Below are 72,089 nucleotides of genomic sequence, written 5' to 3' on the forward strand. Positions count from 1 at the left end.
ACCTCGCCGGGGCAGTAAAAACAGTGAAGAAAGAGTTTTCCACTCTCGAGCTTAAGTCGAAGAAATCTTGACATATGACAGACGATGGGGTTTGACGAGTTGTCCATGACCTCCATCCTATAGGGATCCACGATAGAAGAACTGTATCATACGACAACTGCACCTAGAGGTTCATCATTCCATTCTGCTGGGTGGCCACTACATGCTGCTAGGTGTCACTGGTGGATGGTGAGACTCACAGAGACTGTCTCGATGGTCGATAATCCCTAATGAGTTGAATTGGAATCGTTCCAACCCATTGAAAGGAGTTTTCAATGATATTATGATAGAGATCACAGTATATCTCACTACCAGACAGAATAGAACCTATGGGGTCACACACATTAGAAGTATTGACTAATCCGATGGTTGAATTGTGATTAGAAATCACAAATAATTTATAATTATCAATTTGATTGCTAATTGGTGTAACCCACTAAGAGTTAGTGAGTTGAAGAAGAAATAATTGCGATTGGATTGCAATTTAATTTAATTGGATTTAATTAATTGGACTTGATCATATTAAATGCGAGTCCTACTTGAAGTAGGAATCCTAGAGTTCTAATTGGATTAGGACTAAAAATCAAACAAGTCCTAATTAGATTAGAATTTTTTTGAGTCCTAATTAATTTTAATCTAATTAACATGACTTCTAATTGGATTAGGATTAAAGAGTTTAATTGAGTCATGATTCAATTAAATCCTAATTAGATTGGAATTTTGAATGAAAGGTAGATTGGGTTCACCTAATTCTCTTTAGAAAAGGATTGGGTTCCCCATCCATGTGGCTACATCCCTCCACTTAATATGATTAAGTGGGGACATGAGATAAGAGAAAAAAAAGAGGGGAGGGGCGTACGCCCCTCCCTTGGCTCTCGACTGAAAAATAGAGGGGAGGGGTACGCCCCTCCCTTAACTCTCAGCGTGAGAAAAAAAGAGGGCCCCTCCCCTTTCCTAAAAGGAGTTCCACACGGGATTTTAAAAGGAGACCTAGGGGGTACGCCCTAGGTGATTTAATCCCCCTCTCCCAGCCGTAAAGGAGCATTAACTCCCTCTCTTGGAAGCCGCAAGCAACCTCTCTCCCTCCTTGTTTTTCATCCACAATGGAAAATAAAATAAAGGAGTGGTGTTGCCTTCTTTCAATTGTCCTTCTTCCACCAAAACAAAAGGCAGCAAGCGTGCTTCTTTTTGATCCTTCTTTCTCCTACTCTTCTTCCTCTGGAGAGAGCAATCAAGGTATTGTTTGCTGTAAGGAGAAAAAATTTCATCCATCAAAGTTATCTCTGCAAGAGAGCTAGCACCCCGAGGAGATTCGAGCGTTTGGATCGGTCCTCTGCTTCGTGTGGATACCCGTAGAGGCCGGACGCGTGTGCGGCTTCAAACAAGCCTTTTTCTAAAACCACGATCATCAGTTTGCGGTGATCATCTACCTGCATAAGGTGAAGATCTGATCTTCCTAATGTTATTAAAAGTTTTTAATCCTAATCTATCTACGAACGGTTTTTGAATAACGTTCATGAGATGAACGTCGATCACGCGCATGCCACTTTCGCTGCATCTGAATTTTTTTTAAAGTTTTTTGCGGCATGGGCGGGTTTCCAACAGTGGTATCAGAGCCTAGGCTTCGTAGATTAAGGTAAGGATTAATTATTAAAATGCATGTTAGATCTGAAATTTAAAAGGTTATGCATGCTGAAAATTTTCTGCATGCAGATTTTTCAGGGTTGCTGATTTTTGCATGCTAAATTTTTATGAGATAAGTTGATGATTCTATTGCATTGTTAATAGGGATTACAAAGTTTATAATCATGTCTAGCATGATCAGCAACCCATGTCATAACGTAATCAATTAGATTTCATATCTGAAAATTATAATTGTTGCATGTGGTGATGATCATAGGATTCAAATCCTTTTTGTATCAAATGTAAAGATCTGCGATGTGATCTGTAATGTCATGTAATTTTTCAGATGCTTGCATGCGTCTTATTTGATGTTTTGAGAGGCCAGTGTGCCTCCTAAAAGAGATGTAATTTATTATATATCTGGTTGTATTTCTGTGATGTAATGTACGTCAACGATCAGTCGAAGATAGTACATGAGATGAACGACGATCTGAGCGGTTGATGGCAATTGGATCAAGAGTTGATCCGGGATCGAATCAAGGAGGCTCGAGACCAATTCAAGAGTTGAAGACCAGCTGATCGATTGACGTGCATGTGCTTGTAATATGACCTAATTAGAATCCATGATCATCACCTATTTAATTCAGCTTTTATTTATTGCCGCAATTATAACTGCCTGCGATGTACCGTTTGCATGTGATGTGAATGTGAGCGGGGTAGATAGATTTACATATGATGCAATCTAGTAGACCAATCCCAATGAGACCTAAACTAAAACCTCCTCAATAAAGTTGAGAGTGAACCAATATGAACAAGTCATATTAGATTAATTGATCTAATTGGTGTCTAGGAAAGTATGAAAGGTGGTTACTTAATTAGGACCTTACTCTCTGAGTAAGGGGAGCCTCCCACCTGCTTACCTGGCCAATTGTTCGATTACCTCTTATGAAGAGCTCAAGTTGCAAACACTAAGACATGATTAACCAATATTAAGTCCATAGGTCTTCCACCATAGTAGAGCTGCTAAGATCTTTCTGGTGTTGACTTGTCTCGGCTGGACACAGTGGGCAAGTTGCATCGGGGGGCTGAACCTCTCTATAGACATGTGATGTTGTAGGGATAAAGATAGGGTTGGGCACCAATAACTATTAGGTAAGGACCCAATGACAATTTTATTTCTACGGTTCTACGGTGGGTCTGACTTAACTAAGGAATGGGACCAATAACTGTTAGGTGAGGTCTTCATGACTTAGAGATCAAGAAGCACTGCAACATGCTTGAGAAGTATTGTACAAAAGTTGTACACTCATCCATTTATGTGTCACCAATAACTGTTAGGTGAGGTGGCATGTGAATCGGTGGGACCGCAGTACCCACTAGAAATCCTAGTCGTGTAGGATTTCTGTTTTCCTACCAGGGGAGTGTGAGAAATTCGAGAAAATAGTGGGAGGTACATTTGTTCTAAAAGACCCTAGAACAAATTAGGATCAAGTACAAAAATCTAACTAGAATCTTTACTCTCTGCAGATCACAATGTCAACCTCAAACCCTTTGACCCATATTCTTGAGACCAACCGACGGACCGGTACCAATTACAGAGACTGGCTTAGAAATCTCAAAATTGTTCTCAGTTGCGAGAAAATAGACTATGTGCTCGACAATGATATCCCCACATTACCAGCACGTCCGACCACTGATCAGCGTGCGACGCATGAAAAGTGGACAGACGATGACATTAGGATCAAGTGCTACATCATGGCATCCATGTCCAATGAACTCCAATGCCAGCATGAGAATATGAAGACTGCTAGGAACATACTGGCACACCTGCAAGAGTTGTATGGTGAGTAGAGTCGCACAGCTCATTTTGAAGTGTCCAAAAGACTCTTCAAGGCAAAGATGCGCGAGAGGCAGTCTGTCCATGATCACGGTTTGACTATGATCAAGGACTTAGAGGAGCTTGAGAAGCTCGATATGAACATGCATAAGACATTGCAAGTAGATCTGATCCTGCAATCCCTTCCTGATTCATTTGGACAGTTTATAATAAACTACCACATGAATAAGATTGAATGCACTAAGACTGAACTGTTAAACATGTTGGTAACTGCTGAGGAAGCCTTGAAAGGTTCAAGAGGCAATGTCCTTGCTGCTGAGTTGACTTCTGGTTCCAAGAGAAAGTCTACTTGGAAGAAAAAAAAACCTGCTAAGAAGCAGAAGAAAGACAAGAAGTCAAAGAAGGAAGTTCAAAAGAAAAAGGCTAATGATAAAGAAAAATGTTTCCACTGTAATGTCGATGGCCACTGGAAGAGGAACTGTCATTCATACCTCGAGAGCCTGAAGAACAACAAGGCAGACACACCTTCAGAAGGTATGTTAGACTTGCTCGTGATTGAAACTAACCTTACGGTTTCCTCTACTTCGAGTTGGGTTATAGATTCTGGTTCTAGTGCTCACTTGTGCACTACTATGCAGGGTCTAAAGGAAAATAGAAGGCTGGCGGAAGGTGCGGTAACCCTTCGGGTTGGCAACAGGGTAAAAGTTGCTGCTGTGGCTGTGGGCACCTACCCTCTGTCTGGATTTACTTTTTTACTTAGAGACTGTTATTATGTACCTGCTGCTAGCAGAAATTTGATTTCTATTTCATGTCTAGCACAGGATGGTCATGTTTTTACATTTGACAAAGACTGTTATTCTATTTATTTCAGAAATAAAATAGTCGCACGCGGTTTTATGATTGACAGTCTCAATCATTTGCATATGGATGTATCTGTAAATATGTCCGAGCAAGAAGTGAGTGCCAAAGGATCCAAGAGATCTAGGGATGAGATGAACCAAAAGTATTTGTGGCACCTGAGGCTTGGGCATATTGGAGAGGACAGAATGAACAAAATGGATAAAGATGGGCTTCTCGGCTCATTGACTTCCGAGTCATATCCAGTTTGCGAGTCCTATCTTCAAGGAAAAATGGCTAGATTGCCCTTTGTAGGACATGGGGAGAGGATCACTGAAATACTTACCCTGGTACATACAGATGTGTGTGGCCCATTCGATGTGCTAGCCAGGGATCATTATTCGTACTTCATTACCTTTACCGATGATTATTTATGGTATGGGTATGTGTATCCTATGAGACATGAGGATGATAGTGTTATTTTGATGATTAACACAACCATTGAGGGAATATCAAATTAAATACTACAAGTTAATTTGATACATCAATACTGAGTTTGACACTCTCGGTACATTAATCAAAAGATGTATTTCAATGATTAATAATGAGATAAAATTTGCGATAGAAAAGAGATAGTGAATTCTAAATTCTAATTCGACAAAGTTTCAAGTGAAATGTACTCTTAAGGGGACAATAGTAATTTTCATTGTTAAGAGTATGTAGCAATACCATGGTATACATTCAAAATTGCTTGAAGTATATTTCATTGATTATACGGATGAATCTAATCTTAAGTTGCAGCAAAGTGTGGAATGAGTCGACCCCAAGATTGATGGAGTCGACCCCGGAATATCATGGAACCATCAGGCACACTTCTGCAAAAATGGCACGGATGAATAGTAGTTGAGTCGACCCCAAGCTTGCTTGAGTCGACCCCATCTTCAAGCCTAAAGAAAACAAGTCTCTGAAATTTACTGAGAGGGCCGACCCCAACCTTCCTTGAGTCGACCCCAGATTGAGTCGACCCCAGGAATGCTTGAGTCGACCCCAATGGAGTCGACCCCAACTGAGCATGAGTCGACCCCAAGGTTGTGTCGTTCAAAGATGTCTCTCTGGAATCCCTGAGATGGTCGACTCTAATGGAACTTGAGTCGACCCCACTGAACCTTGAGTCGACCCCAAAAAGAGTTGAGTCGACCCCAGTGAAAAATGGCTGAAATATAAGGTTCTGTGTTTCCTGAGAGGGCCGACCCCAATGTAGCATGAGTCGACCCCAGTGAAAGTTGGGTCGACCCCAGTGAAAGTTGGGTCGACCCCAAGTCTGATGAACAGTAGTTTGAATCGACCCCAGAAAAGGTTGGATCGATCCCAGCACGGGCAGAAGCATAACGGCTAGTTCTGCAGAAGTACTTTTTATCCTCCCAACAGTAAGTAACGGCTAATTTTTGAAATCTAACCAATGGAGGATGTCCAATGGATGAGGAAAACTATTTAAAGTGACACTATTCATCAGAGAAAGTATCCTTTTATGAAATATCAAAGCTTACACAAGAAAGACAAGTGCCCTAATTTTCTTCATCCAAGTGCTTCACTCAAAGAGTCAAAAGAAAGTGGTAGAGCAGATTCTAAGGAACATTAAGAGCTCCATCAACCCTTGAAGAGTGAAGCAATCTTGTCAAAGAAGAGAGAAGTCTCATCAAGCGATAACTATATTCTAAACTCTTCTTGTAGTTTATAATTGTTATATTTGCTCATCTAGGAGTTTCAACTTTCTTCTTCTTTTTAATTACCTTGTAAAGGTTTGTTGGTGAGCCCGTAAAACCAACGGTGTAGGTTTGTTGGTGAACCCGTAAAATCAATTGTGAAGGTTCGTTGGTGAGTCCGTAAAACCAACATAGGTTTTTGGTGATCCCGGAAAACCAAAGTGTAAAGGTTTTTGGATTGTGAGCCCGGAAAACAATCCAACTGTAATCCGCGGTATTATAGTGAATTCTCAAGAGGTCGCTTGGGAAGTGGACGTAGGTGCTTAGGAGAGCACCGAACCACTATACTTCTTGTGTGTTTGCATTGTGTATTATTTTAACTTCACTCACTCATCAATTGACTAAATTAAGATAGTAAAAATTTAGAGAAACCAATTCAACCCTCCCCCCCCTCTTGGCTTGTCACCTTGGGCAACAAGTGGTATCAGAGCAAGGTGCTCCCATAGTATTTGTTGATCTCATAATCAAGAGACAAAGATCATGACAACCCAAGTAGGATGTTCTATGAGCGAGGGGCAATCCACAAATAGACCTTCTCTATTTAATGGCACTAATTACACATACTGGAAAGCTAGGATGAGGATATTCATTCAAGCTCTAGACTATGAATTGTGGAATATCATAACTAGAGGACCACACATACCCACAATTAGTATAGAGGGCACAATCATTCCCAAACTAGAAATGGATTGGAATGAGAGTGATAGAAGACTAGCACAACTAAATGCTAAAGCAATTAATGTACTTTACTGTTCACTAGATGTAAGTGAATTCAATAAAATATCTACATGCACCTCCGCGAAAGAAATTTGAGATAAACTGGAGGTCACACATGAAGGAACTAATCAAGTCAAGGAGTCAAAGATAAATATATTAGTACATAAGTATGAGTTGTTTAAAATGGAATCCACTGAGTCCATATCAAAAATGTTTACTCGATTCACATAAATCATAAATGGGCTAAAGAGTTTAGGAAAGTCTTATACTAACTCTGAACTAGTGCGAAAAATTCTCAGGTCTCTACCAAGAGCTTAGGAGGCTAAGGTAACAGCAATTCAAGAAGCAAAGGACCTCAATATACTGCAATTGGAAGAACTTCTAGGATCACTCATGACCCATGAGTTGATCATGAGGCAAAATTCAGAAGATGAGGTCAAGAAAAGAAAGACCATTGCCTTGAAGTCTACTACTCCAAAACAGGAAACTGAATCAGAAGAATCAGATGATGAGGAGAAATATGATGAAAAAGGAATGGCTATGCTTGGAAGAAAGTTCAGAAAGTTCATGAGAGGAAAGAAGAAATTTCATAAAAGGAAGCCCTTCCTCAAAGGTAGCTCAAGCAAAGAAAAGGGAAAAGACAAAGAAAAGGAAAAGAAAACACCAATTTGCTATGAGTGTAACAAGCCCGGACATTTCAAGATAGATTGTCCGGAATTGAAGTGGATGGCAAGAAAACTTAAGAAGAAGAACTTCATGGCTGAATGGAGTGAAAGTGAGGAGTCAAGTTCGGAAGAGGAAGATTAACAAGAGACAGCCCAAATCTGCCATATGGCCAATGACGATGAGGTAGAGTCTGAACTTGAATGTGATTTTACTGTTGAAGAATTACATGATGCATTTTTAGAACTCATGGAAGAACACAAGAAATTAATCAATAAAAATAAAGTTCTAAAAGATGAAAATTAATCTCTTATCCAAGAAAAGCAAAAACTATCTAATGACTATGAAACATTAAGTAGGAGATTCACCAATGAAACCAATAGTCAAAAAGCTGTATATGATAAAGCTGGATTAGGATATAAAACAAATAGAAAACAAAAATACTTAAAGAACATATTTGTGAAAGCCAAAAATGAAAATATAACTTGTCATTGCTGCAATAAATTAGGACATAAAGCATATGAGTGTAACTATAGAAAGTCTAGCTACAACAAATTGAGTAATAATCATAAGTTAAAATCCAAGAAAATTTGGGTTCCAAAAGGAACATCAAGTACTAACCCTAAAGGACCCAACATAGTTTGGGTACCTAAAGCATATTCTTGATCTTGATTGCAGGGGTGTCTTGTAGCTAATAAGGTGGATAAACGATGGTATCTAGATAGCGGCTGTTCAAGACACATGACAGGTGACGTAGAACAATTTGTCACCTTGGAATCTAAGAAGGGTGGAGTGGTAACTTATGGAGACAATGAAAAAAGACTTATCATTGAAAAGGGTAAAATTTATATTACTCCATCTACCTTTATAGAAAATATTTTATTAGTTAATGGTCTGAAACATAACCTACTTAGCATAAGTCAATTTTGTGATAAAGGTCTTAAAGTCACATTTGAAGCTTCAGTATGCATAATCACAAATTCTAAAGATAATAGCATTGTACTTATAGGACAAAGGCTGAGAAATATTTACATGGTAGATCTTCATGAGTTAGGCAAGAAAAATGGATTATGTTTAATTACTAATGAAGAAAGGAAAAATGAAACAAGTTGGCTTTGGCATCGTAGACTTGGACATGCTAGTATGGACTTAATATCAAGACTAGTCAAGAAGGATTTGATAAAGGATGTGCCAAAATTGATCTTTGAAAAGGACAAAATCTGTGGACCATGCTCATTAGGAAAGCAAACAAAATCATCCTTCAAATCAAAGAATATAGTATCAACCACTAGGCCTTTTGAACTCATACACATGGATCTATTTGGACCCACTAGAACCGCAAGTCTAGGAGGGAAGAAGTATGGACTAGTTATAGTAGATTTTTCAAGATATACATGGGTTTCATTTCTTACACATAAGAATGAAGCATTTTCAGCATTCTTGAAATATTATAAAAATATCTTAACTGAAAAGAAGCTCACCTTAATAGCAATTCGAAGTGATCATGGAACTGAATTTGAAAATCAACACTTTGAAGAATTTTGTAATGAAAATGGTATCTCACATCAATTTTCAGCACCTACAATGCCTCAACAAAATGGGGTTGTTGAAAGAAAAAATAGAACCTTGGCAGAAATGGCACGCACAATGTTGTGCGAGTCAAATTATCCAAAGTACTTTTAGGCTGAAGCTATAAATACTGCTTGCCATATTCTAAATCGGATTTTAATACGACCTATAACCAAGAAAACTCCTTATGAACTTTGGAAGAATAAGAAACCAACTGCTAAATATCTTAAAGTATTTGGATGTAGATGTTTTATTTTAAACAATGACAAGGAAGATCTAAGTAAATTTGATGCCAAGTCAGATGAAGGTATCTTCTTAGAATACTCTACATCTAGCAGAGCATACAGAGTATTCAACAAAAGAACTCTTGTAGTTGAAGAGTCAGTTAATATCATTTTTGATGAGTCTGATAGTGGACTCCTAGGAGAGAAAATATTCTTGATGATGATGCAGGAATTATTGACTTTAAAAAATTGAATCTTGATGACGTGCCAAATCACGAAAAAGAAAATTATCGTGTGCCACTACAATCTCAAGACTTGCCAAAGGAATGGAGGTATACACATGGAGACCCTAAAAACTTAATCATTGGTGACCCATCTCAAGGGGTAAGAACTCGATCCTCTCTTAGATATTTAAATGATTATCTTGCTTTTGTTTCACAATTAGAACCTAAGACTTATGAAGAAGCTAAAAAAGATACAAATTGGATAAATGCTATGCAAGAAGAATTAAATCAATTCAAAAAAAGTAATGTATGGACATTAACTGAGAGACCAAAGCATAACTCTGTAATTGGAATAAAATGGATCTTTAGAAATAAATTAGATGAAAATGGGGTAGTTATAAGAAATAAAGCTAGAATTGTAGCTAAGAGATACAATCAAGAAGAAGGGATAGATTTTGAGAAAATATTTGCTTTCGTGGCCAGATTAGAAGCTATTAGATTACTTCTAGCTTTTGCATGCTTCATGGATTTCATATTGTATCAAATGGATGTAAAAAGTGCCTTCTTAAATTGTTTTATAGAGGAAGAAGTATATGTAGAGCAACCTCCTGGTTTTGAAAATCATGAATTGCCAAATCATGTGTTTAGATTACATAAGGCATTATATGGATTGAAAGAAGCACCTAGGGCTTGGTATGATCGACTAAGTAAATTTCTACTGAATAATGATTTCAGTAGGAAAAATGTAGATAAAATACTTTTTCTCAAAAGAAGAGACAAAAATCTGTTAGTAGTTCAAATATACGTAGATGACATAATTTTTGGTGCCACTAATGATAATCTTTGCAAAGAGTTTGCTAAATTAATGCAAGGAGAATTCGAGATGAGTATGATGGGAGAACTAAATTTCTTTCTCGGATTACAAATCAATCTAACTAAGGAAGGTATCTTCATTCATCAAACTAAGTACACAAAAAAAATATTAAAGAAGTTTGGGAATGGAAATCACAAGGGAATAGGCACCCCAATGAATCCCACTAGTAAGCTAGACAAAGATGAAAAAGAAAAAAGTATAGATATAAAGCTTTATAGAGGCTTAATTGGATCTTTGCTTTACCTTACTGCTAGTAGAACAAACATAGTGTTTAGTGTGGAAATGTGTGCTAGATACCAATCAGATCCTAAGGAGTCACATCTAAGTGCTGTCAAAAGAATCCTTAGATATTTAAGAGCAACCACAAACATAGGTTTATGGTACTCTAGAGACTCCTATCTAGATTTACTTGCATATTCTGATGCAGATTTTGCTGGTTGCAAATTAGATAGGAAGAGCACTAGTGGAACATGTCAATTTTTAGGAAATAACTTAGTATCATGGTTTAGCAAAAAGCAGAATTCGGTAGCATTGTCAACGGCTGAGGCCGAATATATAGCTGCCGGAAGTTGCTGTGCTCAAGTACTATGGCTCAAGCAACAACTAGAGAACTATGGAATTAAATTTGATAACATTCCTATAAAGTGTGATAACACTAGTGCCAACTTTACTAAAAATTCGGTTCAGCACTCTAAAGCCAAACACATTGAAATAAGATATCATTTCATTACAGATCATGTGCAAAATGGGAACATATGTATTGAGCATGTATGTACTGAGAAATAATTAGCTGACATATTCACAAAACCTTTAAGTGAAGATAGATTTTGCATGCTTAGGAGGGAATTAGGCATATGTGATCCTTTTGATTAAGGAGATATAAAAAGGGGCAAATTATCTCATGATACTCTCCTCCCATTTCGAAAAATCCATGAAACATTAGTCAAACTAGTCATCTATAGATTCCTTACTCATGTATCATTGTCCCATAAAGAACTTGTAAGGATTGGAGGAAAGGAAGAATTTTTAAAAGGAAAGGAAGAGAAAGAAAATTTTCTGAACTGGGGCCGACCCGAGCCAGAATGGGGTTGACCCCACGTTGAGTCGACCCAAGAAAAATCTGGGGTCGACCCAACGGCGGGACCCTGTTTTTAAAAGAGGAACCCGTGAGCTATGTTAGGGCACTGTTTCATCTTGTCCTCTTCCTAAAACCCCATTTTCCACTTTTCAATCCCTTCCAATCATCTCCAAATAGTGCTAGATTGCTTCCCCAAGCCGTTAGATCAAGATCTTGGAAGGAATGGGACCCAAGCGAGCTGTTGCTAAGCGATCTGGGAGAGTTTCACGGCCAACCATTGTTGATAGGCATGCTAGGGACTCGTCTACAGTGCCTCCACAAGGTGAGACACGTGCAGAGCCTCCTCCACCTCCTTCCCCTTCAGTTCAACTTGCAAAATATGCGGGGAGACCAGTTACCACGGGAAGAAGGATCCACTCCGAATTTTTGGATCAAGAAGAATTCCGTTTGGGGGATTGGATCCGAAGGCAAGGATGGGAGTATCTTTGCTCCCTAGATTTGGTGACCTACCCGGGCTTGGTTCGTGAGTTCTATGCCTTCCTAAAAGTTGGAATGGGAAGACTTGTATCTAAGGTCCGAGGTGTAAGGATTAGGGTTTCAGAAGCAAGTCTGAGTGAGTTGCTTCATCTCCCCTGCGAAGGAGCTACACCGGAAAGACCAGAAAGTAAGTTGAGAGCTCTACAGCTAATGTTTGAGAGAGAGAATTTTGATTATTTAGAAAATTTAGTAGCTAGCTCTCTATCAGCTGAGATGAGGTTGTTGCATAACTTCATAGGTCGGATATTGTTTCCGAAGAGTGGGAGATTTGATCACATATCTGAGCGAGACATGGTCATTATGGAGCATGTCATTCAGGGCATTCCCCTGAATCTTCCAGCTATGATGATCAGGCAGATGCGAGAGGCTATATGCAAATCGAGAGTCTCTTTGCCCTACGGTATGATACTCACCCTGATATTCAGACAGCATGATATATCTGTGGAGGGAGAGATATCCAGGCATCTGCTATTCACTGACACTTACACTGCATGGTCCCTAGTTCGCATGGGTTATGAGAAGGTGGACGGGCAGTGGGTGCATGTAGGAGCAGGGATACATGCACCAGAGGGTGACGCATCAGAGGGTGATGCACCGGAGGTTGGAGACCCCATCCCTGAGGCTGAGGTACCTGCGGATCATCCTATAGCACCTTCAGAGGCTGGACCTTCGTCATCCACACCCACAGGGTGCACAGAGGATTTTTGGAGTATGATGACTGAGCTTGTGTCAGCTCAGATGAGGACTCTCTCTAACGGATTGACGAGCAGGATGGACATTATGACTGCTGAGCTTAGCGACCTCAGAGAGGAGGTGGAAGCATTACGGAGAGAGATAGAGGCTCATGGTCCATCTATGCCCCGAGCAGCTGAGTCAGAGGTTTCGGCATAGAGTCATCCAGCTCAGCGAGGTCCACGCCAGACTCAGTTCCATCAGGCTCGACCTCCCCTCACTACTTATGCTAGGAGGATGAGGACTAGATCATAGCCATTAGATACCCCCTAGGCTGATGTTAGCATTATGATTAGTGCCTAGGATTTATCTAGTTCTCATATGTATTTTGTGTTGTTCATGTACTTTGCACTTTGATTGAAGAACATTGTATTTTTGGCGTTAATGTACTACAATGTTCCATATTGATCAGTAAAACTTGACTGTTTATTATTTACTGTGTCTACTTATCTATTGCCATGCACCTATTTGATGATAACAAAAAGGGGGAGAAGCAAGGAAAGAAAGAAGTTGCAATAAGCTGACAAACGAGGTTGAAAAATATAATAGGAGATAATATACACTTAAAGGGGAGCAATATGTAACAATGAAAATGTTAAAGTCTAAACTTTCGATCAAATTTCAGAATTTGGCACATACCTCTCATAACTCGATACAGAATCTGAAACTCTTATTTTATCTCAAATTTTTGAAGTTTCATCTTTAACCAAATATAAAAGAAAGGGGGAGAAAATCAAAAGTTTAAATTGGCAATATTTGGATGAAAAAGGGAGAGACTTCACTCTCAAATTTGAAAAGCTGAAAATCAGCAACTTGAGCTCTTCTAAAACTAATTTTAAGATAAGTATCAATCTGCTCATACTCAATATTTTGTAATCATCAAAAAGAGGGAGATTGATGATGATAGTGTTATTTTGATGATTAACATAACCATTGAGGGAATATCTAATTAAATATCACAAGTTAATTTGATACATCAATACTGAGTTCGACACTCTCGGTACATTAAAAGAATGAGATCAAGATGTATTTCAATGATTAATAATGAGATAAAATTTGCGATAGAAAAGAGATAGTGAATTCTAAATTCTAATTCGGCAAAGTTTCACGTAAAACGTACTCTTAAGGGGACAATAGTAATTTTCATTATTAAGAGTATGTAGCAATACCATGGCATACATTCAAAATTGCTTGAAGTATATTTCATTGATTATACGGATGAATCTAATCTTAAGTTGCAGCAAAGTGTGGAATGAGTCGACCCCAAGATTGATGGAGTCGACCCCGGCACATCATGGAACCATCAGGTACACTTCTGCAAAAATGGCACGGATGAACAGTAGTTGAGTCGACCCCAAGCTTGCTTGAGTCGACCCCATCTTCAAGCCTCAAGAAAACAAGTCTCTGGAATTTACTGAGAGGGCCGACCCCAACCTTCCTTGAGTCGACCCCAGATTGAGTCGACCCAAGGAATGCTTGAGTCGACCCCAAGAATGCTTGTGTCGACCCCAATGGAGTCGACCCCAACTGAGCATGAGTCGACCCCAAGGCTGTGTCGTTCAAAGATGTCTCTCTGGAATCTTTGAGAGGGTCGACCCCAATGGAACTTGAGTCGACCCCACTGAACCTTGAGTCGACCCCAAAAAGAGTTGAGTCGACCCCAGTGAAAAACGACTGAAATATAAGGTTCTGTGTTTCCTAAGAGGGCCGACCCCAATGTAGCATGAGTCGACCCCAGTGAAAGTTGGGTCGACCCCAGTAAAAGTTGAGTCGACCCCAAGTCTGATGAACAGTGGTTTGAGTCGACCCCAGAAAAGGTTGGGTCGACCTCAGCACGGGCAGAAGCATAACGGCTAGTTCTGCAAAAGTACTTTTTGTCCTCCCAATAGTAAGTAACGGCTAGTTTTTGAAATCTAACCAATGGGGGGTGTCCAATGGATGAGGGAAACTATTTAAAGTGATACTATTCATCAGAGAAAGTATCCTTTTACGAAATATCAAAGCTTGCACAAGAAAGACAAGTGCCCTAATTTTCATCATCCAAGTGCTTCACTCAAAGAGTGAAAAGAAAGTGGTAGAGCAGATTCTAAGGAACATTAAGAGCTCCATCAACCCTTGAAGAGTGAAGCAATCTTGTCAAAGAAGAGAGAAGTCCCATCAAGCGATAACTATATTCTAAACTCTTCTTTGTAGTTTATAATTGTTATATTTGTTCATCTAGGAGTTTCAACTTTCTTCTTCCTTTTAATCACCTTGTAAAGGTTTGTTGTGAGCCCGTAAAACCAACGGTGTAGGTTTGTTGGTGAACCCGTAAAACCAATTGTGAAGGTTCGTTGGTGAGCCCGTAAAACCAACATAGGTTTTTGGTGATCCCGGAAAATCAAAGTGTAAAAGTTTTTGGATTGTGAGCCCGAAAAACAATCCAACTGTAATCCGCGGGATTATAGTGAATTTCCAAGGGGTCGCTTGGGGAGTGGACGTAGGTGCTTAGGAGAGCACCGAACCACTATACTTCTTGTGTGTTTGCATTGTGTATTGTTTTAACTTCACTCACTCATCAATTGACTAAATTAAGATAGTAAAAATTTAGAGAAACCAATTCACCCCCCCCCCCCCTCTTGGCTTGTCACCTTGGGCAACAAGACACAAATCTGAATCTTTTAAAAAGTTCAAAGAGTTCAGAAATGAAGTAGAAAAACAAACTAGAAAACCCCTTAAGGCTCTTCGATCAGATCGAGGAGGAGAATATCTTAGTGGAGGATTCTGGGACTATCTCAAAGAGAATGGCATAGTCTCACAATGGACTCCTCCAGGTACACCTCAACTCAACGGAGTGTCAGAGAGGAGAAATCAGACTCTATTAGATATGGTCCGATTCATGATGAGCTTCACTGATTTACCTATGTTTCTTTAGGGAGATGCCTTACTTACCACAATTTATTTACTGAATAGAGTTTTCTCTAAATCCGTTCCTACCACACCGTATGAGATATGGCATGGTAAGAAACCAAGTCTTGGTCATCTCAAGATTTGGGGATGTCCAGCCCACGTCAAGCGACTACAGGCAGACAAGCTAGAGACTAGGACAATAAGTGCTCGTTTTCATAGGATATTCTAAAGAGTCATTAGGATATAATTTTTACATCTCAGAGGATCACAATGTGTTTGTGAGCCAACATGCCATCTTCTTGGAAAAACAGTTTATCCTTGATAGAGGCAGTGGGAGGAAAATTGAACTTGAAGAGAAAGTCTCTAAAAGGCAACGAGTCATGGATCCTATAGAACCCATTCATACAGAGCCAGTATACGTTGTTCCTCCACCTCGCAGATTTAATAGGATCTCCATCCTCCTGATAGATACTTAGGTATGCTTGAAGAGGATACTAAGAAAATGTTCCTCATGGAAGATAGGGAACACATAGAGGATCCCAAAACCTACAACGAGGCGATATCAGATATCGATTCCGAGAAATGGCTAGGAAGCTAGAATTAGACTCTATGTATTCCAACCAAGTCTGGACTTTAGTGGATCCACCAGAAGGTATTGTACCTATTGGATGCAAATGGATCTACAAAAGAAAGATAGGTTCGGATGGAAAGATAGAGACATATAAGGCAAGGCTAGTGGCGAAAGGGTATAGTCAACGCGAAGGCATTGACTATCAGGAGACGTTTTCACCTGTAGCCTTGCTAAAATCCATCCGAACATTGCTTGCCATTGCAGCATTTCATGATGATGAAATTTGGCAGATGGATGTGAAAACTGCTTTCCTAAATGGATATCTTGATGAAGATATCGATATAGAGCAGCCTTTGGGTTTCACTTCCAATGATGGAGATCACAAAGTCTGCAAGCTGCAAAGGTCCATTTATGGACTAAAACAAGCATCTCGGAGTTGGAATACTTGTTTCAATGATGCAATCAAAATGTTTGATTTCATCAAGAACGAAGAGGAACCGTATGTTTACAAAAAGGTTAGTGGGAGTGCTGTCATGTTTCTCATATTGTACGTGGACAACATTCTCTTGATAGGGAATTATATTCCCATGCTAACCTCGGTCAAGGTCTGGTTATCAAAAGAGTTCTCCATGAAAGACCTTGGGGAAGCATCCTATATTTTGGGGATAAAGGTCTATAGAGATAGATCTAAAAGGATGCTTGGCCTATCACATAAGATGTACATAGAGGAAGTGCTGAAAAGGTTCAGCATGGAAAACTCCAAAAGGGATCTCTTACCCCTTAGGCATGGAATTCATCTCTCCAAGAAGATGTGCCCCAACACATCTGAAGAGATTCAACGCATGAGCAAGATCCCTTATGCATCGGCAATAGGGAGCCTCATGTATGCCATACTGTGGACACGACCTAATATAGCCCTTGCTGTGAGTGTCACTAGCAAATATCAGTCGAATCCAGGTAAAGAGCACTGGACAGTTGTGACGAATATCCTTAAGTACTTAAGAAGAACTAAAGATTTATTCTTGGTCTTTGGAGAAGCATCAGAGTTAAAGGCAGAAGGGTACACAGATTCAGACTTCATGACTGATATCGATGATAGAAAGTCTACATCTGGATATGTCTTCTTGTGCAATTATGGTACGGTGAATTGAAAAAGTTCTAAACAACCGATCATTGCTGATTCTACTATAGAAGCTGAATATATCGCCGCCTCTGAAGCTGCTAAGGAAGGCTTCTGGTTTAAGAAATTCATTGCGGAATTGGATGTAATGTCATCAGATGCCATAACACTCCACTGCGATAATAATGGCGCCATAGCTCTTGCTAAGGAGCCAAGGTCTCATCAGAAGTCCAAGCATATAGAGCGGCGCTTCCACCACATACGCGACTATATTGAGAAGAAGTATGTCGAGGTGCAGAGAGTAGACTCCGCGGACAATGTGGCGGACCCGTTCACTAAGCAGCTGAGTCAGCAAAAGACTGAAGCCCACCTTGAGAAGATGGGACTTAGATATATGACTGATTGACTTTAGTGCAAGTGGGAGATTGTTAGATGTATGCTCTAGAAGCCAATCTGGCTGACACATTGTTAATTCTAGAACATAATTTTGTACTTGACTATTTATTATTGAATAAATAAAAGGTATCTTTTTCATTCATATTGTTTATGTGTCTATGAATCGTCCAAGGAATTAATAAGATGATGATGCATATTCTCAAGAGTTGAGAACTTGAGCCATGTATCATTGGTGATTAATTTCTAAATGCTCCTGATCGATGGATCATCATGAGGACGGAGATCGATCCGATGAGATCAGTGCACACATTGCTTTCCTTATGGATGGACGAGACTCGAGTCCACGGTGTGATGACACTGAAGTAATAGTGCAGGTGCTTGTTAAAGAACAAGGGTACTGAGCGTGACCAAGACAAGAAGTCACTTGGATGTCTATCCACTCGTCAGTGACTTACTTGATGTTGCAGTAGTGACTGGTCCTTTGACCTGCGGTGCTTCGGCTACTCACAGTGAGGTTATTGTAGTTTGACTGCACATATACATGGACTCTAGACATATGGACCATGCAGTGTAGATTGGCTACAGTAGGTTCACTTTAGGAGTAGGGTATGCACCTATATGGAATCTATCGACTTTGGTAGATAAGGAGAGATCCTATATGATTTATAAGACTAAGTTCGTAAGATCTCGGCCGGGGCAGTAAAAATAGTGGAGAAAGAGTTTTTCACTCTCGAGCTTAAGTCGAATAAATTTTGACATATGACAGACGATGGGGTTTGACGAGTTGTCCGTGACCTCCGTCCTATAGGGATCCACGATAGAAGGAGTGTATCATATGACAACTGCACCTAGAGGTTCATCATTCCATTCTGCTGGATAGCCACTACATGCTGCTAGATGTCGCTGGTGGATGGTGAGACTCACAGGGACTGTCTCGATGGTTGATAATTTCCAATGAGTTGAATTGGAATCATTTCAATCCATTGAAAGAAGTTTTCAATGATATTGTGATAGAGATCGCAGTTTATCTCATTACTAGATAGAATAGAACCTATGGGGTCACACGCATTAGAAGTATTGACTGAACTGATGGTTGAATTGTGATTATGAATCACAAATAATTTATAATTATCAATTTGATTGCTAATTGGTGTAATCCACTAAGAGTTAGTGAGTTGAAGAAGAAATAATTGCAATTGGATTGCAATTTAATTTAATTGGATTTAATTAATTGGACTTGATCATATTAAATGCGAGTCCTACTTGAAGTAAGAATCCTAGAGTTCTAATTGGATTAGGACTAAAAATCAAACAAGTCCTAATTAGATTAGGATTTTTTTAAGTCCTAATTAATTTTAATTTAATTAATATGACTCCTAATTGGATTAGGATTGAAGAGTTCAATTGAGTCATGATTCAATTAAATCCTAATTAGATTGGGACTTTGAATGAAAGATAGATTGGGTTTACCTAATCCTCTTTAGAAAAGGATTGGGTTTCCCATCCATGTGGCTACATCCCCCCACTTAATATGATTAAGTGGGTGCATGAGATAAGAGAAAAAAAAAAGAGGGGAGGGGCGTACGCCCTTCCCTTGGCTCTCAGCTGAAAAAAAGAGGGGAGGGGCGTACGCCCCTCCCTTAACTCTCAGCGTGAGAAAAAAAGAGGGCCCCTCCCCTTTCCTAAAAGGAGTTCCACACGGGATTTTAAAAGGAGACCTAGGGGGTACGCCCTAGGTGATTTAATCCCCCTCTCCCAGCCGTAAAGGAGCATTAACTCCCTCTCTTGGAAGTCGCAAGCAACCTCTCTCCCTCCTTGTTTTTCAGCCGCAAGGGAAAATAAAATAAGGGAGTGGGTTGCCTTCTTTCAATTGTCCTTCTTCCACCAAAACAAAAGGCAGCAAGCGTGCTTCTTTTTGATCCTTCTTTCTCCTATTCTTCTTCCTCTGGAGAGAGCAATCAAGGTGTTGTTTGCTGAAAGGAGAAAGAATTTCATCCATCAAAGTTATCTCTGCAAGGGAGCTAGCACCCCGGGGAGATTCGAGCGTTTGGATCGATCCTCTACTTCGTGTGGTTACCCGTAGAGGCCGGACGCGTGTGCGGCTTCAAGCGAGCCTTCTTCTAAAACTACGATCATCAGTTTGTGGTGATCATCTACCTACACAAGGTGAAGATCTGATCTTCCTAATGTTATTAAAAGTTTTTAATCCTAATCTATCTACGAACGGTTTTTGAATAACGTTCATGAGATGAACGTCGATCCCGCGCATGCCACTTCCGCTGCATCTGAATTTTTTTTAAAATTTTCTGCGGCATGGGCGGGTTTCCAAAACTGTGTTTATAACTTCAGCCCAAAAATATTTTGGCAAATTGCTTTCACATAGCATTGTCCTAGCCATTTCAGTAAAAGTTCTATTCTTTCTCTCTACAACTCCATTTTGTTATGGTGTTCTTGATGCAGAAAAGTTATTATCAATACCATTTTCAGTGCAGAAATTTTCAAAGTCATAATTTTCAAATTCAGTTCCATGATCACTTCTAATCTTGATAGTTTGCAGTCCATGTTCATTTGAAATCTTTTTATACAGTTTTGTGAATGCTGAAAATGCTTCATTTTTGTGTGCTAAAAATAAAACCCATGTATATCTAGAAAAATCATCAACAATAACAAAGCTATAAAGTTTTCCACCTAGGCTTGCAGTCCTAGTTGGTCCGAACATATCCATGTGGAGAAGCTTTAAGGGTCTAGTTGTGGAAACAACATTCTTAGATTTGAAAGAAGTTATGGTTTGTTTTCCTAATTGACATGCAATGCAAATTCTATCTTTTTCGAAAATCAGTTTAGGCAAGCCAAAAACGAATTCTTTTTGAATAAGCTTTGAAATTAAATCCATGCTGGCATAAGCTAATTTTCGATGCCATAACCAGCTAGTCTCACTATCTTTGGTTTTCATAGCTACCAAACAATTCATGTTTTTCACGAGTATTTGATCTAAATCAATCAAATACACATTTTTATGTCTATGTCTAGTAAATATTATACCACAATTATTTGTACCAGAGACTAAACACATAGATGATTCGAAAGTTACAATATATCCTTTGTCACAGAATTGACTGATGCTTAGTAAATTATGTTTTAAACCATCTACTAATAAAACATTTTCAATAAAAGTTGTTGGAGTGATCCAAATGTTACCAATACCAATAATCTTGCCTTTGCCATTATCACCAAAGGTAAAACCATTCCTTCTTCTTTCTTTTTGAGGAACATGAATTGGGATTCATTCCCTATCATGTGTCTAGAGCACCCACTGTCCAAGTACCATCTTCTGTTTGATTCATGGGATGCTAGACACTCCTGCAAAACAGAATTTAGGCTTTCATCTTAGGTACCCAAGTTGTCTTGGGTCCTTGCAGGTTAGCAATAATACTTCCTTTTAGAATCCATATCTTCTTAATTGAAACATTGCTCACAAGATTTTGGCTTATAAGATGGCATGCATTGTATTTCTGTTTCTGTTTATCTAATTTGCAGAATGCAGATTTTGGTTGAATGTAAGAAGGCTTTACAAACATGTTTTTCAGAGATTTCTGTTTTTTTCATGGATTGTATCCTAATCTAGCCTTATCATAGACAACTTCTGACTTTCAAGAATTAGATTTAATTTTTCAGAGCTTAAGTTGAATTTGTTTACTATAGGTTTCAGTTTATCAACTTCTTTAGCTAACTTCTAATTTTCTTCGTGCAGTTCTTTTTCATTTTTCAGAAGCAGAGCATTTTACTTTTCCAAGAATTGATTCTTAATTTTCAGCTCCTTATTCTTTAAGCTAAGCTTTTTACATTCAATCATTAGCTCAAAAAAAGAATCTTGAAGTTCATCAAAAGTGAAATCATATTTAGTATCTAGGTATACCTCATTCTCATGTGCCATTAGATACAGATTTGCAGCTTCCTGTTGCTGTTTTTCTTCTCTAGAGCTGGAATCATCACTGTCACTCCAAGTAGCCAACATAGCTTTCTTCTTCAATCTTTTTGGAGCCTTTTTTAACATGGGACAGTCAGTTCTGAAGTGTCTTGGCTTTTTGCATTCATAGCAAACATGTTGCTCCTTGTTGTTTTCTTTGCTTTGCTCCCCCTTGATTACAGGCCTTTTCTTGAAGTTTTCTCTTTTCTTTTTGAAAAATTTTCTGAACCTTCTTGTAATCAGGGCCATTTCCTCACTATTATCAGATTCAGAATCCTCACTCTCATCTTCATGTTGAGTGGACTTAAGAGCAATGGTTCTACGCTTCTTGGGTTCATCTTCCTCAACGTTCTGTTTCATTGAAAGCTCATGAGTCATTAAGGAACCCAGTAGTTCTTCCAGTAGGAGAGAGTTGAGATCTTTGGCTTCTTGGATGGCAGAGATTTTTGCTTCCCATGCTCTAGGAAGAGACCTAAGGATTTTCCAACCAAGATCACTGTTAGAGTAAAATCTACCAAGGTTTTTCAAGCCGTTTATAATATTAGTGAATCTAGTAAACATTTCAGTTATAGACTCGCTATTTTCCATTTTAAATAGTTCATATTTATGTACAAGCATACTGATTTTAGATTCTTTGACCTGGTTAGTGCCTTCATGTGTAACTTCCAGCCTACCCAGATTTCTTTAGCAGTCATGCAAATAGATATACGATTAAATTCATTTGCATCTAAAGAACAGTAAAGAACATTCATGGCTTTTGCATTCAGCTGAGCCATTTTTTTTATCATGGTCATCCCATTCAATTTCAGGTTTGAATAAAGTGATGCCATCAATAATCTTAGTTGGTGTATAAGGTCTATTGACAATAAAAGTCCATAAATCATAGTCAAGTGCTTCAATATAAATACGCATACGTGCTTTGCAATAAGTAAAGTTTATGCCATTGAAAAGAGGTGGTCTATTGGTAGATTGTCCTTCGGCAATAGAAGATCCCATAGAAGCTGCCATGACCTTTAACTCTTGATTGTTAGATCAATAAGTGACTGTGAGTACCAGGCTTTGATACCACTTGTTGCCCAAAGGTGCAGCTCAAGAGGGAGGGATGAATTGGGTCTCTTAAAAATTAATGAAATAAAATGAATGACTCACTGAAAACTTTTGATAACTCGAAGATCTAGCAGCGGAATTAAAGTAGCACAAATAAAGCAGTAGATAAGGTGAGAAAAATAGTTAGAAACATGTGGTGCAAGAAGAGAGACAAGCCACACACAAACACAAGGATTTATAGTGGTTTGATGTACTTCCAGCACCTACATCCACTCCCCAAGCCAAGCTTGAGATGTCACTATAACTGATGAGAGCACAAAAGTGCGATCTAAGTACCAATTAACTTAGCCTAATGCTAGCAAAATAATGATAAATAATAGATGTTAACATTTGCATGATTAATATTTTATCCTTAGCACTTATTATAATTTTTAACATTATTTTATATAAATTCATCTAAAAAGGATGCATCCTCCCAACTGCAGAACAGAGTCTATGACTCTTCTTTCGCACACCCAAGCGACTCCCCAAATTCCGCAATGCAACTCAAGCTTCCAGCCATCCGTGAGCCAGGATCTGTGATCTGATCTCCCGCACCCAATCCTAGCACCATGATTCCATCCGCACCAGTGATCAGCTCCCTTCCCGTCTTGACCGCGTTCTAAACCTCCCAGTCCCAGCGTCCACTTCATCCACGACATCCGGTCCTCTTCTCCCTGCAATCCCGTCTTGACCGCAATCACCTCCCAAGCGTCCGCGGAGCACCCGTATCAAGCCTCCAGATCCCGTGCGAGCCTCTCATGAAGCGTCTTCAGTGATCCTCACGCGCAGCCCCAGCATCCACCTCCTCCATTCACGCGTCCAGCTCTCAGCGTGATTCTCCCGTGTTTATGATCCCAGCGTCTGTGGCGATCCTCCATCGCGTCCATTCTCAGCACCGGATCTAGCCGCGATTACCTCTCAGCCCCATTTATCCCGATCGTCCAAGCTCCAACTCCCGCGATCACCGCCCAGGGTTTCCAACGTCCGCAATCAGCTCCTCCACAGCCATCCGCGCCCATTTTCCGGCAAACAATAGGGCTCTCACGAACTATATAAGGATCTCTCTCGGCTGGGAGGAGGGGGGGAGGCTCATTTGGGGAGAAGAAGAGGAAGAACAGAGGAGGCGGGGGATGCTGTGATTGGGAAGAGGAAAACAGAGGAGCAGCCGGCCTCTTGGTTTCAAACGAAAAAAAAGAGAAAGGGAAACAGGGGATGCCCTGTTTCCGAAAAGAAAAAGAAAAAAAAGAGTGAGAAAGGGAGAGATGTTGATGTTTGTAATGACTTGCTAATTCCTTTGGCAAAGGGTGATGGATGAACCCTTGTTATGTTGCTTTCATCAAGTACACTCTAAACTTTAATTCTAATTGTTTTATATCCATTGGTATGTTTTGGGTTCTTGCATATTTATTTATTAGATAGATCTTGTATGGTTTATATTTATTGATGCATGGATTGTTTTAATTTTTGATTTGTCGTAGACGTAACCGGCATGATAAATACTTGAATGTTGAATTCATATTTTCAAAGTATATATTCCATGCTTAGAACTATTCTATCTAATTAATCCTTAATCAAGAATCGCAAAATTTAATTGTTGAAAATAACATTGTCAAAGGAGAATCCAGATCCCTAGCCTTCTCTATATTCTTGAACTTTGTTTAGTTACCTATTAATCCTCTACTTTTAATTTTTGAAAATCAACAAAAAATTACATCTAAAAATTAAGCTAATAATCTATGGATCGTTCCCTGAAAAATCGACCTCGGACTCCCGAGTTATATTACTTGTGCAATTCTCCTGCACTTGGGATAGCAGTTTTATTTTGGCATCAAGTTTTTGGCGCCGTTGCCGGGGAACGGCTGAGTTATTAGTATAATTTTAGATTTAATTTTTACCTTAGTAGTTAGTATTTTTCTTTTGAAAAAAAAAAATCTTTACTACTATTTTTATTCCCTACACAGTCTGCATCAAACTCTGATATCATAGCCATTAGCCGTCTGATTGGATTAAAATTTGGTCATCTATTGCAAGACACATCGTTCAATAATCTGAACGATCTGATTGGTATTCTGAGATTTTTAAGACCATTATATTAATACGAAACCTTGCTACTTTCTGTTTTAAATTTTCTGCATTTAATTTTTTTAGAATCAGAATTTTATTGTTATTATATCTCATTAACCCTTGTTGCTAATTGAAAATTGAAAAAAAAAAATTTAAAAAAGTGGAAAAATCTAAAATTTTAAATTTTAAATTTCAAATTTCAGAATTCAAATTTCAAATTTCAACCCATAAAATTTAAAAAAGAAATAAATAATTTGCTTGATCACCTATTCAATGAAATTTAATGTCATGTCATAAAACATTAAAAAAAAACTCTTGATTGTTGCATATAGTATAAGGCATCAGCATAAAAAATTCTAAGGGTTGAACCCATTAAAAAAGATAAGGTCGGGATTTCATCACTCGTCCTTAGCCCAAAAATCACCCCAGTGCATAAATATCCTAAGCTTAACTAAAATCAACTAGACGTTGGCCCCTAAGGACATTCGAGCTCAATAGGACGAAGATCACCGAAAGTTGCACCAATTTCGCTCTATGGCCCAGTCGATGTCTAGGTAAGCTTTGTTCCTTTAAGGAAGACAGTCTCTGTTCGAGGAAAGTGAGTTTTAAGTGGGACCCTTGCTAAACACATCATGACCCCTCCACTTATCTGGGAGCTTACCTGGTCGACTAGGTTACTAGACCGGATTGGAGGCTTAGGTGTCCTCTTCAAACCAGTTAGGAGCTGTCTAGAAATTTAAGAAAAATATTAGAAATTAAGGTGTAATGTTTTGATGCATGCTTGATTGTGAATAGATTTTTGTTTTTCTGTATTAGGTTGTCCTTTTCGATATCTTTAGGTATCACTTATATTAAAAAAAAATAAAAATAAAAAAAAGAGAGGGAAGTATTTTGCATGCTAAAGTGGAATAGGGATGACACCGGTCGATTAGGTCGTACAACTTTAGATCATCCCTTAGGACACACCCCTGAAATTCCTTCGCAGTATCTCACACCTTGTGAGATGGCTGATTTAAATGAAGATGCTGGAAGCCACCACGATCGAGAACGTGAACCCCATGTTATGACCTTAAAACAATACCTACATTCGACTAGGACTAGTCAGCCTTCATGCATAATTTTTCCTGATAATGTAGGACATTTTGACATCAAACCAGGGGTAATTCAATTGCTGCCCAAGTTTCATGGGTTAGAGTCCAAAAGTCCGTATCTTCATTTAAAGGATTTTGAAGAATTGAGCATTACATTTATAGTGCCAAACGTCACCGAGGATGTCCTCAAGTTGACATTGTTTCCTTTTTTTTTTTTTTTTGGCTGAAAGCGGGTGCTTCATACAGTACGGGTACGAATACACCCAATATGATCAAAATACAATACCTCACGGAGTGCCAATGGCAGCTCCGCCTCCCCCGACCAGAGGGCATACCCCGAGTGGTGGGCCGTATGGGCAGCCACCCAATCGGCTGCCCCATTGGCCTCCCTGAATACATGCTTGGCCAGAATGGCCCCCCCCTCACTCATCATCACAATATCGCGAATCAAGGGATGGTCTGTGCCCTCACCCCCCAATCCCCTCTAAATCCACCGGACGACAGTGGCCGAGTCACCCTCCAAAATAATCGACCTGGCCCGCAGTACTACCCGCGCATGTCGAAGGCCTGCCTAGGCTGCACGCAGCTCTGCTCCAGGAACCGATATATCAAACAACTGACAGCCACCTACGGCCATTACCCTAGAATGCGGGCCCCGTATGACAAAGCCTGCACCGCCTCGCGTGCCGCCATCCAAAACCGACCCATCGAAGTTGACCTTGAGGAAGCTCAGGGGTGGGGGCTCCTAGGTGAAAAACACCAACTGAGAAGCTGCCGAAGCAGGGGGGAACCCCAGGTGTCTCGAGCTGTCAAAGGTCTGTCTGTATGAGGGGCGGGTCTGATCTCCGAGGCCTGTGCTCGAGCAAGCTCTGCCGCAAACCTCGGTGACACCCTGCGCTCACCGAGAGTGCGGGCATTCCTTGCCAGCCAGATCTGGAGTGCTGTGCAAGTAGCTCTAATGCCCTCCTCGTGGGTCCGTAAACTGGCTAACCACTGCCGTATCGCCCTGAGAAACTATAGCCGCTCACTCCAGGCCCCCTGCAGGATCCCAGCCCACTGCCATATCGACCTCGCCCATGTACACTGGAAGAGCACATGGTCCACTGACTCCTCAGTTTCGCACGTCCCGCACTCAGCCGGGACCCCCCAACCTCGCCTGCTCAGATCTGCTCTCATAGGAAGTCGGTTCCAGAACACCTTCCATAGAAAGAGAGCTACCCTCGAGTGATGTCCGGACCTCCAAATCCAAGTGCAATCTAGCCCCGGCTCGTACCCTGGCTGAATGGCGCGCGTGAGGTCTCCCAGCCTGACACTGGCCCGACTCGAGGTGCCCCACACCCTGACATCTGGCCCCCCGCATCCTGGTAACGGGAGGGATCGAATCCTCGCAGCTAGGTGTACCCCGAAAAATAGCCTGAGTCTGGCCTCATCCCATACTGCCCCTCCTGGTGCAAGGAGGTCGCACACCCGTAGCCCCTCAACTGCCTCTGTGTCAAACATAGTCGGCCAACAGCTCAGGGACAAGGAGTCCACCCATGAGTCACTGGTCACATCAATACTCCGGCCGTCGCCAATCAAAACCCTGATGTATGCCGATACTGACGGCAGGTACCTTCCGATCTCACGCCACATGAAGGAGACTCGGCGACCCCTCTGTGCCACCCCTGAAGCCCCTCGGCCATATCTGGCTGCCATCACCTGACTCTAGAGGCCGTGTGGCTCTAATATGAACCGAGCCGCATGCCGAGCGATGAATGCCTCGCGTCTCTCAACAAGGGATTGCACTCCCAGACCACCCTCACTAGTGGGACGGCAAACCTGCTCCCAAGCTACCAGGTGCACTCTGTGACATCCACCGTATGACCCCCACAGGAAGTTCCGAAGAAGGCGCTCGATCCTTAACAGGATCGTCTTGGGAACCACTGTGTTGGCCATGAGATACACCGGTATAGATCCCAGCACTGCCCTGACCAGTGTCACTCTCCCCATCATGGATAAGGAGGACGCCCTCCATCCCTCTAGCCTGCTCTAGACCCGCTGCACCAAACCGGAGCACTCTGCCACCCGTAGCCTCCGGCCAGTAATAGGCACGCCTAGGTAGGTAAGCGTCCCTTCCTGCTCCGGTATATGGAGGATCCCTCTGATCTCCTGTCTGACTCCGCTCTCTGTGCTGGGGCTGAAAGAGATGGTAGATTTGAAAAAATTCACTCTCTGGCCGGACGCCGCGCAGTAGGCCGCCACCACCCTACGAAGGACCCGAGCCTCTGTAGTCCGTGCCCTGGCCAGAAGAAGACAGTCGTCAGCAAAAAGTAAATGGGTGATAGGGCGAGCCCCCGTGGCTGGGGTATAGGCCCCCAGCTCCTGGCTGGCGCACACTCTCTGCAAAGACCAAGATAAAATATCAGCACAGATAATAAACAAGTAAGGGGATAAGGGACATCCCTGCCGTAGCCCTATGGAGGACTCGAAGTAAGGTGATGGTGTGCCGTTGACCAAGATTGAAAACTTTGGCCCCCGAACACACCCCATAACCCAGCCGATCCACTGCCTGGGGAAGCCGTACGCCTCCAACGCCCGCTGAAGAAAGCTCCACCTGATCCTGTCGTAAGCCCGCTCCATATCCAGCTTGACTGCCATCAGGCTGTGCCGCTTCGATGCTCGTCAGAGATCCCACATCATTTCCTGGGCCAACATAACATTATGGAAAATATTTCTGTCGGCCACAAAGGCTCCCTGCTCCTGGCTAATAATACCAGGCAGGAGGGGCTTCATTCTGCCCACCATAATTCTTGCCACAACCTTGTATAGGGTTGTGCACAAGCTGATGGGCCTAAAGTGACAAGGTTCAGCCGCATTTTAGCGTTTAGGTATTAGCGTGATGAAGGTGGCCTTCCAGTCCTCAGGCATAGCTGCCTGGGCAAAAAAACACTGGATAGCCTCCACCACCGCTAGTCGGATAATACCCCAATACTGCCGAAAGAAGAAGGGGGGAAACCATCAGGTCCCGGGGCCTTGTCTGCGGCCAAGGCCCATACTGCCTCCTGTACCTCCTGTGCTGACACCGGCCGGATCAGGGATACACTCTCAGCATCACAAATACCCACGTCCACCGTCAAGGGGGGTCCCCATCACTGGCCTCCTCATCCTCCGTCCATCTAGTAGGCCAAAACATGGCTAAACTCCTTGCGACCTAGATCAATAAGAACTTGGCAAGATATGCAGAGAGAATTTTTGAAAAAGTTCTTTCCCGCACAAAGGACTAACTTTTTGAAAAGACATATCAGCAATTTCCAACAAAAAGACAATAAAACATTTTATGAATGTTGGAAAAGATTTAAAGACCTTCTTCTCTCATGCCCTCATCACGGGTTCGAAACTTGGAGAACTATTAGCTTCTTTTATGAAGGTTTATCTCCATAGTTGAAACAGTTTGTAGAGACCATGTGCAATGGTAGACTTTTAGAAAAACAACCTGATGAGGCGTGGGAGTATTTGGATTCCCTTGCTGAGATTGCCCAACTTTGGGATAACGGGGATAGAAACAACAAGTCTTTGCCTAAGCCTATTAGCTCTGTACAGGGAGGCCTTTACAACCTCAGAACTGAGGATGATCTTCATGCTAAAATGGCAGCCCTCACTAGGAAGGTAGAAGAAATTGAGCTTAGGAAGGTTGAGCCTGTCAAGACTATAGAGCTTAGAAACGAGTGTTGTGGTATCTGCGATATGTCGGGTCATACCACTACAGATTGCCCCATCATACCGGTAATCAAAGAAGTCTTGCACGATCAAGCAAATGCTATGAACTCCTACCAAAAGCCTTATAACGATCCATACTCGAATACCTATAACCCTGGTTGGAAGAATCACCCAAATTTTAGGTGGAGAAATGATCATCCTCAACAGTCACACCATTCAGCTCCTCCACCTGCACATCCTACTTTTGCATCACCACCCTCTCAGAAGCCGAATATTGAGGATACCTTGCAATTTATACAAACTTTTCTACAAGGTCAAGCTAATATCAATGCTCAAAATACTCGAAATTTTGAAGATATAAGGAACCAATTGTCAATGTTGACTACTGTCTTAAGTACCCAAGAGAAGGGTAAGCTTCCAGCTCAACCCCAACCTAACCCACAAGTGCACGATAGTAATAATACAGCTCCTTCTAGTTCGCATACAGAACATGCAAAGAGCATCATGACTTTGCGTAATGGGAAAGTCATTGATCAGACCGTCCCATTGAGACCGCAGGTCACTTCTAATTCTAATGCTCCCAAAGCCGATGAAAGGGACAAAGAAGAAGTTGAGGTCCTAACTTCTACCGAGAAAGTTGAATGTCCTTTTCCTCCACCTTTTCCACAACGGTTAAAGCCATTGCAAAAGCTCGAACCTAATTCTGAAATTCTTGAGCTTTTTAAGCAAGTAAAGATCAACATACCTCTTCTTGATGCAATCAAACAAGTACCCTCATATGCCAAATTTTTGAAGGACTTGTGTACTGTCAAGCGCCGATTAAATGTTAAGAAGAAGGCATTTTTAACTGAAAATGTGAGTGCTATTTTGCAGCACAACATTCTCCCTAAATTTAAGGATCCAGGTTGCCCAACCATCTCATGCATCATAGGCGACTTTAGGATAGAGCGAGCATTGTTAGATTTAGGGGCGAGTGTGAATTTGTTGCCATATTCTGTATATGAGCAACTTGGTTTAGGTGAGTTGAAGCCAACCTCCGTCACTTTGCAATTAGCTGACAGGTCAGTTAAAATTCCAAGGGGGATTATCGAGGATGTATTAGTCCAAGTAGACAAGTTCTATTTTTCTGTTGATTTTATCGTATTGGACACACATCTGGCTTCAAACTCACAGTCTCAGATTCCGGTCATTTTAGGACGTCCATTCCTTGCAACTTCTAATGCATTGATTAATTGTAGGAATGGCGTCATGAAGCTTTCTTTTGGTAACATGACCTTAGAACTAAATATTTTTAATGTATGCAAACAACCCAATGATTCTGAAGAGAGTAAGGAGGTTGATGGGTTGAAACCATTTGTGGAGTGATTGATTAAAACCCTATTTGATTTTGATGAGCTCAAAGCATTTGAGTATATTTCTTGTTTACTAATGAATTCAGTTAAGTATTTTCAGTGAAAATCTTCTCTAAGTGTCTCTAGACTTGGTTCATAGTATTTTGGATAAGTTAAGAAGTCAGCTTGAACCAAAGTCTGAGACTCGAGTCGACTCCAGAGTATCACGAGTCGACTCCAAGCGTATCAAGTTCACTGGCACGGGCTCGAGTCGACTCCGGATCGGTACGAGTCGACTCCGACTGAGAACAGACAGACGAACAGAAAGCTTCAATTCAAAACCTGTCAGCGAGTCGACTCCCGAAGTGCGCGAGTCGACTCCAATGTTTACCGAGTCGACTCCGGAGAAGTATGAGTCGACTCCAAGGAGTCACAGGCAGAAAAGTCAGAGAGCAGTTTTCGGATCTGAGATTCGAGTCGACTCCAGTGGAACGCGAGTCGACTCCGATGGTTGGCAAGTCGACTCCAAAGAAAGTGAGAGTCGACTCTCAGAGAAACACAAGGAAAAAGACAGAAAGCATTTTTCGGACTCTGAGATTCGAGTCGACTCCCGCAATACGCGAGTCGACTCCGAGACTCCGCGACCACAAAGAAGACAGAAGATCAAGTTACTGCCTCTGAGATTCGAGTCGACTCCCAGACAGCTAGAGTCGACTCCAAGGCAGCTTCACATCAAAAAGGCAGAAGACCAAGTTTCGGAAACTGAGAGCCGAGTCGACTCCGAGGAAGTTCGAGTCGACTCCAAGACTGGACGAGCCAAAAAGACAGAAGATAGGGAGTTCAGGCTCTGAGCGCCGAGTCGACTCCCAGGATTGACGAGTCGACTCGAGTGGACCAAATTCAAAAATAAATCCACGGACTCCATGGGATGAGCCGACTCCGAGAAAGCCAAGTCAGCTCCAGAAGTTGGCGAGTCGACTCTGGGTCAAGACGAGTCGACTCCCAGTCGCGAAGGCAACTTTAATTCAAATCTGGAACAGTTGCCGAGTCGACTCCGGAAAAGTATGAGTCGACTCCCGCTACAGACGAGTCGACTCCTGATCGCGCGAGTCGACTCCAACCCACCAACGGACACATTGTCAGGCTGTGCAGAGTGTGCAGAACGGGCAGAAAAAGGTGTCTAACGGCTAGTTTCCGTGGGGATTGGTTTAAATAGCCACAGAAGACTGTAGCAAAGTAGAGAACAACCATTCCACTCCAAGTATTCAAGCATTCAATCTCTGCAACCTGTTCTTCAACGAAAAAAAAGGGAAGAGCTGCATTAACTGCATCCACCTACATCTTCCCAGCAATTAAAGAATCCTCCTCCTGCATTCAAGTCGACTACACATTCAAGAGGAGACTCGAAGTTTAAGAAGCCATTCCTCTTCTCCAACTTAAAAGCGTTTGAGGGCTTCTAAACTCTTTTCAGATTATATTGTTTTCCATCTGCTTTTGAGAAGCTTAGTTTTCTGTTTGTCTATTTTATTTACAACTTGTATCTGCTTGGTTCAATCGGGGGATTGAATCAAGGGTATTGAGGTTGGTTGGTGAGCCGAGTGTAAAACCAACGTGTGTAAGGGTTCGATTGTGATCCCGGAAAAACAATCGGGGTGGTTCTAGTCGGTGAGCCTGGAAAAACCGACCGAGTTCATTGTGAGCTCGTAAAACAACAAGTTTGGTTGTGAGCTTGGAAAACAACCGGCTGTAATCCAAGGGGGTTATAGTGAATTTCCAAGTGAGACTTGGGGAGTGGACGTAGGAGCAAGGGTTAGCTCCGAACCACTATAAAACTTGGTGTTTGTGATTGATTGTCTCTCTTCTTCTTCCTCTCATATCACTCACAGCACATAGCATTTAATTAAACAACTTGCAATAGTTTTAATTAGTCCTTCACAACGTTTTAAATAGCTAAACTATTTTAAAACCCAATTCACCCCCCCTCTTGGGTTGTCTATCTGGGCAACAAGTGGTATCAGAGCCTAAACTCTTCCACCCAAGAGTAAAAGATCGAAATGACAACTCCATTTGGATCTTCTCACATTGAGGGTCAGTCCACCCAAAGACCCCCATTCTTTAATGGATCCGACTACTCATATTGGAAGGCTAGGATGAGAATATTCATCCAAGCCCAAGACTATGAGATGTGGACCATTATAGTAAATGGCCCATACATCCCATCCATATATGTAGAAGGTGTCACGGTACCCAAACTAGAAAAGGATTGGGATGAACATGACATGAGAAAGGCACAACTAAATTCTAAAGCTATGAATGTGCTTTATTGTGCCTTAGATAGAAATGAATTCAATAGGGTCTCAACTTGCAATTCTGCAAAAGAGATTTGGGACAGACTTGAAGTGACCCATGAGGGCACGAATCAAGTCAAAGAATCCAAAATAAATATTTTGGTTCATAAATATGAACTATTTAAAATGGATTCTAATGAAACAATTACATGCATGTTCACTAGGTTTACTGATATTGTCAATGGCCTAAAAAGCCTTGGCAAGAACTATACTAACAGTGAGCTTGTCAGGAAAATCCTTCGGTGTCTACCAAGGTCATGGGAAGCTAAAGTGACGGCAATCCAAGAAGCCAAGGACTTGAACAAGTTACCACTTGAGGAGCTTCTTGGATCCCTAATGACGCACGAGCTAACCATGAAACAACACAACGAGGAAGAGTCCTCCCATAAGAAAAAGGTAATAGCTTTAAAATCTACTTCATCTAACAAGGACTTATCTTGCAGTAGCAGCAGTGAAGAAGAAGAATATGAGGAAGATGATGGTGAGGCACTTCTTGTGCGCAAATTCAGAAAATTCATCAACCACAAGAAGTCCTATCATCAAAGGAGAGGCCCCTCAAATTCCTACCGCAAGGACAAAGGTAAGGAAAGGGAAAATGAGGGGATTGGGTGTTACGAATGCAAGAAGTCGGGTCACATAAGAGCTGAGTGCCCTTTACTAAAGAAGAGGAGCAAGTACAAGAAGAAGAAGGCTCGTGTCACGACACTATCCGACTCGGACTCATCATCCTCTTCATCGGATGAGGAACAAGAGGAAAAGGCCAATTTCTGCTTCATGGCCAATGGAAATGAGGTAACGCTCGAATCGCCTTTAGATTTTACTTTTGATGAGCTTTATGATGCTTTTAATGAACTAATGATTGAATATAAGGCTATAAATGTTAAAAACAGAGAATTAAAAGTAACTAACCAAACTTATATCCGTAAGTATGATTCATTAGTTAAGGATAAGGATTTAATCACCAAAGAAAATATAGACCTTAAGACAAGCAACCAACTTTTAACTCAAAAGACTAATACCTTAACTAAGGATAATGAAAAACTAACTAAGGAACTTTCAGAACTTAAAAACCATAAACAAATCTTAAACAAGGATCTCACAAAAGAACTAAATGATCTAAAGGCAGAAAATCAAACACTAACCAAAGAACTTAACAAATACAAACCTTTGGTTGAAAAATTTACATGTAGTTCTGAAAAGTTAAATATGATACTCAATAGTCAACGAGCAGTATTTAATAAAGCGGGTTTAGGGTATAAACCAAGAAATAAACAAAAACTTCTTAGTAACTTCTTTGTTAAAACTGGGGAAAGTAAAACTAAGAAAATAACCTGCTTTTATTGTGGAACTATAGGTCATAAAGCAAATGTGTGTAATTTTAGGAAAGGTAAAACAAAAAGGAAAATTAAAAGGGTATGGGTTCCAAAAGGAACCAACATGACTAACCATGAAGGACCCAAGAAAACTTGGGTACCTAAAATTATATAATCTGCTTGTGTAGGAGTGTCTTGCAGCCAAGGTCAACAAAAACTGCTGGTATTTGGATAGTGGCTGCTCAAGGCACATGACGGGTGACAAGGATCAATTTTTCACCCTTGAAGCTAAGAAGGGAGGTGCTGTGACTTTTAGAGACAACAACCAAGGTCACATCATTGGTATTGGTAAAGTTCAAATCACCCCTTCTACTTTTATTGATAATGTTAGATATGTTGATGGTCTAAAGCATAACTTATTAAGCATTAGTCAACTATGTGATAAAGGGTATGATGTTATGTTTAAACCATCACTATGCATTATAACAAACCCTAATGACAATAGTTTAGTTTTTAAAGGAATTAGACGTGGAAATGTATATGTTGTAGACCTTGAAGATCTTGCAAAACATAACCAATGTTTAGTTGTTAATGAAACTAAAGATAATGATGCTAGTTGGTTATGGCACCGCAAGTTAGGTCATGCAAGCATGGACACAATAACTAAACTAGTTAAAAGAGATTCCGTGATAGGTTTGCCAAAATTAAAATTTGAAAAGAACAAAATATGTGAAGCATGTCAATTTGGCAAACAATCTAGGAACTCATTTAAATCCATAAAATGTGTCTCTACCTCTAGGCCTCTAGAATTATTACACATGGACCTATTCGCACCAACTAGAACAACAAGCCTAGGTGGAAATAAATATGGTCTAGTTATTGTAGATGATTATTCTAGGTACACATGGGTCATGTTCCTAGCACATAAGGATCAAGCATTTTCTGTTTTTAAGAAATTCCATAAAGAAGTAACCAATGCTAGAGATACCTCTGTAATAGCTATTAGAAGTGACCATGGTACCGAATTCGAAAATCTGTCATTTGATGAGTTTTGTAGTAAAAAGGGGATAACCCATAATTTTTCTGCACCTAGGACACCACAACAAAATGGAGTTGTGGAGAGGAAAAATAGAACTCTAGAGAAAATGGCTAGAACTATGTTATGTGAAAGTAACCTCCCTAAGTACTTTTGGGGAGAAGCCATTAATACCTCTTGTCATATATTAAATAGAGTTCTATTGAGACCCATCATAAAGAAAACACCTTATGAACTTTGGAAAAATAGAAAACCAAAAGTCAATTACTTTCATGTTTTTGGATGTAGGTGTTTTGTTCATAATAATGGGAAAGATAATCTAGGTAAATTTGACTCTAAATCTGATGAGGGAATATTCTTAGGTTACTCTACAACTAGTAAAGCCTATAGAGTCTTTAATAAAAGAGCGTTAGTTATAGAAGAATCTATACATGTTGTATTTGATGACTCTAGTGATTTTTTCTCTAGTAAGAAAGTTAATTTTGATGATGATGTTGAAATTCTTGAAGAAAAGATAGATGAAATGGCATTACAAGATGATAATCAAAAGTTGAGTGAAGGAGCATCATCAAGCCAAGAGGCTATTGTGGATCATGGGCTAACTAAAGCTTGGAGGTATGCTCACGGGCATCCTAAGGAACTAATTCTAGATGATCCATCTCAACCGGTTAGGACTAGAGCATCCCTTAGAAATTTAAATAACCATCTAGCTTTTGTCTCACACTTTGAGCCCAAACATAGAGAAGAAGCCGAAAATGATGTAAATTGGATAAATGCAATGCAAGAAGAATTAAACCAATTTACTAGAAATAAGGTATGGAATCTAGTAGAGAGACCTTCTGAATATCCAATTATAGGTACTAAATGGATTTATAAAAATAAACTTGATGAAAATGGAATTGTTATAAGGAATAAGGCTAGACTAGTAGCAAAGGGTTATAATCAAGAAGAAGGTATAGATTTTGATGAAACCTTTGCTCCAGTAGCTAGACTTGAGGCCATTAGATTATTATTAGCGTATGCATGCTCTAAGGACTTCAAACTATTTCAAATGGATGTAAAAAGTGCATTTTTAAATGGGTATATTAATGAGGAGGTATATGTAGAACAACCTCCTGGTTTTGAAAATCATCAATACCCTAATCATGTATATAAACTGAACAAAGCACTTTATGGTTTAAAACAAGCACCTAGAGCATGGTATGAGAGGCTTAGCAAATTCCTATTAGAACATAAATTCTCTAGGGAAAATGTAGATACAACACTGTTTCTGAAAAAGCAAAACAAAGATATGTTATTAGTACAGATTTATGTTGATGATATCATTTTCGGTGCTACTAACAATCGCCTCTGCGAAGAATTTGCTGATTTAATGCAGAGTGAATTTGAGATGAGCATGATGGGAGAGCTGAACTACTTCCTCGGGCTTCAAATCAAACAGTCTGAAGGAGGCATCTTCATCAATCAAGCCAAATATATCAAGGAGATGCTCAAGAAGTTTGATATGGAGGGAAACAAGTCAATCAGCACCCCCATGAGCTCATCATGCAAATTAGACCAAGATGAATCAGGTAAATCTGTAGATCAGAAACTGTATAGAGGTATGATAGGATCCTTATTGTATCTTACTGCAAGTAGACCTGATATTATGTTTAGCGTTTGCATGTGTGCTAGATATCAGGCTAATCCTAAAGAATCACATCTAGTTGCAGTTAAGAGAATTTTTAAATACTTAATAGGAACTAAGAATATAGGATTATGGTACTCTAAAGAATCTAGCCTAAACTTAATAGGATACATAGATTCAGACTTCGCTGGATGTAAGCTTGATAGAAAAAGTACCAGCGGGTCTTGTCAATTTCTAGGAGAAAACCTTAGAAGATTATGGCATTAAACAAGATAAAATTCCCATTAATTGTGATAATACAAGTGCCATTAATCTAACTAAAAATCCAATTCAGCATTCAAGAACTAAACACATTGAGATAAGACATCACTTCATAAGAGATCATGTATTGAATGGTGATGTGACACTCCAATTTGTTTGTACTGATGATCAATTAGCAGATATTTTTACAAAACCCCTAAGTGAAGAGAGGTTTAGTGTGCTTAGGAGGGGATTAGGAGTGATTGATCCATCCTAGTAGTAGTTTCCACTAGATTCATTGATTTTGATGATTAGATTGTGGTTAAAATAGAGTTTCTTTTCACTGATCATCAAATTAGATCATACTTTAGTGTTTTTCTCTCATTTGGCACGAATGTAGCATGATTTTTAGGTGCGTGCCAAAGTTAGAGACGACTCGAGTAAGTTTCAGAGTCGGCTCCTGAGGGAGAGTCGACTCGCGCATTTGCGGGAGTCGACTCGCAGAGATGGCAGCTGAGGGGGAGTCGACTCACATATAGTCGGGAGTCGACTCGAGGTCTACAGGCGCATAAGGAGAGTCGACTCGCGCATATTCTGGAGTCGACTCGAGGTCGAGTCGACTCGCGACTCAGTGGAGTCGACTCGCAGTCGGGATCCGACTTTTTAACCCTAACTTTGTCGTTTCGAAAACACTTCTCTCTCAAGCCGCCACTGTTCACAAGCCCTAGAGCCGACTCCTAGGTCGTCCCCAAGGCTTTTTCCGTCGACCCTTCACCGTCCCCTAGGGTTTTCCTCCCTTTCTAGGTCGTCCCCAAGACTTTCCCGTCGGTTCTTCACCGTTCATTAGGTTTTCCTCCCATTTTAGGTCATTATGCCGCGTAAGACCGTAGTCCGGAAGAGGTCCCGACCCGAGGCCGGTCCCGAGCGGCGCTCCAAGGCTCGGCACGATCCCGCGAGGCCACAACCTCCGGCTCGTTCTCCGCCTAGGGCGGTTCCCGCGAGGCCATTAGCCGGGAAGGCCGTCACCACCAGGAGATATGTCGACTTCGACTATCTCTCCCGGGAAGGGTTCACTATAGGTGATAGACTCAAGGCCCAGGGCTTAGAGTACTTCCTCACCTTAGATCTCCCCACATATCCAGGGCTCATTAGAGAGTTCTACGGTATCGTCCATCGGGGAGATGGGGGTATCGAGGGCACAGTAGCCGGTGTCCCTCTGTTCGTTACGGAGGATCTTATTGCCCACATCCTCCACCTTCCACTAGTAGGGGTGGCTCCCACACACCCTGAGGACAGGGTTGAGGCCCTTACGGCCGTTCTAGGGCATCCACCCCAGTCACCCATAGACGAGGTATCCGCTAGCTCACTACCGATTGAGATGCGGATCCTCTTGAGTATATTGTCTAGGTCCATCTTCCCTAAGACCGGGAGATTTGACTTTGTATCTGAGAGAGACCTAGCTCTCATGTTCTATATGCTTCATGACACCCCAATCAACTTCCCCAAACTCATATATCGATACATGTGTGAGCCACTAGACAGACCTAGGCTCACCCTACCCTACGGCATGGTCTTCACATTATTATTTAGGGAGTACGAGATTCCTATCCCTGAGGGGGAACCCTTTCGCGCATTGCGATGGACTGATCGCACGCGTGCGGGGACCCTACACAGGATGGGGTTTCGAAAGAGAGAGGAGATTTGGGTTAGGAAGTCATCCATCACCACACAGACCACCAGACCTTCCCCCAGTCCTGAGCCCGATTCTGACTTTCCTGACGTACCAGACTTTCCACCCACTTCTGCTCCTCCCACTTCCGCCGGACCCTCCTCCTCGGCTCCACCACCCATGGAGGTCCGCATTGATCCTGAGCAGCTCCGGGAGCTGCGGCAGGAGATAGTCCGAGATCTGAGGGATGAGTTGCTTCGGGAGCTCCGAGGTTCGATGCCTACTCCCTCTCCTGCGCCCACATCTTCCGTGTTGGTTCCTTCCCTGACAGCCGTGACTGACATGACGGCTGAGATGCGGCAAGAGATATACAACATGAGGACCTTGATGCAGGCCCAGTTCCATAGCATGGGTGAGGTCACGAGCACCACTCGACAGATGCGGGATGACATCGGCCGTGACATGTCCACCACTACCGCGGGGGCCGAGCGCTTGTCGAATGTGCTCATCGACAAGCTGGACGGACTGCAGAAGTCGGTGCTCGAGCTGGATACGACACAGAGCAGGGCCATCCAGGCCATCATTCGCCAGCTCGAGAACGTCACCAATGCGGTCCAATCACTCGTGGAGCGCATGCCTCGAGGAGATACATCCTCGAGAGGAGGAGCCACATCCTCGAGAGGAGGAGCCACATCCTCGAGAGGAGGAGATACATCCTCGAGAGGAGGAGCTACATCCTCGAGGAGACCATAGCTACTTTTTGTGTTTTGTTTTGACATGTATTGTTTTGCTTTACTTATTGTATTCTGAAATGTACTTACATACAAATTAATACAATGAGTAGCCGCATTTTTCTTCAATACTGTGCCTTTTGATCTATGTTTGATTGTGTGTTCTGATTACCTCCTTTTTGATATGATGACAAAAAGGGGGAGAAATATGTATAAAATATGTAAAAGGGGGAGAAATATGCATAAAATATGTAAAAGGAATCAATGAAAATCAATAAAAAGATAAACTCTTAAAACACACAAATTTGTTCTAAGTGGATTCGGTACCTCGAGGCTCATTATCTCTCTTTTGGGGCTCCTAATGGAGTAATCTCCAGAATCTATTCAAGGGATATTCGGAGATTAGCTGAATCCAACTCAAGAACAAATTGACAGATTTTCCCTCTAAAAACCAAAATTTCAGTTCAAAAACTTCAAAGCATTAAAAGGAAATTCAAAGAATCAAAACAAAGTAGAATGCATATGTTGAGGGGGAGAATCTGAAATTTTAACAAAGCTAAATCATTAAAGATATATAAGCCAAACAATTGATTGCATAATATGAAGGCTTATATAATTCCAAATGAAAAGGGGAGCTTTAACTCCGAAATTTACTGTTTCACTCCTTTCAAGCTTGGATAAATTGAATTACCAGACATTTGAATTCATTTATGGATTTTATTTCATTGTTTATTGTGCAATTCACTTTACATATACTCAATATTTTGTCATCATCAAAAAGGGGGAGATTGTTGAGTGATTGATTAAAACCCTATTTGATTTTGATGAGCTCAAAGCATTTGAGTATATTTCTTGTTTACTAATGAATTCAATTAAGTGTTTTCAGTGAAAATCTTCTCTAAGTGTCTCTAGACTTGGTTCATAGTATTTTGGATAAGTTAAGAAGTCAGCTTGAACCAAAGTCTGAGACTCGAGTCGACTCCAGAGTATCACGAGTCGACTCCAAGCGTATCAAGTTCACTGGCACGGGCTCGAGTCGACTCCGGATCGGTACGAGTCGACTCCGACTGAGAACAGACAGACGAACAGAAAGCTTCAATTCAAAACCTGTCAGCGAGTCGACTCCCGAAGTGCGCGAGTCGACTCCAATGTTTACCGAGTCGACTCCGGAGAAGTATGAGTCGACTCCAAGGAGTCACAGGCAGAAAAGTCAGAGAGCAGTTTTCGGATCTGAGATTCGAGTCGACTCCAGTGGAACGCGAGTCGACTCCGATGGTTGGCAAGTCGACTCCAAAGAAAGTGAGAGTCGACTCTCAGAGGAACACAAGGAAAAAAACAGAAAGCATTTTTTGGACTCTGAGATTCGAGTCGACTCCCGCAATACGCGAGTCGACTCCGAGACTCCGCGACCACAAAGAAGACAGAAGACCAAGTTACTGCCTCTGAGATTTGAGTCGACTCCCAGACAGCTAGAGTCGACTCCAAGGCAGCTTCACATCAAAAAGGCAGAAGACCAAGTTTCGGAAACTGAGAGCCGAGTCGACTCCGAGGAAGTTCGAGTCGACTCCAAGACTGGACGAGCCAAAAAGACAGAAGATAGGGAGTTCGGGCTCTGAGCGCCGAGTCGACTCCCAGGATTGACGAGTCGACTCGAGTGGACCAAATTCAAAAATAAATCCACGGACTCCATGGGATGAGCCGACTCCGAGAAAGCCAAGTCAGCTCCAGAAGTTGGCGAGTCGACTCTGGGTCAAGACGAGTCGACTCCCAGTCGCGAAGGCAACTTTAATTCAAATCTGGAACAGTTGCCGAGTCGACTCCGGAAAAGTATGAGTCGACTCCCGCTACAGACGAGTCGACTCCTGATCGCGCGAGTCGACTCCAACCCACCAACGGACACATTGTCAGGCTGTGCAGAGTGTGCAGAACGGGCAGAAAAAGGTGTCTAACGGCTAGTTTCCGTGGGGGTTGGTTTAAATAGCCACAGAAGACTGTAGCAAAGTAGAGAACAACCATTCCACTCCAAGTATTCAAGCATTCAATCTCTGCAACCTGTTCTTCAACGAAAAAAAAGGGAAGAGCTGCATTAACTGCATCTACCTACATCTTTCCAGCAATTAAAGAATCCTCCTCCTGCATTCAAGTCGACTACACATTCAAGAGGAGACCCGAAGTTTAAGAAGCCATTCCTCTTCTCCAACTTAAAAGCGTTTGAGGGCTTCTAAACTCTTTTCAGATTATATTGTTTTCCATCTGCTTTTGAGAAGCTTAGTTTTCTGTTTGTCTATTTTATTTACAACTTGTATCTACTTGGTTCAATCGGGGGATTGAATCAAGGGTATTGAGGTTGGTTGGTGAGCCGAGTGTAAAACCAACGTGTGTAAGGGTTCGATTGTGATCCCGGAAAAACAATCGGGGTGGTTCTAGTCGGTGAGCCTGGGAAAACCGACCGAGTTCGTTGTGAGCTCGTAAAACAACAAGTTTGGTTGTGAGCTTGGAAAACAACCGGCTGTAATCCAAGGGGGTTATAGTGAATTCCCAAGTGAGACTTGGGGAGTGGACGTAGGAGCAAGGGTTAGCTCCGAACCACTATAAAACTTGGTGTTTGTGATTGATTGTCTCTCTTCTTCTTCCTCTCATATCACTCACAGCACATAGCATTTAATTAAACAACTTGCAATAGTTTTAATTAGTCCTTCACAACGTTTTAAATAGCTAAACTATTTTAAAACCCAATTCACCCCCCCTCTTGGGTTGTCTATCTGGGCAACACCATTGCAGAAGAATATTTGTTAGCTAAAGCAATTAACGACCCATCTGATGATAGCTTAATTGATTGGTGTCCTAATGGAAGCAATAATAGTGATTTGTCAGTCACACCTATTGTGGATAATCTGGATATTAAGATGGTCACTGGGTGGAGACCAAAAGTAAGGGAATTTGAGAAGTTGCCACCTTGAAAAGCAAAGATAGTACCATCCCATAAGCAAGTGCCTAAGCTCGAGTTAAAACCTTTACCGAAGGAACTCAAGTATGCCTTTCTTGGATCCGAGGACACTTACCCTACAATCATCTCGTCTGATCTTAATCATGACCAAGAAAGAAAATTACTTGGTGTTCTAAAAAATCATAAAGGAGCCTTAGGGTGGTCTATTGCCGACTTGAAGGGAATTAGCCCCTTAATTTGCACGCACCGGATATATTTGGAGGACAATGCCAAAACTACAAGGCAAATGCAACGAAGGTTAAATTCTACGATGAGAGATGTGGTTAAGGCAGAAGTCCTCAAGTTGCTTAATGTGGGTATTATTTACCCAATTTCTGACAGCAAGTGGGTAAGCCCTACTCAAGTCGTTCCTAAGAAATCAGGTTTGATGGTAGTAGAAAATGAACAAGGTGAACTAGTTCCAACTCGTGTCCCGACGAGTTGGCGCATGTGTGTTGACTACCGAAAGCTGAATTTGGTCACACGAAAGGATCACTTTCCTCTACCCTTCCTAGACCAAGTGTTGGAGAGAGTTGCAGGGCATGATTTATATTATTTTCTCGATGGCTATTCGGGATATTATCAAATTGAAATTTCACTGAAAGATCAAAAGAAGACTACCTTCACTTGTCCTTTTAGCACATTTGCTTTCCGACGAATGCCATTTGGGTTGTGTAATGCACCTGCAACATTCCAAAGATGCATGCTCAGTATTTTTGAAGACATCAACGAAAAATTTTTAGAAGTATTCATGGATGACTTCTCCGTTTTTGGCAACTCATTTGATGATTGCCTGTCACATTTACAAGCAGTCTTAGCTCGATGTATAGAAAAGGATTTGATACTGAATTGGGAGAAATGTCATTTCATGGTGCCAAAGGAAATTGTCCTAGGACATATTGTTTCATCGAAAGGCATGGAAGTAGATAGAGCTAAGATCGATTTAATTGCTAAGCTACCTGCACCCAAGACGGTTAGAGATGTTAGATTATTTTTGGGTCACGCCAAATTTTATAGGAGATTCATCAAGGACTTTAGTGTCATAGCTCGACCATTATGTAACCTCCTATCCCTTGATACACCGTTCAATTGGACTGAAACCTGTCAGGAGGCATTCGAAAAGTTGAAGTCTATGCTTAGCACTGCACCCATCGTGCAGCCACATGATTGGTCATTACCTTTTGAGATCATGTGCGATGCTAGTGACTATGCGATAGGAGCTGTCCTAGGACAACGCAAGGATAATAAGCCATATGTCATTTACTATGCAAGCAAAATCTTAAACGATGCTCAAATGAATTACACCACCACCGAGAAGAAATTGCTTGCAGTAGTATTTGCCTTAGATAAATTTTGCTCTTATATCCTTGGTGCTCCTATTGTTATCTTCACGGACCATGCAGCACTAAAATATTTGTTGGATAAGAAAGAGGCCAAACTATGCTTAATATGATGGATACTTCTACTCCAAGAATTTGACATCACTATCAAAGATAAAAAAGGAGTAGAGAATGTGGTTGCTGACCATTTATCACGATTAGTTTTTAATGATTCGGTACCACAGTTTTTCATCAAGGACTCATTCTCCGAAGAGCAGTTGTTTGCACTTTCTACTATGCCATGGTATGCTGATATTGTAAACTTTCTTGTCACAAACCGGATTCCGGAGCATTGGGGGTCGACAGATAGAAAAATTTTCTTGCACGAAGTAAGGAATTATTACTATGACGAACCCTATTTATTTAAATATTGCAATGACCAAATTTTTAGACGATGCATACCGGATCATGATATACAAAGCGTACTTTCTTTCTGTCACACTGATGCTTGTGGTGGACACTTTGCTTCTAAGAAAACCGCCGCAAAGGTCTTGCATTGTGGTTTCTATTGGGCTACTATATTCAAAGATGCCCACGAGTTCTGCAGGACATGTGATCCATGTCAACGTATTGGAAGTCTAACTCGTAGGCAAATGATGCCTCTTCAACCCATTACTATTATCGAAATTTTCGATTGTTGGGGCATCAATTTTATGGGCCCATTCCCACCGTCTTTTGGATATGAGTACATTTTAGTTGGTGTCGAGTATGTGTCCAAATGGGTAGAAGCTGTCGCTTGTAGGACCAATGATCATAAACATGTCCTGAAGTTTTTAAAAGAAAATATTTTTTCACGATTTGGGATTCCTAAGGATATAATTAGTGACGGTGGAAAACACTTTTGTAATAAGCCTTTCGAGATCTTATTGAAAAAGTATGGTGTCACCCACAGAGTTGCTACCCCATATCACCCGCAAACTAGTGGCCAAGTAGAATTAGTCAATAGAGAGATCAAGCGTATTTTAGAAAAAATGGTAAATCCATCACGAAAAGATTGGTCCTTGAAACTATCAGATGCATTATGGGCCTATCGTACTGCATACAAAACCATTCTTGGCATGTCTTCCTACCGGCTAGTCTACGGAAAAGTGTGTCATCTGCCTGTAGAAATAGAACATAAATCGTATTAGACAATTAGAAAATTGAATTTTGATTTACAAGATGCCGGTCTAGCTAGAAAATTGCAATTGAACGAGCTTAATGAGATTCGCAGAGATGCTTATGACAATGCTAGACTTTGTAAAGAACGAATGAAAATTAGGCACAATAGATCAATTTTAATAAAATCTTTTAAACCTTCACAAAAAGTTCTTTGTTATGACTCTCGTTTACATCTGTTTCCTAGCAAGTTGCGATCGAGATGGACAGGTCCTTATATTATAAAAACTGTTTTTCCACATGGAGCGGTTGAGATTGAGAATCCACGGGATGGTAAAATTTTTAAGGTAAATGGACACAGGTTAAAACCTTTTCTTGAGAATTTTGCAGATGAAGAGAACTCCTTTTTCTTGGGGGAGCCTTCTTATGACTGAACATGAAGGCAAAGGTATGTATATATTAGTTAGAATTATTTTTCTAGTTTTGTAGGTCATATTTTCTGGATATCAACAGCTCAAGGTATTCCTCTTCTCTCCAATATTATTTTCTTGTATCTATTACATTGAGGACAATGCAATGTTTAAGTTGGGGGGAGGGAAATATTTTGCCACCAAAAAAAAAAGGCAAAAAAAAAAAACTTGTTTTTGCATTCTTTTCTAAGCAAATGCACATGTATTTTCATATTGAGTTTGTGCAACTATTAAGACAAGAAATACATGCGTACTATGACTAATTAGAGACCTATTATTAGATCCCCGCACATGTATTTAATGATTATAGGAAGGCCTCAGGAGTTCACATTTGTTTAATGCATTTTTATTAAGCCATATCTGTAAAAAAAGTACGAGTATCCTTTTCCGTACTATAAGGTTCTTGATTTGGTTTTCACATAAAGATAGAGGTTGAATACCCCGGCTAGATCATCTAAGTGCCTTATGTTCCGACCTTGGTTGACCTATAGTCACGTTGCAGTCACATTATATGGTCCAGTTTACCTTCTCTATTTTGAAAAAAAAATAATAAAAAAAAATGAGGAGATGACAAGTCTAACCTCGTGGCGTAGTCTGGTTCGAGTAATTAAGCCCGAGAGGTGTTTCACCTAATGCCTTGAGCCAACTGGATCAGAAGTCATTGGCCGAAAACTCGCTACATGGACCTTGCTAGAGCCTAAGGGGGTTGGACTATTATAATCACCATATGTTTTTTTTTTTAAAAAAAAAAGCATGAATAGGGTTGGTCGGGCTGAACCCAGTGACATGTGGTAATGGCTGGTTTGACTCCATTGTATTGGACCTTTGTGTACTTTGGATATTTAGTTGGGATTGATAGCTCCTTCTTTTTATGCGAACCATTCTTGACAATTTTAGACAACATGAGATATTCCGAAAATTTGATGAATCAGGCTCTAATAAACTATAGTAAACATTTGTGAACTTGAGTAGTACACCTAAAATTCAAGCGGTACCATGTTGTGGTGGAGGTATTAGTACTCTGAGAAAGTCATACTATTTTATGCATACTACACTTTCATATTTTTCCTTGCTTTGATAGTTGCCATGCTTGAAAATATATATTAATTGCATGGGTATTAGCTTAGAATTTAGGACCTCATGTCATATTATTCATGATGTTTGTGGGTAACATCTCTACAAACCTTCACGAGATAACACTCGTCCACTAGGGTAACCTAGGGGTTTAACGGCTTGTTGTACGTGCTAAGTGCAATCGTGATGCCCTACGAAAGTGGGTACATATCTTAGTTTTATGTCTTTAGCTTTAATAAAAAGTCAAAGAATTGACCAACACTTTTTGTACTCTCATGTTATTATTTACTCTGAATTGCTAGAGACTAGCAATAAGCTAGTTGGGGGGTATGATGAGAGCACAAAAGTGCAATCTAAGTACCAATTAACTTAGCCTAATGCTAGCAAAATAATGATAAATAATAGATGTTAACATTTGCATGATTAATATTTTATCCTTAGCAATTATTAAAATTTTTAACATTATTTTATATAAATTCATCTAAAAAGGATGCATCCTCCCAACTGCAGAACAGAGTCTATGACTCTTCTTTCGCGCACCCAAGCGACTCCCCAAATTCTGCAATGCAACTCAAGCTTCCAGCCATCCGTGAAACAGGATCTGTGATCTGATCTCCCACACCCAATCCTAGCATCCTGATTCCATCCGCACCAGTGATCAGCTCCCTTCCTGTCTTGACTGCGTTCTCAACCTTCTAATCCCAGCGTCCGCTTCATCCACGACGTCCGATCCTCTTCTCCCTACAATCCCGTCTTGACCGCGATCACCTCCCAAGCGTCCGCGGAGCACCCGTATCAAGCCTCCAGATCCCGTGCGAGCCTCTCATGAAGCGTCTCCAATGATCCTCACGCGCAGCCCCAGCGTCCGCCTCCTCCATTCACGCATCCAGCTCTCAGCGTGATTCTCCCGTGTTCATGATCCCAGCATCTGTGGCGATCCTCCATCACGTCCATTCTCAGCACCGGATCTAGCCGCGATTACCTCTCAGCCCCATTTATCCCGATCGTCCAAGCTCCAGCTCCCGCGATCACCGCCCAGGGTTTCCAACGTCTGCAATCAGCTCCTCCACAGCCATCCGCGCCCATTTTCCGGCGAGCAATAGGGCTCTCATGAACTATATAAGGATCTCTCTCGGCTGGGAGGAGGGAAGAGGCTCATTTGGGGAGAAGAAGAGGAAGAACAGAGGAGGCGGGGGCTACTGGGATTGGGAAGAGGAAAATAGAGAGCAGCCGGCCTCTTGGTTTCAAACAAAAAAAAAAGGAGAAAGGGAAACAGGGGATGCCCTGTTTCCGAAAAGAAAAAGAAAAAAAAGAGTGAGAAAGGGAGAGATGTTGATGTTTGTAATGGCTTGCTAATTCCTTTGGCAAAGGGTATGGATGAACCCTTGTTATGTTGCTTTCATCAAGTACACTCTAAACTTTAATTCTAATTGTTTTATATCCATTGGTATGTTTTGGGTTCTTGCATATTTATTTATTAGATAGATCTTGTATGGTTTATATTTATTGATGCATGGATTGTTTCGATTTTTGATTTGTCGTAGACGTAACCAGCACGATAAATACTTGAATGTTGAATTCATATTTTCAAAGTATATATTCCATGCTTAGAACTATTCTATCTAATTAATCCTTAATCAAGAATCGCAAAATTTAATTGTTGAAAATAACATTGTCAAGGGGGAATCTAGATCCCTAGCTTTCTCTATATTCTTGAACTTTGTTTAGTTACCTATTAATCCTCTGCTTTTAATTTTTGAAAATCAACTGAAAATTACATCTAAAAATTACGCTAATAATCTATAGATCGTTCCCTGAGGAATCGACCTCGGACTCCCGAGTTATATTACTTGTGCGATTCTCCTACACTTAGGATAGTAGTTTTATTTTTGCATCAATACCCAGCAGATTACAGCCAGATCGTTTTTCGGGCGCACAATCAAAAACCCAATCGGATTTCCCAGTTTGTTTTCAGATAAACCAACCAAAAACTTTACACTGTTTGTTTTTCCGGGTTCACAAATAACCCGGTTGGTTTTCAGATAAACCAACCAAAAACTTTCAATCAGATAATAAAGGCTTGGAAGTGCCTTTACAAGTTTCAGATAATGAAACTGTTACAGCAACAAATAATCCAAATAAATGATTACTGCAACAAGAAAACTATAGCTTCGTAACATGTAAAATAAATCAATAGAAGTAATGCTGAAGCCGATGAAGAGGTTAGCCGATGATGCGAATCCCAAAGCCGAAAACCAACTCTTCTTGTTGTAATGGATGAGAGGCTTTGACTGATTTTCTCACATGAGTAAGATTCAAAAGAATGCCGGTGAGGATGATGAACTTTTTAGCATTTTTCTTCTCCTTTCTTTGTGGAAACTTCTTTTTCTTGATAGAATATTTCTCTCTTTCCTTGTTGTTTTCCTTCCAATGTTCACTTGAATTTATAGACAAGTTCTTCAGAGGGATTCAAATTCCTTTCTTGCCGTTCTGATGAGAATCTTTTCTGTTACAGAAAAAGACAAAAAATTTTACAAGGTTTTCGTTGTGGTCCCAGTTGCACAGAGGTCGACTTATGTAACTCAGGGGTCGACTCATGTTTATCTTGGATCGGCACTTCAAAATATTGGGACGGCTTTTGCTATTGTAACTTCAAAAGGTCGACTCTTTAATCTTAAGGGTCGACTCATCTTCTTCAGGAGTCACCTCTTTAAACACAAGGGTCGACTCATCCAATAATTTTTCTAGCCAACGCTAAGACTGAACTAGGGTCGACTCTTCAAAAATAAGGGTCGACTCTTCAATGTCACGGATCGACTTATTTGGAACAAAGGTCGACTCTTTAAATCTTGTCTCAGACGGTAAAAGCTCTCTTTTTAATTTTAACTACACAAGGGTCGGCTTATGTTTTGCGGGGGTTAACTCTTTGACTGTGCCACTTGAAGAAAACGTGCCAGAGTCAACTCAAACTTGTCCTTTTTGCTTGGGGTTGACTCAAGTGTCTCAAATAGAGTTCTTTAATCTTCATCTTTGATCTCCATGGATTGGATTAAGATTATTTTCCTTTTAGAATATATCCAATAAAGTGTTTATGAAGAATTAAGGATAAGGATTTTGCAGTGCTTCATTTCTTCTGATTTTTCTTGACTTATAGAACTTCACAATTAAGCCAACATCATTAGTACACAACATTATTTCAAGTATTTTGTAATCATCAAAATTCATACTTTAGGGTTGGCAATACGCATAGAAGTTTCTAGGTTGATCAAATAGTTGATCGAAGAATCCCTAAATTTTAGGACCCTAACTTTCTTTCTTGGAGAAGAAAGACACCTCATCCTTATCTCTTAAATTCATGGTGCCTCCCTCTTTATTTTTGGCCAAATTTTTGGCATGAGGAAAGAGGAGGCGTGGGGCTATTTTTCAGATAAATATGGCACCTCAAATCTTCCTAAAATGATTGGAATCAAATTCCTAATTTGTGGGGACTGCATGGCGCATGAAGCAGGGTGGCGTGCGGCTGAAATTTGGGGCACATGAACCCCCTGATTTTTAGGGATTTATGGCACAAAATTAAAAGAGGATTTGTTCATCTCTTAGATGCCGGTTCACCAAAATTTTTTGGAAATTTTATCAGGCAAATTTGTTGGCCAAAATAGTGAGAGACGTGGGGGGTCTTTTGGCTATAAAAAGACCCCCACGCCTAGGGTTTGATAAGTATCATCTTTAGAAAAAAAAAGAAAGGGTTCTAAATTCTAGAAAAATTTTGGAAGCCAGCCACCCTCTCTCCTCCTTCTTCTCCTTCATCTCCATCCTTCATCCTCTCAAAAAAGAATCAAAAGTTGGGTGCTTTGAGGGAGAAAAATTTAGCCACTGCAGCACCTCTGCGCGAGCTAGCACTCCCGCGGAGGAAGATCTTTCTAGAGCTTTGCTTGGACTATCCGTAGAGGCCAGACGCGTGTGCGGCTATATAAGGTGATCAAGGCATCATCAAAGTCCACAAAATAAAAAGATATCAGATTTGATCTCATTAGAAATTAGGATTAGAAATCAACTAGATTGTTGAAATTCTGCATAACTACATGTTAGACATAGAATCATGCATACTTGTTTAGGATAAATGTTTAAAATTTTGGATGTATTTTTGTTGTAGAGATATGATATCTAGCATGCATAGAAATTAAATAGTTTAATTCATGCTTCTTCTATAAAATTTTTAAAATTATATGCATGCAACCACTAGAGTTCCCAAAAGTGGTATCAGAGCCATAGGTTCAAAGTAGTTTAAACATTTATGCCTAAAACAAGTTTTCTAATCCTAGTAGTCAAGTAATCCGATTGGAATGATCACCAGGCTGTCCAGTCATAGGAGAAAGAAGGGTTCATAACCCTCTTTTTCATTCAATGGGATCTCTTATGGCGTGTAGGGGTGCCACTGTGATCCAATCCTTGAAGATGAACTACGAAAAGAAGATTAAAAGTAGTTTTAATCTTTGTAATTAAATCTGAAATCATAGATATATTTAGATTAGATCTAAAAGAGATTTATGATTGATTTAATTGCTATTTTTACATAATAAATCAGATCTGAAAATCAGATGCATATGATGTATGTTGTTTAGATTAAATTCATGTTAGTTTGTATATATGATGTATGAACATTAATCAAATAAGATTTAAACATGAATTAAATCTGAAATAAGCATGTTTAATTGACAAACTCAAATCTGAAAATAAGTTTTAACAACTAAAAGTTTGTAATTAACATGTCATTCAAGACCTATGCAATGATCTGAAATTTTTCATAAACCTACACTTAATTGAGAATTAAGTGATTTAGAATTGTGAATTGAAATCTAATTGACATTGCATAAATCTTGGGTGTATTTGGGTTAGCTCAAATCAAGTTTTAATGAACTGGGTTAGACCTAAGGTTATAATCAAAGATGGACTAATTGGAGTAATTGATCAAATCTAACTAAGTAGTAATTAGATTAGGACAAGGATACTCAATCAAATATAATAGTTGTACTTGATCAAGTCCATATTTTTTATTAGACCAAATGGAACTTAATTAAGGCTCAGTGGTTGAGCCCGAGTCATTGGATGATCAAAATCAAAATTGATTAACCAGTCGGTGTCTAAGATAAGTTTGGCAGTTTCGACCTGTGGTTTTTAATTGAGAGCTACTCGGACTAATTCGCCTTTGTCGAGTTAATGGTATATCCCATCCACCAATCTCACTTATCTGGCCGACTTCGTCAATCAATTTTAATTAGATCACTTAATGATTCGAGTTGATCCATGCCTGTAAGAAAAATCAGTGTGATTGATTTAGGTGCTTAAGAACCGGATTGAATCTAGTTTTTTTTAATCTGACTTGGTGAAGTCAGTGGGAGGATCCAGATTAACCGGTTCTTTTCTTCTCTTCTCTCTATTAAATTAAATTCTCTAAAATTATTAAGTCCCTAAAATGAAATAGTTATAGAAATAACTAGCTCAAAGCCTCCCATTAAGTTGAATGATAATGGGTCTAATGGTTCGATAGTCATTGGAGGCGCCACACACCTGATGCTTATCAACCATTGGAATTATCATCCATAATATAATGATTCAATTGTGCTCTCTGATAGGTAATCAGGTTAGCCAAGCCACACTCGGGCCTGGCTATTTGTTAGTGAGTTATATTGAATTCTGTCATGTTAATGGTTGGACCTAAACAGGACTTTCAGTGGAGGCGCCACACGCCTGCTGAAGAGGTGCCTGAGGCAACATTAACACTAAAAATTATTTAGATAAAACAATTGGTTAAAAAACCTACCCATTGATGCACATGGGTTAGCCGAGCCACACTCGAGCCCATATGCGTGTTTGGAACCCTAGTGGTCGCATGCATATATTTTTAAAATTTTTACAGCAGAAGCATAAATTAAACTATTTAATTTATATGCATGCTAGAGATCATATCTCTACAATAAAAATAGATTCAGGACTTTAAACATTTATCCTAAATAAGTATTCATGATTCTATGTCTAATATGTACTCATGCAGAATTTCGGCAACCTAGTTGATTTCTAATCCTAATTTATAATTGGATCAGATCTAATACCTTTTTGCTTTGAAGACTTTGATGATGCCTTGATCACCTTATGTAGCCGCACACGTGTTCGGCCTCTACGGATAGTCCACGCAAAGCTCTAGGATGATCCATAACTGCAGGAGTGCTAGCTCGCGCAAAGGTGCTGCAGTGGCTGAACTTTTCTCCCTCGAAGCACTCAACTTTTTATTCTTCTTCAAGAGGATGAAGGATGGAGATGAAGGAGAAGAAGGAGGAGAGAGGCCAGATGGCTCTCAGAATTTTTTCAGAATTTAGAATCCTTTCTAAAGACCATCATTTTTAAACCCTAGGCATCGGGGTCTTTTTATAGCCAAAAGATCCCCCACGACTCACAACTATTTTAGCCAATGAATTTGGCTGATAAAATTTCTAAAAAATTCTAGTGAACTGGCAGCTAAGAGATGAACAAATTCTCTTTTAATTATGTGCCATGAATCCCTAAAAATTAGGGGGTTCATGCGCCCCAAACTTCAGCCGCACGCCATCCTGCTTCATGCCCCATGTTGTCCCTACAAATTAGGGATTTGATTCCAATCTTTTTAGGAAGATTTGAGGCACCATATTTTTCTAAAAAATAGCCCACGGCTCCTCTTTCCTCATGCCAAAAATTGGCCACAAATAAAGAGGATAGGCGCCACTAATTTTAGGGATAAGGATGAGGTGTCTTTCTTCTCCAAGAAAGAAAGGTAGGGTCCTAAAATTTAGAGATTCTTCTTCTTATCAATTTCTGAATTTTTGAACTTAGAATCCTTATCAAATAAGGACTTTTAATAGTCTTGGGTCAAGCCCAATCCAATTGAATCAAGTTTGATTAATTGGGTCGAGCCTAATCAACTCGGATCGAACCCAATCCAATTAGGTCAAATCCTGATGTAGCCCATGGAGTGGCTGTTATGTTCCTTATCGCGCAGTCCCGAACTGGAGGCGTCACTTAGGCCTGTTAACAAAACTGAGCTGCTTGGGCTTGGCTCAGGCTTGGCCTGGTAAAAGCTAGGCTCGAGCTCGGCCCGTTAGTCAAACGAACCCGAGCTCGAGCCTAAAATGAAGTCTGTTTAAATTCGAGCTCGAGCCCGAGCAGCTCATGAGCTCGTTTGGGCTCGTGACTTCAAGCATGGAGCAGGCCAAGCCGGTTTTTTTTTCCCTCTTCCCTCTCCCCACCCTCACTTGCCGTCTTTTAAAAGCTCACACCTAGTTGCCGTACAGAATCGATGCTTCGATATTCGTGGAAAACTCGAGCGCTCCCCACCTCTTCCCTCAAGCACAAGATCTGCCACTGTTACTCGCCAGTGCTTCGATATTTGTCGAAAACTCAAACCCCCCATTTAAAAGATGTCACCACCCCTTTAATAGCATCACTGCTGGAGCACTGCACTCCCCTCCTATTGGGTCGCGACATGTGGTCAATGACATTCTATAAAAATCCTACTATAGATTTTTTTAGTTTGAATGAACCATCCCTTTTCCCCAATCAAACTGTAATCATCACTATCTACAGGCCTACGTGCTCTCTGTCGCCACTGTAGGTCCACTTCCATATACCACATCTTAAGATGGCAAAATCATGCAGGACTAGCTATGGTAGGATGTAACCACTACAACAAATGTGGATTTTGCCAACAGTCTTTTTCCGATGCTAGAGAAAAGCGTCGGTAAAGTTTGGCTCAGTGCCAACCTTTGCCGACGCTTTTTTCTAGCATCGGTAAATCTCCAGAAACAATGACGCTCTAAAGCGTCGTTAAAACTTTTAGAAACAACGACGCTTAGAAGTGTCATTAGAAAACATAAAACCCCCAACCGCTCACCCGGCCCCCTCTCCTCATTTTATATCGATCCATGCCCTAGCTGCGCACGCGCCGACTTCTCACCTCCATCGCCGACTTCCCCGCTGCCGTCGACCTCGCCCTCGTCTGAGGTAAGCCTCCTCCTCCTCCTCCTCCTCCTCCTCCTCCTCAAACTGATCTCACCTCCATCCCTAGCCCCGATCGGCGACTGAAGATTCCGCTTCTCCGCCGCCGTCGACCTCGCCGTCATCTGAGGTAAGCCTCCTACTCCTCCTCCTCCTCCTCCTCCTCTTTGTTTTCTTCTTGTCTTTAATGCTCGCCCGGCCCTGTCTCCTCATCCTCTATCAGTCGATGCCCTAGCTGCGCGCCGACATCTTACCTCCATCCCGCGTGTGCCCTAGCTACTCCGCCACCGTCGACATCGCCGTCGTCTGAGGTAAGTGATCCTCATACTCTCCGTTAGGCTGCATAACTGCTTGCTGCATGGCTGTGAACATATCTAATGACTTTCTTAAATTATGCATTTTTTAAGAAAAATATCCTGTAGGGAAAATTGTTCACCAGTTGATGGTGTATAATTATGTTGTTTTAGGGTTTTTTTTTAATCTGCTTAAGAGCCCTAGTAACCTTTACTCGGTTATTATGTTGTTCACAAATGTAGCTTTATTATTTGTCCCCTATACTCGGTTTAACCCGCTCTCCTGTTCTTTCCATGTTTATTTTAGTTTTAGGGTGGTTCGCAATACCATGCTTTATTATTCCACCTTTTAGTCTAGTTTCACTTTTTCATCAATTCAACCAAGTCACAATTCAGCACATTACCTAACTCAAATTGCTTCAGATGTTGTCATATTTTTCTTTTTAACCTATGTTTCACTAAGAGACAGAGAATCTAGTTGTCTTCGTCTCTCAAATCTAAACATAAGAAAAGAATCACAAAACATTGCATCCCCAGTTAATGAGTATATTAGTAAGATCCCCCAGCATATCAACATCAGGGGAAAAAAATAGAGCGTTCCATCTAGTGACAACAATGCAAAATTTTCACCAATTTTTAACGAAAAGTCAATATCTCTGTTTAGTGACCCTTCTTGGGTGATTCATGTCCATAAAAAAAGTTTTTTTTGCGAACGAAAGTTGCAACTCATTTGAAATACTGGCGCAGCAAAAATATCAATACCAATTACAGCAAAAAAATCTATAAGAAATATTTTCTTTGCAAAATAGAATCCAACTTACAAGAATTTTAATCTGGCTCCTGCCTCGAACCAATCATTACTAATCATGATTCATCAATTACGAATTTCTAATCTACCATGGTAACACGACAAAACAACTCCTGTAACTCCAGCAGGCCCAAACAAATGCACCTGAAGCTTTATGACTCGGTCATGTAAATCCAAATATAAAAAAATAATTTAAAAATCAGTTCATAACATATGAAACCATTGTGATCTTAATAGAGATATGCTCCTGGCTTAATGCCTATGACTTAAGTCCAATGTAAGTAATATATCATCTTAGTTCACATCAACCAATGCACATGCTATTTAAAAAAAAAAGAAATAGTAGATAACAGCAAAGTCTAGAATCCCATCTGAAGTAGAGCTGATTGATAGCCATATATCAGCTTCTTGTTTTCACAAGGTGGGTAGAATTTAATATAATATATGTTTCAGCCTCTTCAATAAGTCTGACTTACCTCACATCTTTAACCATATAGATTGGACAAAGCTTGTTAATCTGTTGTAATTGTCTTGTGATGACATATAGATTTATCCAGCACATATATGATTGAATAGAGACCGTCAGGCTGCTGTCTCTTCGCATCTGGATTCATTGATATCTTTAGTTTTTGTATGAGTATGTGTATTTTTTTAATTGTTCATTTTCTCCAATAGTTTTTCGCAAGAGCATACGTAGGTATGTTTTGGTAGGTCTTTATTAGTGTGGGGTTTGTGAGGTGGTCTAGGGCAAGGGGAATGTTTAGAGAACCTTCCTTTTTGCATTGGGAACCGGGAGCTTTCCAGGGTTAGTAATATACATAGGAATTTATCCAGTGGTTAATACTTGCAGGAGAAGAAAAAAAAGAAGCAGTTAAAATCACTTACCATAAGACATTGATGGATTTCCTTGTCTGATAGTAAGATCAAGACATTCACAGGCACATTTAATAATCGACTCACCTTGTTCTCTAATAAAAAGATAACACTGCTTCGAAGCAGATTAGAAGTGGTTAATTATCAGGTCCTAGCTAGATATTGGATCAAATTACTGAACAACATATGCTTCTCGGAATCTTATATTTTGTATTAATAAAATTCGCCAAGATCTTTTTGTACTATGAGTTCGTATTGGTGATTCATGCCCTAATTTTGTTTATTATTTTTTTATATTACTTGCAGTTCAATCAGTTTTTCAATAGAATGGAGAAAAGTTGGATAAATAAGTCGAGATCCAGTGCCGAATATTTGAATGGAGTTCAGAATTTCGTTAAATTTGATTTTGAGAAATCTGAAATGAATGGAAATATTTTTTGTCCATGTCAAAAATGTGTAAATTGTTTTGCTATCGCCCCACAAACTGTTGAAGAACATTTGGTATGGAATGGTTTTCTGAAGGGTTATACAGAATGGATATTTCATGGAGAGTCTAAATTGTCGTCTTCATCTAACCAACCCTTAATTATAGAACACACTGCTAGTATTGGATCTAGTAACATAGACAGAAATTCTGTTGTAGAAGATGATATGAGGGGCTTACTCAGAGATGCTCTTGAACATAATATTAGAAATTTAACAGATTTTAGTGGAGAGCAAGAAGGAGCTCCAATAGGTGATGAGCATACCGTTACTGAATCTATACATGTTGAGGAACCTATAGACTCTGAAGATAACACAACTCGGTATCATAACTTGCTGAAAGATTGTGATAAAGAACTATATCCGGGTTGTAAGAATTGTACGAAGATTTTTTTATGGTGCATTTATTCCATTTGAAATATTTGAATGAATGGTCTGGGAAGTCTTTTACTGTACTTCTTCAATTATTAAAAGATGCATTTCCAGAAGGTGTTATTTTGCCGTCAACTTCTTATGAAGCCAAAAAACTAGTAAAAGACTTGAATCTTGGATATGAGAAGATACACAGTTGTCCAAATGACTGTATTTTATACCGTGGTGATAATATTAATGAAGATTTGTGCCGAACATGTGGATCTTCGCGATGGAAAAACCAAAATGAAAACGGGCATGATTTGTCGAATGAAGTGGATGATGCACAGTCTAAAAAAATTTCGGCTAAAGTTTTGAGGTATTTTCCTCTCATATCTAGATTGAAAAGGATGTATGCATCATCAAAGACGGCTTTCTTAATGAGATGGCATGATGAAGGACGTACAAGGGATGGAATGTTAAGACATCCAGTGGATAGTTTAGCATGGAAAGCATTTGATGATAGGCATCACGAATTTGCTTCTAATGTTCGCAGTGTTAGGCTGGGTTTGGCAATTGATGGATTTAATCCATTTCGAACGATGAGTTTTACATACAGCACCTGGCCAATTGTTTTGGTTCCATATAATTTGCCACCATAGATGTGTATGAAACAATCTTTACTCATTCTGTCAATGGTTATTTCTGGTTATAAGAGCCTAGGTAATGATATAGATATTTTTCTGCAGCCTTTAATAGATGAATTGAAAAGGTTATGGCAGGGTATTGATGCATTTGATGCTTTTACTGGCCAAACATTCAAATTGCATGCAGCTCTTATCTGGACAATCAATGATTTTCCTGCATATGCTAATTTATCCGGTTGGAGCACTAAGGGGCGTATTGCATGCCCTTCTTGTGGAGATTCAACTCATTCATATTGGTTAAAATATGGAGGAAAATTCTATTATATGGGTCATCGTCGATGGTTAGAAGCAAATCATCCATTTCGACATCAGAATAATCAGTTTGATGGTATCATAGAGTTGCGATCTGCACCTATTCCGCCAACTGGAACTGAAGTTCTTAAACAAACTCATGGCACTAACTATATACCTGATAAGGCATCCAACAGTTCAAAGAAGCGGGGAAGGGGGGATGTTGGCAGCTCAATGACATAGGTTTTTGAGGACGCTAACAACTTCGAGAATGATGACAGCGTTTAGGAACAGGAAAATGATGATGGTACAAACTCGGTATCTACACAGAAGCAGTTATGGAAAAAAAGGAGCATTTTTTTGAATTACCTTATTGGGAGTATAATCTTCTTCGACATAATCTTGATGCCATGCATATAGAAAAGAATGTTTGGGATAACTTGATTGGAACAATGTTAAATCTTGAAGGAAAGACCAAAGACAACTTGAAAGCGCGTCTTGATTTGAAAGACATGGGCATAAGACAAGAGCTTCATCCGAAAGAACAACCCAATGATAAATATTTTATACCTCCTGCATGTTACACAATGTCTACTACAGAGAAAGATCTTTTTCTAATAGTTTTGAAAAATATGAAGGTTTCAGATGGGTATGCATCGAATATTTCAAGATGCGTTAATCTTAAAGAGCGAAAACTTTCGAATCTTAAAAGTCACAATGGCCATATTTTGATGCAAGATATCTTTTCATTGGCTTTAAGATCGTCAACACAGAAACAAGTTCTTGCAATTGTGTCTCAGTTATCATCCTTCTTTAAGGCATTATGTTCCAAAGTTCTTGATCCCAAGGAGCTTGATCAAGTGGAGTCTAATGTTGCACTTGTTGGGAATTGTATCCTAAATGTCAATCATCAGCATGTTGATGATTGAATTTTGCAAATAAATTGACAAATTAATAAAGTGTTATTTGGCATTATTCATCATTTCATTATACATCTTCAAATGAACTTTTATATGATGAAGTCCTTAGGACTTGTTTTATGATAAAGGAGGATTTATCTTCAAGTCCTTAAAATTGTTCGCGATCAAATGATATACTGTTACTAGGACGACAGCATTATCGAGATTAGGTCGTTGTGTGACATATACGTTGGTTATCCTCTTAACCAAGGAGTATGGAGACACTGATATGTCACACAGGTGAAGTGTAGGAGTACATTTCACTGAACGTGACCAATTCCGAAATGCTCTACTATCAAGAGATGTTCCGAGTGGATATGGGTATAAGTTTGGCCCTCTGACCTAAGACCGCAACCTGTGACTAGCAAGCAACTCACTATACTTTGGTACCGGACTACCTGAATTTCTAATTCAGTGACGGAAGGTCACTGGGTACAATCAAGTACTTGCGTAATCAGTTGTGAGTCAAGATGGAATTGACCCCTCCTGAAAATAGGAGATAATGCCTTGTGTTCAATTTAGCAAAACCTTGGCCAGGGTAATCCTTGCGAGGAGTCACAGGATTTCTAAAGTTGAATTACATCATGGATGTACTTATTACAGAGTTGATAGAACTATGAAGTTATCCTGGCATTTAGGAGTCATAGGGATAAATTATACGGTAACCATAGTTCAAGGGTTCTTGAATGTTGCTTTGCAATCATTCTGCCTATCCGGACGTCGGTGTTGGGGTATGTGGAGACCTTTGGTGATGAAGAGAATTGAAGAAAAATCAATTCTGCATAGTTTTCTGTCTGGCGGACTGTCGGAGTCGACTCGAGCTTCAGTCGAGTCGACTCGGGAACAGTCGAGTCGACTCGAGGTCCATCGAGTCGACCCGGGAGAAGAAAGGCCGAAAAACCATGTTTCTGTCTGGACTGTCAGAGTCGACTCGAGCTACAGTCGAGTCGACTCGAAGCATCGTCGAGTCGACTCGAGCCACAGTCGAGTCGACTCGAGATCGTGCCAGTCATACTGGAAGTTGTCCAGATGTGCCCGAGTCGACTCGAACTAAAAGCCGAGTCGACTCGAGCTCGCGGAAATAATACGGATGAGTTTTCTTTTGGTGTTTTGTTGGCGTTTCGACGGCTATGATCATCTGAAGGTCTTGAGACTATATATAGGACTCATGAGAGCCCTAGGGTATAGCGATTGGCCGTATATTTGAGAGAGACTCTTGTTTGTGAAGCTAGGGTTCTAGAGAAGAAGAGGATTGGGATCCTACTTCTTGTGCAAAGGGAATTCTGTGTGAATCTCTTGTAGAGCGATCTCGTGTGATCGTTCGGGTGTGTGCCATCTCTGTAATCTATTCATCCTAGTTGAGATTTGGAGCGGTGGAGGACGTAGGCTATTTGTAGCCGAACCTCGTTACATCTTTGTGTTTGCTTTGCTATCTTCTTCCTATTTCTTCTTCCTTTGGTTTGATAATCCGCTGCGGTGCTCAAGTGTTTTACCCTATTGATACCACGGGGTAATCTTTTGCCCTTCGTAGGGATAAGCGAAGCGGTGATCCTTGAGTCCGGTGTCGAGGGAGCGAGAGAGTTATTCTCTCTTTGTTTTCCGACGTTGGTGGGCAGTGCCGGTGTGAGTGGGTTCCGGTGCGGTCGGACGCCAACAATTGGTATCAGAGCTATTGGTTATTCTGCAATGGCGGATGAAGGGAAGTTGCGAATTGAGAAGTTCAATGGAACGAACTTCGGGTTTTGGAAGATGCAAATAGAGGATTACTTTTATCAGAAGGATCTCTATTTACCTCTTGGAGGTAGAGCGAAGAAACCAGAGAAGATGTCCGATGAAGACTGGGAGGTCCTCGATCGGAAGACGCTCGGCACCATAAGATTGTCACTTGCATCCCAAGTGGCATTCAACATCAAAAACGAGAAGACGACGATGGAGTTGATGGCAACATTGTCGCGGATGTACGAGAAACCCTCAGCATCAAACAAGGTATTTCTCATGAAGAGGTTGTTTAATCTTCGTATGAAAAATGGCGGCAGCGTAGCAGAATACCTCAACGAGTTCAATGGACTCACGGCCCAGTTGGAGTCAGTGGAGATTAGTTTTGACGATGAGATTCGGGCATTGCTAATTCTCTCCGGATTACCTGATAACTGGGAGGGCCTGGTGATGGCGGTGAGCAACTCTTCGGCAACGGGGAAGTTGATCTTTGATGACGTTGTGGGAGTGCTTCTGAGTGAAGAAGCAAGAAGGAAATCTTCTGGAGCTGCGGAGTCGTCTGGAAGTGCACTAAACACCTCTGACCGGGGAAGACAAAAGAAGGACGGTCAATTTCGAAGCGACTCGAAGTCGAGATCCAGCAGGTCTCGAGCACCTCAGAACAAGGGAGCGAAGTGCTGGAACTGCGGGAAGATGGGGCACTTTAGGAGGGACTGCAAATCTCCTAAAGGGAAGCAAGGCGACCACACCGAAGGAGTCAGCAAGGATCTGGCAAATCTTGCTGAAGACGGTGACATGGATGCCCTCGTTCTATCTTTATCTACCGGTGACGAGTCTTGGGTGATAGACTCGGGCGCGTCTTTCCATGCTACATCCCAACGGAAGCTTCTTGGAGGATATGAGAAGGGAGACTTCGGCAAAGTCTACCTAGGGGATGGAGAGCCTTGCACTATACAAGGAAGGGGAAGCGCGGAAGTGAAGTTGATTTCTGGATCTTCACTTGAGCTTGAGGACGTACGGCACGTGCCTCAACTGCAGAGGAATCTGATCTCTGTTGGACAGTTGGCGAGCAAAGGGTACAAGACTACTTTCACAGCTGATCAGTGGAAGGTATCCAGAGGTTCGTTAACGGTGGCTAGTGGCAAGAAGATTGGGACACTTTATGTCGCCAATGGCACAGAAAACTCTATTGGAGTTGCTGCAGCAGATGTGGACGCCAAGTTATGGCATTGCAGACTTGGGCACATGAGTTATCAGGGACTGGAGGTGATGCACCAGTTGGGAAAACTGCAGGATCTCAGGAGTGTTGAGATGGACTTCTGTGAGGATTGTATTCTCGGAAAGCAGAAGCGTGTTTCATTCAACAAAGAAGGTAAACCTCGGAAGCAAGAAAAGCTAGATCTCGTGCACACGGACGTGTGGGGGCCTGCACCGGTTTCTTCCATTGGTGGATCTCAGTACTATATTACTTTTATTGATGATGCTACCAGGAAGCTTTGGGTGTTCTTCTTGAAGCACAAGTCAGAGGTATTTGGGGTCTTCAGGAGATGGCAGGCAATGGTAGAACTCGAGACAGGAAGGAGGTTAAAATGCCTGAGATCAGACAACGGTGGTGAGTATTGTAGCAGGGAGTTTGAGGACTACTGTGCAGAGGCTGGGATCGTCAGGCAGAGGACAGTTCCAGGGACACCACAACAAAATGGAGTTGCTGAAAGGATGAACAGAACAATTAATGAGCGTGCCAGGAGTATGAGGATACATGCTGGATTGCCACAGCAGTTTTGGGCGGAAGCAGTTAACACTGCTGCCTATTTGATCAACAGAGGGCCATCAAAGAAACTTGAATTTGGGATTTCTGAGGAAGCATGGACAGCAAAGAAGATTGATTTGGCGCACTTACGAGTATTCGGTTGTACCAGTTATGTCCATGTTGATTCCAGTCAAAGAAGCAAACTAGACGCCAAATCAAAGAAGTGCATTTTCGTTGGATACGGAGGTCAACAGTTTGGGTATCGGTTTTGGGATCCCGAACACAGGAAGATCATTCGTAGTAATGATGTGGTATTCAATGAGAAAATGCAGCAGAGCACTGAATCAGAAACAAAACCTGTTGAGCCGTGTTTTGTGGATCCTGAAGAGGAGTCTACAAATTCTGGTCAGAAGACTCAGTCAGAGCAAGAACCTGAAGTATTGGCACCCCCTCCACAACTAAGAAGGTCCACTCGTAGTACTCATGGGAAGCCTCCTCAAAGGTATGATGGGACTCTTAGTTATTTGCTGCTCACAGATAATGGCGAACCTGAATGCTTCACGGAGGCATTGGAGGTTGATACCAGGAAGGAGTGGGAGTTGGCCATGGATGATGAGATGAAGTCATTGGAGCAGAATCAAACGTGGGATTTGGTGGATCTGCCCAAGGGGAAGAAAGCACTGTCAAACAAATGGGTTTACAGGCTGAAGGAAGAGCAGAATGGGAAGAAGCGATACAAGGCCAGGCTGGTTGTAAAAGGGTTTCAGCAGAGAGCAGGTATCGACTTCACGGAGATCTTTTCTCCTGTAGTCAAGATGAGTTCTATTCGGGCGGTGTTGAGCATGGTGGCAGAAGAGGATCTTCACTTAGAGCAGCTTGATGTGAAGACGGCTTTTCTCCACGGAGATCTCGATGAGGAGATATATATGCAGCAGCCGGAGGGATACATTGCAGCTGGCACGGGTGACTTGGTTTGCAAATTAAAGAAAAGCCTCTATGGTTTGAAACAAGCGCCCAGGCAATGGTATCTCAAGTTCGATAGCTACATGCTTAAGATAGGATACAGGAGATGTCAGGAGGATCACTGTTGCTACTTCCGGGACTTCGGTACATCTTACATTATCTTGCTATTGTATGTTGATGACATGTTAGTTGCAGGAGCTAGCATGCATGAGATTGCAAAATTGAAGCTGAAGCTGTCAAGAAAATTTGCAATGAAGGATCTAGGAGCAGCGAAACAGATCCTTGGAATGCGGATCAGCAGAGATAGGTCTAAACATATCCTCAGACTATCTCAGGCGGAGTACATCAGCCGAGTACTCAGGAGATTCTGCATGGAGGGTGCCAAACCTGTTGGCACACCGCTGGGTGCCCACTTAAAGCTTTCCAAAGGGCAAAGTCCGAAGACGCGGGTGGAGGAGCTCAATATGTCAAAAATCCCGTATGCATCGGCGGTGGGGAGCTTGATGTACGCCATGGTGTGTACAAGACCAGACATTGCTCAAGCAGTGGGAGTTGTGAGTCGCTTTATGAGCTGCCCAGGCTTGGAGCATTGGCGCGCGGTCAAATGGATACTGAGGTATCTGAAGGGCACGGAGCACATGTCATTGTGCTATGGAGGTTCTGAGATCCAGTTACAGGGCTTTGTGGACTCAGACATGGCAGGGGACTTGGACGGCAGGAGAAGCACGACAGGGTACTTGTTCACCTTGGGCAGTGGAGCCGTCAGTTGGATTTCCAGGTTGCAACCAGTTGTTGCATTGTCGACTACGGAGGCGGAGTATGTGGCAGCCACAGAGGCGTGCAAGGAACTAATATGGCTTCAAGGCTTGATGAAGGAGCTTGGGAAGGAGCAGAAGGATTGCATGTTATATTCAGATAGTCAAAGTGCAATTCATCTGGCGAAGAATTCAGCTTTCCATTCGAGGACGAAGCATATTGACATACGGTACCACTTCGTGAGGTCATTGCTCGAGCAGGGACTCGTCAAGTTGGAGAAGATTCATACAAGTCAGAATCCTGCAGATATGCTGACGAAGGTCGTCACGGTGGAGAAGCTGAGGAGTTGTTCAGCTTCTGCTGGTCTTCATGCTTGAAGACGTTGAGGAGGCATCGTACCTATTTCACTAGGATGATTCAGTTTCAGTGGGAGCACAGAGGAGAGCCAAGTAACAAGAGGATATACCCAAGGTCTCCAAGTGGGAGATTGTTGGGATATGTGGAGACCTTTGGTGATGAAGAGAATTGAAGAAAAATCAATTCTGCATAGTTTTCTGTCTGGCGGACTGTCGGAGTCGACTCGAGCTTCAGTCGAGTCGACTCGGGAACAGTCGAGTCGACTCGAGGTCCATCGAGTCGACCCGGGAGAAGAAAGGCCGAAAAACCATGTTTCTGTCTGGACTGTCAGAGTCGACTCGAGCTACAGTCGAGTCGACTCGAAGCATCGTCGAGTCGACTCGAGCCACAGTCGAGTCGACTCGAGATCGTGCCAGTCATACTGGAAGTTGTCCAGACGTGCCCGAGTCGACTCGAACTAAAAGCCGAGTCGACTCGAGCTCGCGGAAATCATACGGATGAGTTTTCTTTTGGTGTTTTGTTGGCGTTTCGACGGCTATGATCATCTGAAGGTCTTGAGACTATATATAGGACTCATGAGAGCCCTAGGGTATAGCGATTGGCCGTATATTTGAGAGAGACTCTTGTTTGTGAAGCTAGGGTTCTAGAGAAGAAGAGGATTGGGATCCTACTTCTTGTGCAAAGGGAATTCTGTGTGAATCTCTTATAGAGCGATCTCGTGTGATCGTTCGGGTGTGTGCCATCTCTGTAATCTATTCATCCTAGTTGAGATTTGGAGCGGTGGAGGACGTAGGCTATTTGTAGCCGAACCTCGTTACATCTTTGTGTTTGCTTTGCTATCTTCTTCCTATTTCTTCTTCCTTTGGTTTGATAATCCGCTGCGGTGCTCAAGTGTTTTACCCTATTGATACCACGGGGTAATCTTTTGTCCTTCGTAGGGATAAGCGAAGCGGTGATCCTTGAGTCCGGTGTCGAGGGAGCGAGAGAGTTATTCTCTCTTTGTTTTCCGACGTTGGTGGGCAGTGCCGGTGTGAGTGGGTTCCGGTGCGGTCGGACGCCAACAGTCGGGTACCATTGCTAGATGGTCATTTTGATTAGTACAAGAAGTTGTTCTTGTGCTACCGGCTTAGGTTCAAACCTATGGGCTCACACGCATAGAAGTTTCTAGGTTGATCAATGGCTGATTGATGATTAAGAATCATTCAGGGATAATTTAGGATCCTAGCTTTCTTTCTTGGAAAAGAAAGACATCTCATCCTTATCCCTAAAAGCAGTGGTGCCTATCCTCTTTATTTTTGGCCAATTTTTGGCATAAGGAAAGAGGAGGCGTGGGGATATTTTTCAGAAAAATATGGCGCCTCAAATCTTCCTAAAAAGATGGAAATCAAATCCCTAATTTGTAGGGGCTGCATGACGCATGAAGTAGGGTGGCGTGCAGATGAAGTTTGGGGTGCAATAACCCCCTAATTTTTAGGGATTCTTGGCACAAGATTAAAGATAATTTGTTCATCTCTTAGCTGCCGATTCACCAGAATTTTTTGGAAATTTTATCAGCCAAATTCATTGGCCAAAAGAGGTGTGAGGCGTGGGGGGTCTTTTGGCTATAAAAGGACCCCCACACTTAGGGTTTGTTAAGATGGTCTTTAGAAAGGGTACTAAATTCTGAAAAAATTCTCATCCTAGCTTTCCAATATCCTCATCCTAGCTTTCCACACTAGTGCTTGAATGAATATCCTCATCCTAGCTTTCCAATAAGTATAATTAGTGCCATTAAACGAGGGTGGTCTATTTGTGGATTGTCCCTCGCTAATAGAACATCCTACTTGGGTTGTCATGATCTTTGACTCTTGATCGTAAGATCAACAAATACTATGAGAGCACCTCGCTCTGACAAGGTGACAAGCCAAGAGGGGAGGGGGGGTGAATTGGTTTTTGTTAATTTTTGATTCCTTAATTATGTTAATTGATGAGTAAGTAATTTAGAACAATTCACAATACAAACAATAAGAAGTATAGTGGTTCGGTGCTCTCCTATGTACCTACGTCCACTCCCCAAGCGACCTCTTGGAAATTCACTATAATCTCGCGGATTACAGTTGGATTGTTTTCCGAGCTCACAATCCAAAAATCTTTACACTTGGTTTTCGGGATCATTAAAAACCTATGTTGGTTTTACGGGCTCACCAACAAACCTTTACAAGATTTTAAGAAGAAGAAGAAGGTTGAAACTCCTAGATGAGCAGATATAACAAATGTAAGCTACAAAGAAGAGTTAGAATATAGTTATCGCTTTGAAATGGTTCTTCTCTTCTTTGTCAAGGAATGCTTCACTCTTCAAGGGTTGGTGGAGCTCTTAATGTCTCTTTTTGATCTGCTCAACCACTTCCTTTTGACTCTTGAATGAAGCACCTCGATGAAGAAAATTAGGGCTTTTGTCTTTCTTGGGTAAGCTTTGATATTTTGCAAAAGAATGTTTTGCTCTGATGAATAGTATCATTATAAATACTTTTCTACAAGTTTAGGTTACTCCGCATTGGTTAGATTTGAAAAACTATCCGTTACTAGCCGTTGGGAGGTCAAAAAGTACTTCTGCAGAACTAGCCGTTATGCTTCTGCCCGTGCTGGGGTCGACCCAGACTTTCCTGGGGTCGACTCAAACCACTGTTCATCAGACTTGGGGTCGACTCAACTTTCAGTGGGGTCGACCCAACTTTCACTGGGATCGACTCCTGCTACAGTGGGGTCAACCCTCTCAGAGATCACAGAACCTTGTATTTCAGCTGTTTTTCACTAGGGTCGACTCAACTCTTTTTGGGGTTGACTCAAGCTACAGTGGGGTCGACTCAAGTTCCATTGGTGTCGACCCTCTCAGGGATTTCAGAGACACAGTTTTGAACGACATAGCCTTGGGGTCGACTCATGTTCAGTTGGGGTCGACTCCATTGGGGTCGACTCAAGCATTCCTGGGGTCGGCTCCATCTGGGGTCGGCTCAAGAAAAGTTGGGGTCGGCCCTCTCAGTAAATTCCATAGACTTGTTTTCTTGAGGCTTGAAGATGGGGTCGACTCAAGCATACTTAGGGTCGACTCCACTACTGTTCATCCGTGCCATTTTCGCAGAGGTGTGCCTGATGGTTCCATGATGTGCCAGGGTCGACTCCACCTTTCTTGGGGTCGACTCATTCCACACTTTGCTGCATCTTAAAGTTAGACTCATCCATACAATCAATGAAATATACTTCAAGCAATTTTGAATGTAAGCCATGGTAGTGCTACATACTCTTAACAATGAAAATTACTATTGTGCCCTTAAGAGTACGTTTCACTTGAAACTTTGCTGAATTAGAATTTAGAATTCACTATCCCTTTTCTATCGCAAATTTTATCTCGTTATTAATCATTGAAAGACATCTTGATCTCATTGTTCTAATGTATCGAGAGTGTCGAACTCAGCAATGATGCATCATGTTAACTTGTAGTATTTAATTAGATATTTTCTCAATGGTTGTGTTAATCATCAAAATAACACTATCATCCTCATATTTCTTTTTTCGTGGGAAGTTCTTCCCACAATACCCAAACTTCTCTCCCTCCTTTTATCTATGGGATTCGGCCTCTTGAGAAGAGATGATTGATTATTTAGTGAGTAGGAATGCCCCCACCCTTCACATCTGGTTTCCTTTTATAGGCTGCCGACTCCCCCTCGCTCCTCCTCTGTTTCTTTCCGTCGTTGTTTCGAGTGGGAGGATAATGATGAAGAGGCTTGATCTGATCCGCCGATAATGGAAGATATTGTCGTATCTCATCTGGACGTTGGGGAGAATATGACCTGGGAGCTGATCGCGAAGATGAAGATGCTGGGAGTCTGTATTTATCCCATAGATCATGCGGTTCTATGCTGAAACAGGGAGCTTGGATGCATTCTGTTCGTAGGAGAATATCGCGGAAGGATGGAGCTGTTCCGAAAACTTTGGAGATGAAGACACAGGAGGAATGAACTGGGAATGGCTAGGAGAAGATGAGCTGGGGCTTTGAACGCGGAAGGGATCATCACGGATCATGGGATCCGGCCTTGGAAGCTATCCACGAGTGCTGAGAGGAAATCTGGGAAGATGATCCACGGGATTCGGCAGCTCGGGCGTTGGATAAAAATCAGGAAGTGAAGTTCGGATGTTGGGACTCTGTTCCGAAGTAGGAGAAGGCTGCGAAGGCTTGATCTCCTCCGCAGATGATGAGAAATGGTTGGGAAGAAGTGATGAACAGTGAGCTGGATGCAGGAAGCATGGGAATTAAGCTGGATACGGGATAAGGATGGATCACGAACATGGTGAGCTGGGACGGACACGGAGGAGATGAGGAGGAAGAAGGATACGGCTGAATGGCGGATTGGAGCTTATTCGGGAGAAGAAGATCACGGAGAAGATGGGATCTGAGACGTTGTTCCAAAGCAGAGGATAAGCTTGGATTTGCTGGGATTGGAGTGACTAATTGCAAACGGGATAAGGATGCAAGCTGGGATGTTGGGATCTCAGCTGATAATAGGGAACGGATGAGATGATAAGCTTAGAAAAATGGCTGAGACGTTGGGGAATTCCATAGGATCAAGCCGGAAGAGAAGGACTATGAAGTTAATCCAAATGCTGGGAAGGATTCGGAAGATGAAGTTAATCCGGAGAAAGGAGGATGATCCTGGATACGTGCGGACAGTGGACATAATCTGGAAGGAGGGCATGCGGTTGGGAAAATAGTGGACATGGGATAAGGATTTAAGGAGGAAGAGGATCACGGAGAAGATGGGATTGAGCTGGCTCTGTTTTGAAGAAGAGGATAAGGATGCAAGATGGGTTTGATAGGAAATCGTGGGAGACGTGGAAGCTAGAATGTTGCCCTCGGCTGAGAAGGGATGAGGCTTTGGGATCCATGCGACTATAGATGGTATGCTTTGAGATCTGAGAGATAAATGATTAAAGGGATTTGATTGTTTTTGAGATTAAAATAGGGGAATTGGATCATGTGGAAAAAGAGTTGGAACGAGTGGGAAGAAATTTAGGTGAACTTGTGAAGAGTCAGGAATTAATGGGAAGCACTGGGTTTTGGAGAAGAGTTCTTGAAGTCGACTCTGGAGGATGTAAAATTGTGAAATGATGCAGTGTCAGTTTAGGCTTTACCTAATTAAGCTTGACTCGACCTGCATACATTAAGCTTAATCAGTAAATAAATAAGTAAAACTCGAATTATCTTTAATAATTTATTAAAATGCAATGATGAAGGTAACACAATTTTTTTAGTTGAATTTACAAAATATGTGAATTAAAATAATGATAAGTGTTATGAATAAGATATTAATTTATGCATTATTTAGCACTTATCAACAAAGTGATCAAGGCATCATCAAAGTTCTCAAAGCAAAAAGGTATGAGATCTGATCTCATTAAAAATTAAAATTAGAAATCAACTAGATTACTGAAATTCTGCATGACTACATGTTAGACATAGAATCATGCCTACTTGTTTAGGATAAATATTTAAAGTTCTGGATCTATTTTTGTTGTAGAGATGTGATCTCTAGCATGCATAGGAATTAAATAGTTTAATTTATGCTTCTGCTGTAAAATTTTTAAAAATATATGCATGCGACCACCAGGGTTTCCAACAGTGGTATCAGAGCCAGGTTCAAAATAGTTTAAACATTTATGCCTAAAACAAGTTTTCTAATCCTAGTAGTCAAGTAATCTAATTGGAATGATCACCAGGCCGTCCGGCCATAGGAGAAAGAAGGGTTCATAATCCTCTTTTGCCATTCAATGGGATCTCTTATGGCGTGTAGGGGTGCCACTATGATTCAATCCTTGAAGAAGAACCACAAGTTTTAATCTTTATAATTAAATTTAAAATCATGGATATGTTTAGGTAAATTCATGTTGACGTATATGTGATATAAAGAACATGAATAAATCTGAAATCATAAACTTGTTTAGATTAGATCTAAATAAAATTTATGATTCATTTATTTTCGAATTTTGTATGACAAATCAAATCTGAAAACAAATGCATATGACGTATGTTGTTTAAGTTAATTCATATGAGTTTGTATATGTGATATATGGACATAAATTATTTAAGATTTAAACATGAATTAAATCAGAATTTTAACATGATTAATTACAAATCTCAGATATGAAAAATAAGTTTTAAAAACTGAAACTTTGTAGTTAGTATGTAATTAATAATAATACAATGATCTGAATTTTCATAAACTTATACTTAATTAAGAATTAAGTGAAGATGAAAACCTAGATCTAGAATTGTGAACTCAATTCAATGACATTGCATAATTCATGGGGCATTTGGGTTAGCTCAAATCAAGTTCTTAAGATTGGGTTAGACCTAGGGTTAGAATCAAACATTATCCAATTAGAGTTAATTGATCAAATTTAATTAAGTAGTAACTAGATTAGGTCAAGAAAACTCTAAGTCAAATACAATAGTTGTAGATTGATCAATTCCATGTCTTTGATCAGACCAAGATGAAACTTGATTTAGGCTCCGTGGTTGAGCCCGAGTCATTAGGATGGTCAAAATCAAAATTGATTAACCAATCGGTGTCTAAGGTAAGTTTGGCAGACTCGCTCGGTGGTTTTTAATTGGGAGCTACTCGCACTGATGCGTCTTTGTCGAGTTAATGGCATATCCCTTCCACCGATCTCACTTACCTGGCCGATTTGGTCAATCATTTTTATTTGGATCATTTAATGATTCGAATTAACCCATGCCTGTAAGAAAAATCAGTTTGACTGATTTAGGTGCCTCCTTAACCGGTTTGAATCTAATTCTTTATAATCTGACTTGGTGATGTTAGTGTAAGAATTTAGGTTAACCGGATCTTGTTATCTATCCTAATTTAATCCTCTAAAATT

This window comes from Phoenix dactylifera, chromosome 4 (genome assembly GCF_051530095.1).
Source record: "Phoenix dactylifera cultivar Ajwa chromosome 4, Ajwa_hap1_PhDact_Kaust_v1.1, whole genome shotgun sequence".
Classification (NCBI taxonomy): domain Eukaryota; kingdom Viridiplantae; phylum Streptophyta; class Magnoliopsida; order Arecales; family Arecaceae; genus Phoenix; species Phoenix dactylifera.